The sequence below is a fragment of the Gymnoscopelus microlampas genome (assembly GCF_963454915.1).
Source record: "Gymnoscopelus microlampas genome assembly, chromosome: 7".
Taxonomy (NCBI): domain Eukaryota; kingdom Metazoa; phylum Chordata; class Actinopteri; order Myctophiformes; family Myctophidae; genus Gymnoscopelus; species Gymnoscopelus microlampas.
Window position 1 is genome coordinate 1,494,201 of NC_139944.1, and position 52,500 is coordinate 1,546,700.

The 52,500-nt window shown below is 43.8% G+C and overlaps 2 protein-coding genes across 2 annotated transcripts in view; both read right to left on the reverse strand.

Annotated features, from left to right (window-relative positions):
• Nucleotides 1-7,973: 7,973 nt before the first annotated feature.
• On the reverse strand, nucleotides 7,974-32,539 carry LOC311049084 (guanine nucleotide-binding protein G(olf) subunit alpha-like; the record flags this gene model as incomplete). Its single annotated transcript, XM_084062539.1, has 12 exons — nucleotides 7,974-8,120; nucleotides 9,152-9,219; nucleotides 9,710-9,840; nucleotides 10,124-10,244; nucleotides 10,651-10,709; nucleotides 12,394-12,467; nucleotides 12,850-12,904; nucleotides 13,796-13,893; nucleotides 29,304-29,423; nucleotides 29,818-29,872; nucleotides 30,979-31,051; nucleotides 32,401-32,539. 12 exons carry the CDS (start codon nucleotides 32,537-32,539, stop codon nucleotides 7,974-7,976), a joined length of 1,140 nt encoding a protein of 379 aa, XP_083918665.1.
• Nucleotides 32,540-43,147: 10,608 nt separating this feature from the next.
• The window catches only part of LOC311049747 (guanine nucleotide-binding protein G(olf) subunit alpha-like), a gene marked incomplete at both ends in the record, with an annotated part of 16,704 nt that continues 7,351 nt past the window's right edge, over nucleotides 43,148-52,500 (reverse strand). Inside the window, 8 exons of the mRNA XM_084063565.1 lie at nucleotides 43,148-43,294; nucleotides 44,064-44,131; nucleotides 44,688-44,818; nucleotides 46,088-46,208; nucleotides 46,308-46,366; nucleotides 46,947-47,020; nucleotides 47,996-48,050; nucleotides 48,793-48,890. Coding sequence (XP_083919691.1) covers nucleotides 43,148-43,294; nucleotides 44,064-44,131; nucleotides 44,688-44,818; nucleotides 46,088-46,208; nucleotides 46,308-46,366; nucleotides 46,947-47,020; nucleotides 47,996-48,050; nucleotides 48,793-48,890 — 753 coding nt within the window. The remainder of the gene's footprint in view (nucleotides 43,295-44,063; nucleotides 44,132-44,687; nucleotides 44,819-46,087; nucleotides 46,209-46,307; nucleotides 46,367-46,946; nucleotides 47,021-47,995; nucleotides 48,051-48,792; nucleotides 48,891-52,500) is intronic.

The window sequence follows — 52,500 nt, forward strand, 5'->3', positions numbered from 1 at the left end:
TCTAAGTTGCATTTCACACAACATGACTATCAATGAATACATCTGCAATTGTTAAAGATAACATGAAATACTTAATTGAGTGTTTTTTACATACAGCTGATCTACAATCTCACAACTTTTCAGATAGCAATGAGAGTATCTTTTTTCAATGTATAACATACTTCATTGTGAAAATAGCCAATGTACAATCTGACAACTTTTAATGGTTTGTGAGCTTGTAGATCGGCTACTTTCACTAATTTTGGTTCTGAGGAGATGTACAATTTCTTCATTGGTAAATGGTTTGTGAACGAGTGATCTTAGTGTTAGTGAAACAGGGGCTTGGGTCATGACAGAAGGCAAGAGTTTGTGATCCTCAACAGACAATATCAGCCTGGACAAAGATATAGCACTATAGGTAGTGTTGCAGCTACCTAAGAGTGCTTCATGACCGTAAGGTTGCCGGTTCAAGCCTCACTTGATGCAGACTCATTTAAGTTGAAATGCAAAAAACATGACTCAATCTATTCCGTTTCCATGGCGCTCTCTCTCTCTCTTCAATCTATTCCGTTTCCATGTCTCTGTCTCTTCAATCTATTCCATTTGTCTCTCTCTATGTCTCTTCAATCTATTCCGTATCTCTCTCTCTCTCTCTCTATATATATATATATATATATATATATATATATATATATATATATCTCTCTCTCTCTCTCTCTCTCTCTCTCTCTCTCTCTCTCTCTCTCTCTCTCTCTCTCTCTCTCTCTCTCTCTCTCTCTCTCTCTCTCTCTCTCTCTCTCTCTCTCTCTCTCTCTCTCTCTCTCTCTGAGGGGTGGCCATAGCTGAGTGGTTAGGGAGCCAGAGACTCTGCTTGCCCCAGGTACGATTCCAGGCCAGGTCAGCAAATGTGTCGATGAAATGAAATTTGTCCCTGAGCAAGACTCTTAACCCCTAATTGCTCACAGGCACTCATTGGAAACAAGACCGCAAGGACTTTCATGAACTGACCTGTTAAAGGAATTATCATTTCTCTTTCTCTCTCCTGGCCCCATATTATCGCTGCTTGCAGCTATATTTATTATTATTATTCCGCCGTTTTTGCCAGTTCTGGCCTAACCGCCTGGTCACTTCTTATGAAATTCGGCAATATGGTAGAGGGCTATGCCAAACGGCGAAAACCCGAAACTCACAACCATTGGCCAAAGGGTGGCGCTGTAGCACTCAATTGAACATGCCAACTTTGAACAGGTACAGCTCATGCCCTGTTCGACCTACAGCCATGAAACTTCGATACACACATGCGTCTCCTCATGCCTAACAACTTTCGCTGTTTGACTTTTGACCTCTGACCTTTAGATCTCCCACCATTTCGAATTCTATGAAAAGCAGTAAAAAAGACTCTTCCTTCGTACAGATTGAGCAATCTGTACGAAACTGTATACACATGAACTTTGGACCAATGCCGACAGACGTGAGCAAGCAGATTTTCCATAAGTGAAAACGTTAAGCTTTTATAAGCCAATGAAAATTGCAGTTTTATGACAATTATTCATCTGCCCCTAAAACATACATGCAGACTCGCATTTGTTTGACACTTTGCAATATTGTAGAAGGTCATTCCAAGTATCACTGAAACCAATCTTACTCCAATTGGTCAAAGGGGGGCGCTATAGCAATTTTTTGAAAATGCAAACTTTAAACAGGCAAAAGTCATGCCTCGTTTGGCCGACAGCCGTTAAACCTGCTTACACATGTGCCTTGACTCATGAGGAACACATGTATCACTTTGACCAGTAAGCTCTGCCCTTAGATTGTCTGCAATTTTGAGCAGTTTGAAAAACATTTAAATCCAGGATTTCTGAGCAATTTGCGTGAAAGTGTGTCATGTGTTTGAACTCCCTTTTCACTAGTTCAGGTGTGTAGGTTCAATAGCTTGATAGCTTAATCATCTGCCTTGACACCACAGGGTTGCTGGTTCGAATCCCACCTCAGGTAGACTTCATTATAATTGCATTGCACACAACATGACTGTATCAATGAGGAACATATCTATCACTTTGACCAGTAAGCTCCGCCCTTAGATTGTCTGCAATTTTGAGCAGTTTGAAAAACATTTAAATCCAGCATTTCTGAGCAATTTGCGTGAAAGTGTGTCATGTGTGTGAACTCCTTTTTCATCAGTTCGGGTCTGTTGGCCCAATGGCTTAATCATCTGCCTTGATACCACAGGGTCGCTGGTTCAAATCTCACCTCATGCAGACCTCAACTCAATTGCATTGCACACAACATGACTGTATCAATGCATGTGCAATTGTTAAAGATAACGAGAAATGCATACTTGAAAGTAGTTATTTTCAATGTATGACGTAATTCATTTGCCCTTTTGTTTTGTGTTGTTGGATTCTCCTTTCTCACTATCTGATGCTGTCGATTCAATAGCTCCACCAGTAGAGTGTGAGCCTCATGTGCCGAAGGTCCCTGGTTCAAATCCCACTGATTACAGTTTACATTTATATTGCATTATACAAAACATGACCCTGTTAATTCAGACATGTGCAATTTTTAAACAATAACATGAAAAGCTTTTTTGAGAGTAGTTGTTTTTTATGTATGACATACTTTCTTGTGAAAATAGCCGATCTACAATCTCACAACTTTTCAGATAGCAACGTTGTGAGCTTGTAGGTCGACTATTTTCACTAGTTTCCAGTCCGAGGAGACAAAAAAAAAAAAAACTTTATTGGTAAATGTTTTGTGAACCAGTGATCTACAGTAGTTAGCGAAATAGAGGCTTGGTTCATAATGGACGGAAAAACCTATAGATATCAACAGACACCATCAGGGAGGCCATATCTCTAGCTCAATGAGAAGAGAGGCAGCCTGTGAATCCATAGGTCGCTGGTTCGATCCCTGTCCCCAACAATGCGTTGAGGTGATCATCATTTGGAATTCCCCCTATTCCCATGGATTGGATCCACCCCTCTCACTCATCACCAATCACACCTGCCACATGCACAGTACAATTTTTAGGTACTTTTACTTTACTACTCTACTCTACTACAATTACAGCAGATGACAGCTTTAGTTACTTGTTACTTTGCAGATGTAATTATTAATACAACACCTACAGTAACCACATACAGCCGATCTACAATGTGACGCGTTATGAGCTTGTATGTATATAATAAGCAACCCATGCTGTATGATAACTTACCACATATGAAATCCAATTCTGTCTATCCAATGGCTCAGTCTGTACTGTGGCCATAGCTGAGTGGTTAGTGAGCCCACCTAGGGAGCCAGAGGCCCTGGTTGCCCCAGGTACGATTCCAGGCCAGGCCAGCAAATGTGTCGATGAAATGAAATTTGTCCCTGAGCAAGACTCTTAATCCCTAATTGCTCACAGGCCCTCATTGGAAACAAGACCGCAAGGACTTTCATGAACGGACCTGGAATTATCCTTATCCTTTACACTGTCTACCCACAAGTCTATAGGTCCCTGGTTCAAACCTCAATTTAACCGGTCCAAATATAATTTACTGAACAAAAATCATGACTTTGTTAATTAATGCATGTTCACTTCTTCTCTCTCGCTCTCTCTCTTACTGCCTCTCTTTCTCACTGCCTCTCTCTCTCTCTCTCTCTCTCTCTCTCTCTCTCTTTCTTTTCTCTCTCTCTCTCTCTCTCTCTCTCTCTCTCTCTCTCTCTCTCTCTCTCTCTCTCTCTCTCTCTCTCTCTCTCTCTCCCCTTCTCTCTCTCCCCTTCTCTCTCTCTCTCCCTCTCCCTCTCCCTCTCTCTCTCTCTCTCTCTCTCTCTGTCACTGTCTGTCTGTCTGCCAGTCTGCCACTCTGTCACTGTCTGTCTGTCTGCCGGTCTGCCACTCTGTCACTGTCTGTCTGTCTGTCTGCCAGTCTGCCAGTCTGCCACTCTGTCACTCTGTCACAGTCTGTCTGTCTGCCAGTCTGCCACTCTGTCACTGTCTGTCTGTTTGCCAGTCTGCCACTCTGTCACTGTCTGTCTGTCTGCCAGTCTGCCACTCTGTCACTGTCTGTCTGTCTGCCAGTCTGCCAGTCTGCCACAGTCTGTCTGTCTGCCAGTCTGCCACTCTGTCACTGTCTGTCTGTCTGCCAGTCTGCCACTCTGCCACTCTGTCACAGTCTGTCTGTTTGTCTGTCTGCCACTCTGTCACAGTCTGCCAGTCTGCCAGTCTGTCACAGTCTGCCAGTCTGCCACTCTGTCACTGTCTGTCTGTCTGCCAGTCTGCCAGTCTGCCACAGTCTGTCTGTCTGCCAGTCTGCCAGTCTGCCACAGTCTGTCACAGTCTGCCAGTCTGCCAGTCTGCCACTCTGTCACAGTCTGCCAGTCTGCCACTCTGTCAAAGTCTGCCAGTCTGCCAGTCTGCCACTCTGTCACAGTCTGCCAGTCTGCCATTATTCTCGAAACCGCTCATTGCTGCTTGCAGCTATATTGTCATTTGTTTCCCGAGGCGAACTTCTCTGCCCAGCCCAATACTTGCCGTAAGCAAGAAATACTTTGTTTTGTTGTTACCTTTGGGTCAATTTACATTTTTTTTAATTAAGTAGCCGTGTAATAAGCGTGATTTTCCACCTCCGCTCCGCGTCGGTGGATAATCACCCTGTCTGGCTTTAAATGTCAATAATGACCACCTCCTCATACATTATCCCTTGCTTAGTAGCCAAGAGCTGAGCAAGCTAGCAACACAGTGAAATCAGTTAATTTAGCTCTGAGAATTAACTCTGATTAGTTCCTTCCAATTGTACCCTCTCAGAGTTAAATTAATCCTCAGGATTTCACATTGTAGGCAGTAGCTTCTGTCCTATGTGAAGAGGACAAACAAACACACATAACGAGGGGAACTGTTGTATTCATTAAAGGCTTAGCCTAATAAAAAAATCATGTTTAATGTATTTTGTGCAAAACTGCAATTGAGTTTGTGACATTGATCAGAGTGTTCAAATGGAACCAAACAGTCTGTTTGGTTCCATTTGAACACTCAGAAAGTTAAATAATCGACCCAGGGTGATTATTATAGAGGCAAATATCGTACTTTTACTCCACTACAATTATATGAACACTTTAGTTACTAGTTACTTTGTAGATCTTGATTATTATTGCAAAACATACATTAACCACTTCAGTCCTACATACATTTCTGCCATTTGAAAATAGCAGATCTACAAGCTCACAATGCGTAGCGATACAACGCATTGTGAGCTTGTAGATCTGCTATTTCCAAAAGATTTATATACATTTTATACATTTGAAAACTTGTGAAATGGGACATTCTGCATAATGAGTACTTTCTACTTTTGATACTCCAAGTACATTTTGATGCCAATACTTTTGTACTTTTACTCAAGTCATTTTTTTATTTGAGGCTTTTAATTGTAAAAGAGTATTTCTACATTGCAGTATTGATACTTTTACTTAAGTAAAGAAATTGAGTAGCCTACTCTTTCCACCACTGCAAACAAATCTGCTTTACTCACCTTCTCCAGATTCAACTTCCCCAAAGACTTCTGGTGCATCTTCAACTTTTCCTTTTGGGCCAGAAATAAGGCCATTGCATGTCTACTTTGTTGAACATCTTTCTGTCTTTGTTTTATAGTTTTTCTTTCTTGGGCTCCAGATTTAGTAATTCCAATCGCTGTCTTTGCAAATAGAGCACAGACTGGCTCAACATCTCTGCCTGCACACCTGCCTGTGATTACCAGTGTTGGGTAACGTTACTTTTTAAAGTAACTTGTTAAGTTACAAATTACTGCCATTAAATAATAATCTGTTACGTTACTGGATTACCCCCTGACAAAAGTAACTCGTTAGAATACTTTTCCGTTACTGACAATTAAAACCCATTTTTAATTGCATTTTAAGTTGCGCAAGTTTGTTACATTGTATTACTGGCTGCCCACCGTCATTGTGTGGCCTTATCTACGGCCCATATTAATTAACTCTACTAGACCATACCCGGTCGGCGCAGCGCATCCGTGGGGGGATATGCGCACATGATCTGGCAACCCGGGAGGCAGTTTGTCCCATAGCTGGGCAGCCGCAGCTATGGGACGACATTCTTTGACACAAAAACGCTAATAAGAAGCTGAGATTTGATGAAATTGAAAAACGGGCTTCACAGTTAAGTTCAGATGGTAATGGTCAATGGCTGTGTGCAAAATCAGAGCAATTGGTCCAGCCAGTGGGGAGAACCGGGTAGCTTCACCACCACCACCACTACAAACGCACGCACAGAGGTTACTAGAATTATAGTAGGATGGTTAAAAACAAGAATGATAAACAATAGACAATATCCCCTTTACAGCTCTTTCTTAGTTTATTTTAACGAATATAATTTGCCACATCCAAAGTGGCCTCACTGTTTCACCTGGACAGCTCTGCTGTGGAAAATGAGATCCTCACACTTCAGAATGACATCGAAATTAAATCCAGGGCAACACGAGGGATGAAGGGAGAGTTCTGGGAGCTACTGCTGCCTGAAAAGTACCCCAACCTCAGGAGGTGTGCTATGAACTTCACAGCTTTTTTTGGATCCACCTACCTGTGTGAGTCTGCCTTCTCTCACATGAAGATAATAAAGTCAAAGTACAGAACCACAATGACAGATGACCACCTTGTGGCCTGCCTAAGGCTTGCAACCAGCTCCTACAACCCAGACTTTGAAAAACTAGCCTCTTCTTCCCAGTGCCAGCGTTCCCACTAAGGTAGAGACTAACATTTAATTATACAAAAAAAAAAAAAAAAAACCCGAAGTTGTGTGAGTGTGTTGTCAGTGTGTATGCAGAGTGTGAAATAAATGATTATGCTGTCTGTGTGCCCAACTTGAGAAGTTGCAATCTTTTCATTTTTTAATTCCTACACTACAGTGTTACAATGCCTATAATTTCTGTTAGTCATGAGTTCATACATACATAGTACATTTTTGGGATCTGAATTAACCGAATGAAAGTAAGAAAAATCCAAAATAAAAGGGAAAACAACCACGAAAACCTGCATTTTTTCTTTTATTCAACCGCAAAAAAAATCGCGCGCGCGAACGGGACTCATTAGTCATTGATGGTAGCCCTTGGCTATGTGGTCATTTGAAAAGTAGGACTTGGTTCATAAAAGGTTGGGCACCCCTGGGTTAAACTAATCATTACATTATGTTCATATGCTTTGGGAATACATAAAACTATGGCTTTGTAATAAACTAAATATCAGCCAACATTCGTCATGTTCAGCTCCTGGATAATAATCTACGCAGTTACAATGTATCATTGTTCCTGAACGAGCGAGCGTCCATGATGTGGAACAAGAAAAAGGCATGGCTATTAGGTGCTGCACCAATCACAGCAGTTTGTATTGTGGTAAGTGCTAGCCATGGTTCACATGACGCTCGTCTGCCATAAGCGTCATGGAACCGAGAGTTCCTGGTTTTCGATTTACATTAAATGAGTTACATTGACAACTCTCACAAGTACATAAACGTTCAGATTTCTAATATAAAGTGCTTACCCACGAGCCACGGATGTTACAAGTTGATCCGACCCGCGATAAGTACCCGTATCTCTTGTATTGTTCAATAAAAAGCATTTTAATCCGATCGCTGGCCATTTTCTCTAAATTTTCTCTGTTGCTTTCAACTATGCGACACTAATGGTTGGGAGGTGTATTGCACTCTGATACACAAAAAAAAGAAAAGAAAATGGCCGGCGATGGGATTAAAATGCTTTTTATTGAACAATACAGGAGATACGGGTACTTATCGCAGTACGGAGATACGGGTACTTATCGCAGTACGGATCGCCTCGTATATCCGTGGCACTTGGGTAAGCAGTTTATATTTGAAACCTGAACGTTTATGTACATGTGAGAGTTGTCAATGTCAAAAAATCGAAAACCAGGAACTCTGGGCTCCATGACTGTCATGGTATGACAGTCATGTTTCAGGGCTATGGTAAGTGCATGCTTTGGACCAATCAGAGCAGCCCGGTTTGTTGTAAATGAATGTGTTGGATGATTTTGCGACAGTCGTTGAAAACGTGCCGGATGTTCTCGGTGTCCACAGCGCAGGTGAAGTGAGGATAACAATGATGTTTGCTGTATCCGCTGGCAGTACTGATCTTCTGGAAAATGCACATGAAAATACTCATTAACAATGATGTTTACTGCATGTACTGCAGTAGTTCTCAAACTTTTTTTGTGCCAAGGACCTCCAAATTGATTTATACTATATATATATATAGATGCGGACCCCACATCTGAAAATATGTTGTGCCAGTGACCCCCAGAAGAGAAGATTTGTGTCAAAAAAGTATCAAGATATTCAACATTTTCAATATTTCTTTCAAATATTTTTTTAAAAATGGCTCCACACGTCCGAGACTCTTCTCCCCTCTCTAAAACACCCTGGACAACGCTCCATACGTCCTAGACTCTACCCCCTTCTCTAAAACACCCTGGACAACACTCCACACGTCCTAGACTCTTCTCCCTTCCCTAAAACACTTGTGACAACACTCCACATGTCCTAGACTCTTCTTGATCCTGGCTCTTTAACAGTGGAATAAACTCCCCATTGCAGTCAGAACTGCAGACTCACTCCCAACTTTCTGCTGTGGTCACCTCTTCAGACTCCACCTCACTCCCTAGTGCTCAGACTCAATCTTACTCCTTAGCACTGTGAATGTGATTTAGATGTTGTTTAAATAGAGCCTAGGTTCATTGTTTACCTGGTGTCCAATAGTTTCTAATGTACAGAATGTTATTTAGATAGCATGTTGTTTAGACAAATGCTAGTTCCATTGTGTACCTGGTGTCCTATAGTTTCTTTGAGGCACTACATTGCTCTCTCAGAACCCCCCCCTTGTGTGACTAATTACCTATGTATTTATTGACTAGAGTTTACTGATGTTGTTTACTGAGCTTATTCTGATCTCACACATTGCTCTGGATAAGAGCGTCTTATGCTTAAATAGTAAATAGTGAATATCAGCCTCTGTTAAACAACCGAGTAAATTATAATGTACTTTTGTTCAGATTGATCCCCCTTTTTTTTTGCACCTGTAGGCTGTGATGTAATAAAGTTGATTCTGATTAGGTTAATACTGTGTGCGTGCGTGCGTGCGAGCGTGCGTGTGTGCGTGAGTGGTCTCACCAGAAACTGATCCCTGATGAAGAACTTGGCCCTCGTTACGCTGGGAACTTCATCTGCATCTGGTACCGCTGTGTACGCACAAGAATACACACAGTACATACATATTATTAGTACATACACATACACATTGTGCACAATACGTAACGCTGCATGTGTACACACACAAAAAATACACACAGTATACATGCTATACGATGAGAGAGTGTAGACTATGCAACACCAGCTCTGGACTCCTGAATTGTTGCCCTCCACACCCTTCTGTCTAGCATCAGGGTCTTGAGCTCTGAAGTATTGCTAGATCCACTGTTACGCTTCATTGTGACATAAGTGGTGCACCACTGCCTCCACTGTAACACCGCAGTGTGTCTACGTAGGTGGTGCACCTCCCACTGGCTCCGCCGTTACACCGAAATGTGTCTACGTAGGTGGTGCACCTCCTATTGGCTCCATTGTTACACCAGACAGACAGACAGACAGACAGACAGACAGACAGACAGACAGACAGACAGACAGATCTGCCTGGTACTGTGTACTGTGTATTTACTCCAGTATATTTACCATCTTCTGCTACTGTGTACTGTGTGTACTCTGGGAAGTAATCCTCCAGCTTGGATTTCCCTGCTAAAATCTTGTCTGCCAAAACATCCTGTTTGTTCAGGAACAGAATCACTGAGATGATCTTCAGGAAACTGCAACAGACCACGCACACACGCACGCACGCACACACATACACACACGCACGCACGCACGCACACACACACACACACACACACACACACACACACACACACATTAGCTTTAATGTCTGACTGTTTCACGTGCTGTTTACATTTCTGACAAATAAAGTATTCAATCAATCAATCAAACAAACAAACACACACACACATCAGAATATAGTGCTTTAACCTTTTTTTTTTTAAATTGAGTTTAATGGTTAATTCATTCGTGTAATTTAACTAACGATGAGTTTACCGGTTAGTCCAAATGGATTCGAAGAGACCCAGAGATTCTCGAAGGCGATTGGTTGAGTTGTCCTCTCTGATCACCATGTTGTAGCTGCTGCTAGCCACTACGAAGATGATAGCTGTAACATCTGAAACATTGTTATTATTATTATTATTATTACTAGACCATACCCGGTCGACGCATCCGTGGGGGGATATGCGCACATGATCTGGCAACCCGGGAGGCAGTTCGTCCCATAGCTGGGCAGCCCCGTAACCATGGCGACAGTGTTTGACACAAAAACGCTAATAAGAAGCTGAGATTTGGTGAAATTGAAAAACGGGCTTCACAGTTAAGTTCAGATGGTAATGGTCAATGGCTGTGTGCAAAAGCAATTGCTCCAGCCACTGAGGAGAACCGGGTATCTTCACGTACTCACCACCGTACTCACCACCGTACTCACCACTACGCCCTTACTAGAATTATAGTATGATTATTATAGCTGAATCTCATTCTCGAGACACTGTTTAAAACATGCTTTAGTATTTTCTTACCATTGAAGCATTGAATCCATTTCCTTCTCTGATCTCTTTGACCTCCTACATCAAACATACTGACAGACAGACAGACAGACAGACAGACAGACAGACAGACAGTTAGAATGAAGTACAACAAAAGCAGGTGTGTACTCAATCATCCAATCCACCGAAGGCGCTGTTCAAAGCAGATCCAATAGATCCCTTATCAGACAACGCCAGTATGTATAGATTATTATCGAAGTATGTTTGCACCCTGTCCGTCCGTCCATGTGTGTGTCCGTGTGTGTGTCCGTCCGTCTGTGATCAGCTAATCTCCGGCACCGTTGGCTTCATCTCAGCGAAACTGTCCACACACTCCCTGCCAATTCAGAAATTCTGCCCAAATTTTTTCACATGGGCCTGTTATAGCGCCACCAGGAGGCTGCTTTTTGCAAAATACATTCTTTTATGATACTCCTACAAATGTTATCAAACGTCACACAAATGATACACAGTATCTCTATAGTCATTAAACGAAACGGGTCCTTCAGACTTTTCATATTCCATCTTGATTGGCTATGAATGGCTAAAGTTTGCACGAGAGCTCTGTTTTGCACACAATGCCTCAAATGATGAACACAGCATGCAATTTCCGGGAAATTTTACACGGACATTCTCACTAGGCCGATGAAGAAATGCCACTTGAAAAATAACAAATCAGCCTTATGGTGGCGCTATAACAGGCCGATTCGTGTTTTTACCTATAACCGCACCAATCTGTGTAAAACTGTGTATGTGCACTCCTTAGAGGCCAAGGAAGAACCTTTGCCCTGCATTTTTCACATCTGCCTTTTATAGCGCCACCAGGAGGCCGACTTATGTAAAACACATTTTTGGATATTACTCCTTCAGATTGTATCCAAATGTCACACAAATCGGTACACATGATCTCTATAGTCATATGATCCGGATCTGTTTGATTTTTCATATTCCATCCTCATTGGCTAAGATTGTCATCTTAAGTTTGCAGGAGTGGCCCTTTTGGAACAAAATGCAGCAAATCATGAACGCAGCATTCGTTTGCTGTGAAACTTTGCACGCACATTTGCACTACATTGAGAACAAATGCCACCCTTTCTACATTGCCCTATTATAGCGGCACCAGGAGGCAGATTTTTGGAGAAAAAAAAAGTTTCCACATTACTCCTACAAATGTTGTCCAAACATCACATAAAATCGGTACATATTATCTGTTAAGTCAAGTGATCCGTTGGATTATTCACATTCCAGCCTGATTGGCGAATTACGAACATTGCTGGCCCACACTAACCTACCTGACCTGGCGGAGACCTGTGCTCCGAGGAGCACTTTTTCTAGTTATCATTGATTTACAGTCAGTATGTCTAGATTATTGTATTAGGGATGGGCATTTGTACCTTTTTTGTAAACGTTGACGTCATATCAATAAATAAAGTTGCTATGTGTGGGCAGTTCAAATAGGCCCTATAAAAAATACATTTTAGCATACATTAAAACATGTATTGTGACTCGTTGTGATCTTGTACATCGGGCACGATGGAGTATATCGTCCCTGTCAGGTGGAAACCCTCGTATGTCCAAAACTGTTACTTTTCAGGATTCAAATTCAAAAATAGCAAAAACTCAAATCGACAAGATCAAAACGTGTCACACTGCGTCGGGCAGGGAATTATGATTATGTTTGTCTCAATGTTCGTAAACAAATCATTGGTCTATTTTGGTCCAGGAGGTGAAACTTACTGGAAGTTGACTTTATCGACCTGAAAACGAGTCTCAAAAATCCCCGAAGTCAAAACTCTGCAACGCAGCAAGTCCTGTAGAGAGAAATATTATTATTATTATTATTATTATTATTATTATTATTATTATTATTATTATTATTATTACCCATATTATTATTATTATTTTATTATAGTGTCATTATTATAGTTATAGTGTCATACACCAGTAATCATGTGCAATAGATCCCTATTGTTGATTATTATCGAGTAAACAGTATGGATCACACACACACACACACACACACACACACACACACACACACACACACACACACAAACACACAAACACGCACGCGCACACACACACACACGCACACACACGCGTGTGCGCGCGCACTCACACGCACTTCTCAGTCTTTGAGTTAATATCGTAATACTGAATGAACAAGATGAGATCGAAGAGCTAGTTCATTACCTGGTCAGTGGGGGCGTAGTCACTCCTCCGTATCGGATCCAACCTGTCTAGAAAACTGAAGCACACGAGTATGCGCACGCGCGCACACACACACACACACACACACACACACACACACACACACACACACACACACACACACACACACACACACACACACACACACACACACACACACACACACACTCACACACACACACACACACACACACACACACAGAGAGAGAGAGAGAGAGAGAGAGAGAGAGAGAGAGAGAGAGAGAGAATCCTTTCATTGGTTTATTTCATGTAACCATGTGTTGTTTGTGTGTATAATTCACCCTGTTCTGTTTTTAAAGACCCCAATCTATACTATCGGAATCTAATCTATAACATTGTTGCTATCAGGCACAGAAACCTCCTAACTTTTTTAGATTTTTACAGCTATACGCAGTGATTCTCAACCATTTTAATTTGAAGGACCCCCCAGTTTGATGTGCATTAGGATACGGAACCCCATTTGACACCATTTTGATCTCTACACTGTAGTATCATCAGTGTTAATTTGACTCTGAGAGTGTACACATGGAACCAAATGGACCCGTTCCATGTGTACACTCTCAGAGTTACAGACCCATATGCGTCCAATTGGTTCCCAACTATCAATCATTAGGCTGGGGCCTCCCTGGAACCCTTTCAGGGACCCCTGGGAGTCCCCGGACCCCACGATGAGAACCACTGCTCTAGCAATTTTAATATTGCGTAAGGGGCTGTGCATAGGTGCTGAACAACGCCCCCAGGCTGTTGTAAAATCACTGTAATCTCATTACGATGAGAACGTGCATGTTTCAATATTGTCAAGTATATGAATATCTATCATTATATGGGACTGCTAAGATATTGATAACAAAGCATAATACTTCAGATTGTGGAAGGACTGTGCGTGCGTGCATGCATGTGTTCTTACTATTTAGCACAGTCTATGAGTTGATACTCGTTGTTGCGTTCGTAACAAGACTTGACTCCTTCATCCTCCCACAGACACTGAACATGCTCAAAGAACTCCTGAGACACACATACACACACGCACGCACGCGCGCGCACACACACACACACACACACACACACACACACACACACACACACACACACACACACACACACACACACACACACATACACACACCGAACCCAGAACCACAGTGAATTAATTAGCCAACAGTGCCATCACCTGGGCAACTGTTAATGCATTTGTGAAGGACAGTGATAACTAATTGTACAGTAAATCCTTGTGTTATTTCCTCCCTTTGTTACTTTTCTGTATCCAAGTAGTTCTATACTATGATTGTAATCATTGCTATAGATCAGGGGTCTTCAATGTTTTTCAGGCCAAAGACCCCTTAGCTGAGAGAGAGAGATGAAGCAGAGACCCCCACTACATATCTTATCCACCACAGATCCGATCGCTATGCCCATATACAGTCGTTGTACCTTGATAGAGCCTGGGGTGGTACCACCTTTTTCTATGTGGTGCCACTAGATGGCGGCAGAAAGCAACTAATGCCCAGAAACAGGCATTTTGTGTCCATTTGAGACACGACCAGCCCCTCCGTCGCGGTCCAAAACTATACTTTATTGGCAAAAAAAAGTAGTCCATATACAGTATGGTCATGTGCATATATGGGACTGACCGACTTCAAACTCGACGCACGCAAGGACGTGAGGGAATGCTGTGCCCGTCGTCGAGTAGTTTGGATATCCAGTTGTCCAGAACTGCCGATTCAACAAATATGCCCATAAGAGACTATTACAGCATCAAAAGTAATCAACAAACTATATATTTTTTTAAAAAGCCAAAATGTCAAATATTACCTAAGACAGAGGCAAAAAGATGTGAAAATAGTAGATGTACAAGCTCATCTGCTATTTTCATATTTTTTGGAGTGGTGCCAAAGACTCCTACATTTGACCATGTGTGTCTGTCCGTCCGTCCGTCCGTCCGTATGTTTGAGCACGGCCTCAACAGCTGCAGCTGATTGCAACACAAAGATGCAACCAGTTACACTAATTCAACACAAACGTGCCACTGAAATGCACACACACACTGGCTCACACACACACAACCACGTAACATGCGGACCTGCGAGGCACACACACAAGCCAGCACTGCATATATGCGAGCCAGCACTGCACATGTACATGTACACGCATACGCACACGCACACGCACGCGCACGCGCACGCATACACATACACACACACACACACACACACACACACACACAAGCCAGCACTGCACACGTGCGAGCCAGCACTGCACACGTGCGCTCGCACACATACGGACCTGCGAGGCGCACCGTTGCTCCGATCCGCACCAAACTTGCCACCAACACTCGTCAGAGGTCTGCCATCACAATAGCCACACCAGGGACCACGTGTGGTCCCTGGTGTGGCTCTCTCGTGTGGTCCCTAAACCTTCTGTGTTCCTATCGGCTGGGCTTTAAATAGCCATAACTCCACAGTTCCCAGCATTGAAAACCTACGAAACTTCCTAGGTGCACTGAGACGGCCAATAGGGACAGGCTGAAAATGCTTATGCCCTGCCCCCTCGGTGTTCCTATTGGCAGGGCTTTAAACAGCCATAACTCCAGTTACATTACATTACATTACAGTCATTTAGCAGACGCTTTTATCCAAAGCGACTTACAATAAGTGTATTCAACATAGGTAGGGAACGAAAACTACTAATCACCAGAAGTTGTAAGTGCATTTCCTGCACAAACAAGCAACCAAGAGTATACCTAGCGCTAAGGTAAAAGTGCAATATATCAGCTACCTACTTTCTTAAACAGATGAGACAAAAATGGCAAAATCAAATGAGCACGAGCTACAACAAGTAAGTGTATCGACTAAACAAGATCCAATAAAACAATACAAAAATAAAACAAGAGTTCGTACAACTAGTTAACAACAAGTAGGCCAGGCATAGAGGAAGTGTAGTGTTTCCTGAAGAGGTGGGTTTTCAGCCTGCGGCGAAAGATGGGCAGTGACTCTGCTGTCCTGACATCAGTGGGAAGTTCATTCCACCACTGTGGGGCCAGAACGGAAAATGTCGTGACCGTGTCAATCGACCAGAAGGACCCTTGAGCGACGAGGCAATCAGTCGCCCCGAGGTGGCAGACCGAAGTGGTCGGGCAGGGGTGTAGGCATCGACCATAGCCCGGAGGTAAGAAGGAGCTGTTCCTTTCACTGCCCTATAGGCTAGCACCAGGGTTTTAAACTGAATGCGAGCCGCTACGGGGAGCCAGTGCAGAGAACGGAGAAGGATAGTTGTGTGGGAGAACTTGGGGCGGTTGAACACCAGACGAGCCACAGCTTTCTAAACAAGCTCCAGAGGTCTGATGGCTAATGCCGGAGCACCAGCAAGGAGGGAGTTGCAGTAGTCCAGGCGGGAGATGACAAGAGCCTGGATGAGCACCTGGGCTGTTTTCTCCGTGAGGAAGGGGCGAATCCTCCTGATGTTGTAGAGGAGGAATCTGCAGGACCGTGTCACTGATGCGATGTTAGCCGAGAACGACAGTTGATCGTCCAAGGTCACACCCAGACTTTTCGCAGTCCGAGTTGACGTCACCACAGCATTATCAATGGTGATGGCCATGTCTCGGTGCGGACAGCCCTTCCCCGGGAGGAACATCAGCTCGGTCTTGTCCAGGTTGAGCTTCAGGTGGTTCGTCGACATCCACTCCGAGATGTCAGCCAGACAAGCAGCAATGCGTGCCTCCACTTGTGTGTCAGAGGGGGGGAATGAGAGGATCAGCTGGGTGTCATCGGCATAGCAGTGGTAGGAAAAGCCATGGGAGTGGATGACAGCACCAAGAGATGTAGTGTATAGAGAGAAAAGAAGAGGACCCAGAACCGAGCCTTGGGGAACCCCAGTAGTGAGCCTGTGTGGTTCTGACACAGACCCTCTCAGCATCACCTGGTAGGAGCAACCCGTCAGGTAGGATGCAAACAGGGAGAGTGCAGAGCCTGAGACACCCATCCCCTCGAGGGTGGAGAGGAGGATCTGGTGGTTCACTGTGTCGAACGCTGCAGACAGGTCCAGGAGTATCAGGACGGAGGAGAGAGAGTTCGCTCTGGCGGCATGGAGTGACTGCCAGGAGGGCAGTCTCTGTCGAGTGACCCACTTTGAACCCAGACTGGTTGGAGTCCAGGAGGTTGTTCTGGTGGAGGTAGGAAGACAGTTGTTTAAAGACAGCACGTTCGAGAGTTTTAGATAGGAAGGATAGATCTCAGAGGGGTCAAGTGTCGGAGGGGGGTGACTCTGGCAGTCTTGAAAGCAGAGGGAAAGTAGCCAGACGTCAGAGAGGTGTTAATAAGGGGGGTTAAGGAGGGAAGAAGTTCAGGTGCAATAGACTGCAGCAGAGTGGATGGGACCGGGTCCAGAGAGCATGAGGTGGGGTGACTAGAGGTAACAAGGAGAAGAACCTCGTTAGGGGAGAGGGGAGAGAAGTGGGATAGAGAGGGAGAGGGGGGGGGAGAAGAGTAGATGAAGGTAGAGAGGGAGGGGTGGCAGGCAGACGGGTGTGGGTAGTGCGCAGGGCACCAGCCAGGGGAGGAGGGAAGGAGGATCGGATATCATTCACCTTCTTGTCAAAGAAGTTGGCGAAATCGTCAGGGAGGAGGGACGAGGAGGGAGGAGGGGGTGGTGGTTGCAGGAGAGAGGAGAAAGTTTCAAATAGTTTTTTAGGGTTGGAAGCAGAAGCCTGAATTTTGGTGCAGAAGAAAGCAGCTTTAGCAGCTGATAGAGAGGAGGAGAAATGAGAAATGAGAGATTGGAAGGTGAGAAGGTCCTCCAGGAGGTTGCCGTTTCTCCATTTGCGCTCAGCCGCTCTCAGGCTCCGTCTCTCAGTCCGCACTGAGTCCGACAACCAGGGGGCAGGTGGAGTTTGGCGTGCAGGCCTGGTGGTGAGGGGACAGAGATGGTCGATAGAAGAGGAGAGAGTTGAGAAAAGAAGATTTGTGGCGGTTTCAGGGGATAGAAGAGCAAAGGATTCAGGGGCAGGGAGAGCAGAGAGAACAGAAGAGGAAAGATCAGTGGAGGAAAGAGAGTGAAGATTGTTACGTAAGGAAATCATGTGGGTAGGGAGGGGCTGTGAGGGGGGAGAGGAGAGGGAGAGAGAGTAGGACATGAAGTAGTGATCAGAGAGTTTCTTACCCTTTTCACTGGAAAGAGGAGTGACAGACAGGTTAGCAGTAGAGCAGCCTCTGGTGAAGATCAGGTCCAGTTGGTTGCCAGCCTCGTGGGTAGCGGGAGATGCGGAGAGAACTAGGTCGAAGGCGGCGAGAAACGAAAGTAGTGGGTCTAGCTGCTTCTCTGTCGGGAGGTTGAAGTCACCCAGAAGGATGAATCCAGAGCCATCGACAGGGAAGTGAGAGACTAGATGGTCCAGCTCCTCAAGTAAGCCACCAGCAGGGCCCGGTGGGCGATAAACAACTGCAATGGTGAGCTTGACTGGATGAGAAACAGTGACCATGTGAAATTCAAAGGAGGTAGGAGAGAATTGTGACAGTGAAATAGGAGAGTATTTCCATTTTCTGGAAATTAGCAGACCAGCACCACCACCTGTCCGCACAACTCTGGGAGTGTGAGAGAAAGAATACACATCTGACAGAGCCGCGGGCGTAGTGGTGTTTTCTGGTGTGATCCAAGTCTCGGTCAGAGCAAGGAAGTTGAGGGAGAGCAATGATGCATATAGGCTGAGATGAAAGCAGCTTTGCCTTCCACCGCAGCCGAGTGGCAATTCCACAGCCCTCCCGTTACCACTTGTGAGTTGAAAGAGTAGGATAGATTAGATTAGTGGTGTCGCGACATCTGGGTGTAACCCAGTGTTTGTGCGACCACCAGGAAGAGGAGAGGACAGGAATAGGAAGAAAACACATTGTAGATCACTAAACATATACACACTGCACACTACTATATCTATCACACTACTATCTATGTCACTAATCAATGATACTGCTCATCGTTCATTGACGAAGTCGGGCTTTGACAAAGTCTGTTGCCTGTTGCCTTTGCTCGCCTGGCCTTTGACAAAGTCGCCTGTTGCCTTTGCTCGCCTGGCCTTTGACAAAGTCGCCTGTTGCCTTTGCTCGCCTGGCCTTTGACAAAGTCGCCTGTTGCCTTTGCTCGCCTGGCCTTTGACAAAGTCGCCTGTTGCCTTTGCTCGCCTGGCCTTTGACAAAGTCGCCTGTTGCCTTTGCTCGCCTGGCCTTTGACAAAGTCGCCTGTTGCCTTTGCTCGCCTGGCCTTTGACAAAGTCGCCTGTTGCCTTTGCTCGCCTGGCCTTTGACAAAGTCGCCTGTTGCCTTTGCTCGCCTGGCCTTTGACAAAGTCGCCTGTTGCCTTTGCTCGCCTGGCCTTCGTTCGATGGCCGCCGCTTTCAGCTGGTGGTATAAGATCACTTCAACTGATTGCTAATCGTCTGCCAGGAGTGCTGGTCAAACCAGACACTTCACAGGGCAATCAAGTGGCCTATACAGGGTGAAACTACTTCTACTCCAGGGTGTCAATAGCCTTCTGCTTTTAGCACAAAAACAACACTACTAGAAACTACAGACTACCACACAAGCTAATAATACAGTACTAATAGAAAAGCACTTAGTGTACAACTACTAGCAGCTTGCTAAATAACAAAAAATGATACTATACTCAACTACCCAGGGGTCAGGAGCTCAATTCTCTTCAGATGTTGGTTACACACTGACTCGAACACTCTCAACCTGGCTATTTAACCCTTGAGCTGTGCTGGTCAAACCAGACACTTCACAGGGCAATCAAGTGGCCTATACAGGGTGAAACTACTTCTACTCCAGGGTGCCAATAGCCTACTGCTTTTAGCACAAAAACAACACTACTAGAAACTACAGACTACCACACAAGCTAATAATACAGTACTAATAGAAAAGCACTTAGTGTACAACTACTAGCAGCTTCCTAAATAACAAAAAATGATACTATACTCAACTACCCAGGGGTCAGGAGCTCAATTCTCTTCAGATGTTGGTTACACACCCATTTACCCATTTCCCATTATGGAAAACTTACGAAATGTTATAGGTGCACTGAGACGGCCATTAGGGACAGGCTGAAAATGCTTAAGCCCCTCGTGTTCCTATTGGCAGGGCGTTAAACAGCCATAACTCCAGTTCCCAGCATCGAAAACCTACGAAACTTGCTAGGTGCACTATGGAAAGGCTGTAAGTGTTAAGCCCCGCCCCCTCTGTGTTCCTAGAACTCATCAAAGGCACCACTCTCTTTACACCGGGTGTGATTTTTTTTTATATGTGGAACCGAGCCAACCAAAATGTAATGGCTCAACTCCTACAATTCCAAGTTCTTATCAGGGTCGGGGGTCCCCAGTTCAAATATGATTTCAACCTTTTTCAACCCCCACCCTGACAAGCATGTGGAATGGTAGTTGACGCATTACATTTAGTTTGACTCGGTTCCACAGATAAATATTGTCAAAAAAATAGCCGAAATAGTATCTAATTTCAAAATGTTTGCCTCTTTCTTATATTATTTGACAATTCAGCCAATTTTTTGACCAGTTTTTATAGTGTAGTTTGTTGTTTACTTTTGATGCAGTGATGGTCATTTTTCATTTAATTTACATTTACATTTTTTTGGGGTATTAAATAGGTCTTAAAAGTCCTTATATTGTCACATTACTGTCATCTGGGGACCCCCCAAAAATCATGTGGATCAGGACCCACAGGTTGAGAACCACTGTACTACGCAACAGTGTCTAGTGGGATTTCTGCTACCCTGTCTCTCTGTCTGTCTGTCCGTCCGTCCGTCCGTCCGTCCGTCCGTCCGACCACCTGCCTGTCTGTCTATCTGGGTTGTACAGTATGTCTACTGTATGTAATACAGCAGCAGTGTCGGTTGAGGGTTCAATTCCCTGAGCGAGGAAGTTGTTGTTTCATGTCTCTTTGTCCTCAGAGACACACACTGATTTTAATGACACCTCAGAGGACGCACACGCACGTACGCACGCACAAACACACACACACACACACACACACACACACACACACACACACACACACACACACACACACACACACACACACACACACACAGATGTGTATTCAGTTGGAAATAGTCCCAGGTGAGGTAATTACATCATATCATTATTGTCATTAGAACAAACACACACACACACGCACACGCACACGCACACGCACACGCACACGCTGCTGTTTGACAAGCAGAGAGAGAAAACAAATGTCTTTGGTAAATATAACTCAAGGCAACACACCATGAGCTGAATGTGAGAATCATTTTAATAGTATATCGTTAGTTAAAATTATAGTGCAGCTGAATGTAATAATCCTTGTAATGAGACATATAGTAATAGTAGGGCCTATCATACAGTTATGTAATGTAATACTATAGTAGGGCCTTCTACTACATTACACAATACCACTACACTGTATCTTAACATTCTTATAGTATACCATTATATACTGTATAAACATTATTGTTGTACTATATTATATTATCATATACTATCTTACACTATTATATTTATTACTACCACTTGTATCTCTCTCTCTCTGTCTCTATTAAGCGGGCTGCGGGTGAGCGGGTCAGCCGCTCTCACACGCAAAAAAACAAAAACAATTCACATGCTCTTGTTTTGTCTTTATTCCTAATAAGAATAAGAATAATAACAATAAAACAGTTTGAATATACTTGGGGATTATTTTCTAACCATGATTTTACAGAATAAAAAAAAATTGCGGGTCGCGGGGCGGGTTGAGCCATAGATTTATATATGGGTTCGCGGGGCGGGTTGAGGCGGGTTGGGTTCCGTCGCGGGGCGGGGCGGGGCGGGTCATGAAAAAACCCGACCCACGAATCACTACTATCTACCTATCTATCTGTCTATCTATCTATCTAACTATCTATCTATTTACTAGTATCAATTAATGTGGCATGCTCTATCTCTACTACATCAACAAACATTTAAACTTATATCAATGCGTAGATATTAGTCCGGAATCTCTGTGTGGAACCTGCATTTCCGAGGGGCAAAAAAAATGCCTCTATGATAAACCCGCCCGTATTTGCATACTGGGCCCCGATTGGTGCCCCACAACTTCGGGGGCTGGGAAATCTCTCTAGGTTCTAGAGCCTGTCTATGGATTGCAGTAATGTTAACTGTAACTCTGATCTGATTAAAAAAAACTGTTGCACATTACATCTAGAACTGGCCCTAGTAAACAGTGGTGTAAAGCAACTAAGTACATTTACTCAAGTACAGTACTTTTTGAGGTATTTTTTACTTCACTGGAGTATTTCCATTTTAAAATACTTTTACTACGCCACTAACATCTCAGAGGCAAATATTGTACTTTTATTCCGCTACAATTATTTGAAAACTTTAGTTACTAGTCGATAAGATAGCTTTAAAGCACAGCTCAAGACCTATTTCTTCACTCTTGCTTTTATCTGATTCTTTGGTTGATTTTTAAGTCCTCACTGTATTGCCTATTTTAATGTTTTATGCTTTTGCTTTTATTTTATTTTATTTTTTGTTTGCTTTATTGTTAAATTGGTTGTAACTGTAACTGTATTCTTGCTCTGTAAAGCACTTTGCGCTGCATTTCATGTCATGAAAGGTGCTATACAAATAAAGTTTATTATTATTATTATTATTAGTTACTTTGTAGATTTAGATTATTATTACAAAACGTACATTAACACATCCCTCTATATTCTTCAGCTTTTTGAAAATAGAAGATCTACAAGCTCACAACGGGTTGCATCGCAACGTGCTGTGAGCTTAGATCTGCTATTTTCAAAAGATTTGTATAGATATTGAACTTGTGAAATGGGACGTTCTCTACATAATGAGTAATTTTACCTTTGATACTTTAAGTATACGTTGATGCCGATACTTTTGTATGTTTACTCAAGTACATTTTGAATACCAGACCTTTACTTGTAACAATGTATTTCTACATTGTGGTATTGATACTTTTACTTAAAGGGGCTACACCATGAATTTTTTTTTTTTTTTTGGTTTTTAGTATTTTTTGGGCTCCCCAGTGTCTCTTGTACCGATTTTTTTTTTTTTTTTAACATTCAGTCATTCATGCTCATTTCATGGATTTCCTGAATGGGCGTGTCTGAACAGGCCATTTCAGAATGGCTGTGCAAGTGATGTCACTTGCACTGATTTTGCATTGACGATGGCCAGACAGAATTGCTCAGTAGCTCCCCCCTGCCCAATAGGAAGTTTTGGTATTGCAGCTGAAAAAGCTTGGAATGACAGACAGATTGTGAGAAAAAATATCTGGATGTTTTTTAGGCTTACAACCTGTTTAAAACGTATTAGGGGGCAATATTTATATATAATATATTTTTTTTTAATTCATGGTGTAGCCCCTTTAAGTAAAAAATTTGAGTAGGCTACTTTTTCCATCACTGGCTCTGAAGCCCTTGTCAGCAAGCTCTTTTTCATCTCTTTTCATTCCCTGTATGTACAGGTCCTGCCATAGCAAGGCAATTCATTCCAATATACAGTGGGTGACCATTGACTTTGTCGCTTTTCATAAGAGTATCACTTCACTCATTTGCCTCACCCGCTTTGCAGTAAATTTAAGTTCCAAATACTACCACAAGGTGCCGCTTTGGAGTCACTTTTTTGTGACAGACAGACAGCCAGACAGCCAGACAGACAGACAGACAGACAGACAGACAGACAGACAGACAGACAGACAGACAGACAGACAGATAGATGTCTTATATTATTATTATTAATAATAATAATAATAACTAGGAATAATTACGTGTGCTTAGAGCGTTTAAATTGGGTTTTCTGTTCAGCGTCGGGCAGTCAGGAACGCATCTCTGTCATTTTAGAAATGTTCAGACACACATTGGTTTCTGTCTGTCTGTCTGTCTGTCTGTCTGTCTGTCTGTCTCAAAAGTCCGTGGAGAGACAGACAGACAGACGTCTTATATGTTGTTTTTTTTCTCGCATCAATTTCTGTATAGTAGGATTCTACCTCTTTCCTCTATAAATGAAATAGTCCAGTTAGTGTAGCGGTTAAAACTGATATCCGTCGATTTTACGACCCGGGTTCGAATCTCACGCTATAAGCATGCTGACCTGCTATTTTTACTTTTACTTCTACTCCACTACATCTCAGAGGAAAATATTGTACTTTTACTCCACTACCATTATTTGAACGCTTTGTGAGCTTGTAGATCAGCTATTATCAAACATTTATTTGCCAATACTTTTGCACTTTTACTTTGATTGAACTCAAGTAACATTTTGAGTTCATCCATGACCGTAACAGACGACCGTCATGTGATCCATGGCCAACAGCGAGGCGTTTGTTTTCATTCTTATAAGACCGCGTGGCTCATTTATATGCACGTGAAAGTAACTAAGCGGAAAGTAACTAAGTACATTTACTCCATGTCCACTTGTTGCTGACGGTGGTAGTGTAGGAGCAGCGCTGTAAAAGCCCCAAGCGTCATCGGTGCAGGAAAGATGCGTATTATTGGTTGTACACACGGAGACGCAAGGGTGGCGTTTTCAGTCGGAATTCAAATCATGATGCAACACTTTGTGAGCTTGTAGATCGGCTATTTTCACTACTTTTATGGGACACTGTTGTACAACAAAGTAGAATTCATTTGTGAAGAAAGAAAAACCCATTAACAGTTGAAAATAGCCTACACCAGAGGTTTTCAACCAGTGGTCCGGGGACCACCAGTGGTCCTTGAGGGGGTTCCAGGGGGTCCCCAGCCAAATTAATAGTTAGCAACCAAATTGACCCTTATGTGTCTGTAACTCTTAGTGTACAAATGGAACCAAATGGACCCGTCAGGGTCCATTTGGTTCCATTTGTACATTCTCAGAGTTAAATGAACACTGATGATGGTGATACAGTGTAGATTGGGACACCCAAGAAATCTAAATGGTTGAGTCCCTGGCATATCTTTTCAAATGGGGGTCCCTGGGCTAATATGTGTCAATTTGGGGGTTTATTTTGTCACGTGTGTGCGTGCGTTTGTGTGAGCATATGTGTGTGTGCGTTTGTATGAGCATGTGTGTGTGTGTGTGTGTGTGTGTGTGTGTGTGTGTGTGTGTGTGTATGTGAGCACTGCTCGCAGGGTGTAGTGATGCGTCTAGTGCAGCATGCTAGAGAGACGTTGCATGTAGGGATGCATGTGACTCCCCTCCCTTAGTTCCTGCCGCTGACCAACCCAGTTTGGGCAAAGGAAGCCGAGTGCGTAAGCCTTCCGAGGTCAGTACATAGCCTCTCCTTCACCAAGACCCCTCCCTTGCCTCCTCGTGGCAGCACACGGTAACTGGGGTCCTGCGACTCCAGGCTAAAAGGGAGGGGATCGCCGGGTAGCAGTGGGCCCGACCAACATACCACTGCCCCATTGTCAAGTGAGTAAACCCGGGAGGGTGCTTTGGCTAGGGGAGAAAACCCCGAAATCAAATCTGCACCGGGGCAGGCATAGGCGGAGTCCAAAAGAACGGATCACCGGCAGTCCCCTGCAACTCCAGCCAGGTCGAAGGTCGTCATGGGTCTCTCATGCCACTGGAGGTCAATCTGACGGAGTGAAGATGGTGGGAGTGAGGACTGCGCACCCACACCCTCACCTTAATCCTTACCTCTGCGCAAGCTTCTTGCTTCCCCCCCCCCCCCCTCCTCCCCAACCCAACACCCTCAAAAAGCCCTGTGGCGACATGGAATGGCGGCAGACACAGGCCGAGGATGTGGCTGGGAGTGTCTAGTCAAACCATGCACACAGGCGGCAATGGAGTGATGGTCGTTGTGACTACGGGATGAAGCAGCGCGTCACCTCGGCAGCTTCCATTGTGTCAGAGCAGCCCCACACTGCTCTCCCCTGAAAGGGGAAGGACCTAGAAAAGGTGGTCTAAAAATTGCCTGCTTCTACTACTCCGGACGGTAAACCGCAATCGTCGGAGCATCCCCCTTCGCGGTCGAAAAACAAAGAAAATAAGGAAAACTTTTAACAGTAATTTATGCATTGCTTCGTGGAATGTCCGCACACTGTTGGACTTGGCCGAAACATCTGAGAGGCCCCACCGTAGGACAGCTCTTGTGGCCCTGGAGCTCGCGAAGTACAACATCGACATTGCAGCGCTCAGTGAGACCAGACTACATGGGGAGGACTCCCTGTCAGAGGTCGGTGCAGGTTACACCTTCTTCTGGAAAGGGGTTCCTGATGGCACTCGTCGCATCCATGGAGTTGGTTTCGCTGTGAAGTCCCAACTGCTGCAGCGCATCCCAGAATCCCCCATCGGCATCAATGAGAGACTGATGACATGGCGCATTCCCCTTACTAAGGGACGCTTCGCCACCCTCATTAGCGCTTACGCACCAACACTGGATGCTGAACATAACATCAAAGAGGACTTCTACCGGGCACTGGACTCCATCTTACAGAAAACCCCAGCAACAGACAAGGTCATTCTCCTGGGAGATTTCAATGCTAGAGTGGGCACAGAACACCTGGTATGGAAACAAGTCATTGGCCAACATGGAGTGGGAAAAATGAACAACAACGGGCTCCGGCTCCTCTCCCTCTGTGCAGAACACCACCTGGTCATTACTAACACCACCTTCCAGATGAAGAACAGGCTCAAAACAACCTGGCAACACCCGCGCTCAAAGCACTGGCACCTCCTGGACTATGTAATTGTCCGGCAAAAGGACAGACGGGACGTTCTTACCACCAGAGTCATGCGCGGAGCAGAGTGCTGGACCGATCATCTCATGGTCAGGTCCAAACTCCTCATGCACATCCAACCCCGTCGCCCTAGGACAGCTCCAAACAAAAAACTCAACTGCACAGCACTAAACAGCCCCAACACCAAAGACAACCTCCGACGGCTCCTTGCAAGAAACCTTGATCAGATCCCTGAAGAATCCAATGACTGGCCAGCCCTGCGTCATGCCATCCATAGCGCAGCTTCAACAGCGCTTGGACAGTCAAGGAAACGACACCAGGACTGGTTTGATTGCAACTCGACCGAAATACAGTTACTCCTTCAAACCAAACATCAAGCACATAAAGCCCTCCTGTCCTGCCCTGGATCCTCTTCCCTTAAAGCCACCTTTGTTGCAGCAAGAGCTGCGACTCAACGCACCCTCCGGACCATGGAGGATAACTGGTGGGTGCAGAAGGCCAAAGAGATCCAAAACCTTGCAGACTGCAATAACACCCAGGGATTTTATGATGCCATCAAAGCCCTATACGGCCCTAGGAAACGGGCAATTGCCCCTGTCCGCTCTGCTGATGGAGCCACCCTTTTCAAGGACCGTCACGAGATCCTTGGCCGCTGGGCAAATCATTTCGAGACTCTCCTCAACCACACAAACCCTGTTGACCTCCACATCCTGGATGGACTCCCAGATCTGCCACCAGTTGTGCACCTTGACACTCCACCACAGTACCGTGAGACCCGTCAAGCCATCAGAGACCTGAAGAACAACAGAAGTGCAGGACCTGATGGCATCCCGGCAGAGGTTTTCAAAAACGGCGGCTACCTTCTCACACGCCGCCTTCACCTCTTGATCACACACATGTGGGAACACGAGACCCTCCCACAAGACTGGAAGGATGCCAACATTGTGGTCATCTACAAGAACAAAGGTGACAAAGCAGTCTGTGGGAACAGCCGTGGAATTTCTCTCCTCTCCATCGCAGGGAAAGCGTTGGCAAAGATCATGCTCAAGAGACTGGAACACATCTCGGAAGCTGCTCTCCCGGAGACACAATGTGGCTTCCGGAAGTCTAGGTCCACCAACGACATGGTCTTCGTCTTAAGGCAGCTACTAGAGAAGAGCAGGGAGCAGTGCAAAGACCTATATATAGCCTTTATCGACCTCAGCAAAGCGTTTGACACCATAAACCGTGAAATGCTCTGGAAACAACTGGCCAAACTTGGGGTACCACCTAAGTTTCTCTCCGTCCTGCAGCAACTGCATACTGGGATGCAAGCCAGAGTCATCACCGGAGAACTCCAGTCAGAGTTCTTTGAGGTAAATGTCGGGGTGAAGCAAGGCTGCGTCTTGGCACCAGTCCTTTTTAATCTCCTCCTTTCTGCCATCACCTACCTCTTCCACCGAGCCCTGGATCACAAAGACGGTGTACACCTCGAATACCGCCTTGACGGCAATCTCTTTAACATCCGTCGTCTCCAGGCCCACACCAAGACGAAGATCTGCCAAATCTGTGAGCTACAATATGCAGATGATTGTGCAGTCCTAGCACACAGCCCAGAGTCCATGCAGCATGCCCTCAACACAATCTCCACTCTGTACCAGTCCTTCGGTCTTCAGGTCAACATAGGAAAAACAGAAATCATGTCCCAACTCATTACCCAACCTTCTTCACCCCACAGCTTCCATATAAACGGTGTCCCGCTCAAAACAGTAGATCACTTCACCTACCTCGGCTCCACACTGTCCTCCCACTGCTCCCTCGACACAGACATACACACCCGCATCAACAAAGCTTCATCAGCCTTTGGACGGCTCCGCAGCAGGGTTTTTGAAAATCATAACCTGAAGGTCGGCACCAAGGTTGCCGTCTATAACGCGGTATGTTTGTCCACTTTGCTCTACGGGGCAGAAACATGGACGCCATACAGCCGGCATATAACAAACTTGGAGGCCTTCCACATCCGCTGCCTTCAGAAAATCCTTGGTCTGTCCTGGGAAGATAGAGTTCCTCACACGGAGATCCTGATGAGCACAAATTCCAGCTGTATGGAAGCAGCTGTGGCCAAAAGACACCTGCGGTGGATAGGACACACCATCCGCCTGCCTGAACACCGCCTGCCCCGCCAAGTCCTCTACGGACAAATACACGATGCAAAGCGTGCTGCTGGTGGTCAAAAGAGACGCTACAAGGACTACACCAAGGACCTTCTAAAGCGCACTGCCATCAACCCCACGCAGCTTGAAACCCTGGCACGTGATCGCTCAGCTTGGCGAGACACTTGCGCCAGGACAATCACACAAATAAATGACAGCAACCAGCAAAGGAGGTCTGAGAGACGTGCCCAGCGACACCAGAGGACAGCCGGCATCCCCCCAACGTCCGGGCTCCCCTGCCCTATCTGCGGACGGATGTGCGGCTCACGCATCGGCCTCCACAGCCACATCAAGTGGCACCAGCGGCAACAACGCTGAACCCCCCCCCCCCCCCCCCCCTGAAGCAAGCGTCATCATCGTACACGATGGACAGCTAAGATGGTGTGTGTGTGTGTGTGTGTGTGTGCGTGCGTGCGTGCGTGCGTGCGTGCGTGCGTGCGTGCGTGCGTGCAAGCTTGTGTATGCTTGTGTGCGTGTGCGTGTGCGTGTGCGTGTGCGTGTCAGCCTGTGCGTGTGTGTGCGTACCTGTGTGTATTCAAAGTCCGACAGTGGTGCGATGCTCTTGATGTAGTCAACTCTGAACTGGTTGCCGGGGTTACCCACAGCAATGGCCGGAGTCAGTGAACTCATGGCTGAAACGATGACCTGAAATGAATGTAATAAATAAATTACATTACTATTTAGTTCAAGGGTTCCCAAACTTTTCAGGCCGCGACCCCCCAAAATGGATATATTTGAACTGGGGACCCCCCACCCTGACAAGCACTTGGAATTGTAGGCATTACATTTAGTTTGACTCGGTTCCACAGTTAATAGGGAAAACAGCCGATCTAAAGCTCACAAAGCCTCATACCGTGAGCTGGTAGATCGGCTATTTTTACGATGCTTGCCTCTTTCTTACGGAACATTTGACAATTTGGCCAATTTGGTATGAAAAGGGTCTTAAAATTCATTCAATTGTCCCGTTCGAATTGTGCAGATACCCTGATATACAGTTATACTGTACACACTTACAATGTTTTCGCAAAAATAAACATACCACAATGGCATCTTTTATATTCTTCCTAATGTCCTGAACCTTCTCTTGTTTCTCCCTAACACACACACACACACACACACACACACACACACACACACACACACACACACACACACACACACACACACACACACACACACAATGCAGGTGATCAAAACATCAGGAAAGTCTATTAAACACACATCTACAAGGTACAGGGGCTTCCATTGGAGTCTGCTGTCTACACTAAACGACCCATTTGTGGGTCGCCGATGCATTTTCGTGGGTCGCAAGTGAATATCTCTTTGTTTTTTGTTTCATAATTCTGTTTTTATTCATTATTGTAATTTTTTTTTTTTTTTTTTTATATTTTTTATCCCACGATTTTGTAACCCACATTTTTTCACCCAGTGCCAATTGCCTATGTAATCCTGGGCACTACCTACCCTCTGCCAGCCTAGGGAGAGCCCAAGCTGAAGCTCATGCCTCCTTCAATGCATGAGGAGCAAGCAGGCCGCTTCTTATCACCCGACAGGGGGGAGTTTCCCTGGTTGGACATAGCGCGTGGAAGGAACACGTTATTCCAACCAGTTCCCTTCTCCTCCATCAGGCGCCCCGGCTGACCAGGGGGAGGCAGTATAGTGACCAGGATTACTACATGTTTTTGTGAGGGTATTAACTACCCTAGGAGACACGGGGAGAACATGCAAACTCCACACAGAGTAGGCCCTTTCACCAACCCCACCTAGGGTATGGGCGCCGATGACGTGGAGGAGTGAACACGCCCCCAGCGCCCACAGCGTCCCTGGCGGGAATCGAACCCAGGACCTTCTAGCTGTGAGGCGACAGCGCTACCGACTGCGCCACCGTGCCCCCTCATTATTGTAATTTTAAAAGATTTTCGAAAGATTTCCACAAATATTCACACATTTTTTGAAATGTTCGAAAACAATTTCAAACATTCAAACACCAGGCTACTCTGGAACAATGCAAGTTGGGAACGATGCAAATATAGGGAATGCATGCCCCACCCTGTAATGCAATACAATATAGCTGTTGTCAGAGTACCCGTAACCGTCTGTCTGTCCGTGTCCCTTTTATGACCATATATGGAGATCTCTGATGTTATCAGTATATGGGCATGCATGCACACGTGCGTGCTTGTGTGTGTACGTGACTCACTCGTCATTGAACCCATCAACGTGTAGAAACCTCATTTGCTTCACGATAGTGCTTTTCCCTGATTCACCTGCACCTACACACACACACACACACACACACACACACACACACACACACACACACACACACACACACACACACACACACACACATATATATATAGATGAGTTATCTGTTCTGAATTAGATTGTAAGTAGAAAAAGTGCTCCTCGGAGCACAGGTCTCCGCCAGGTCAGGTACGTTATTGGGGCCTCCTGGTGGCGCTATAATAGGTCAATGTGAAAAGGGTGGCATTTCTTCCTAGGCCTTTCACGGCAATCGGACACTGCATTCATGATTTGAGGCATTTTGTTCAAAACGGACCAATCCTGCAAACTTTGGAAGCCAACCTTAGCCAATGAGGATGGAATCTGGAAAATCTGACAGATCCTGGTTGATCACATGACTATAGAGATACTGTGTACCGATTTGAATGACGTTTGGATCAAAGATGTAGGAGTATTATTTAAAAAATGGGTTTTGCACAAATCGGCCTCCTGGTGACGCTATAACAGGCCCATGTGAAAACATTGGGGCAGAGGTTCTGAATTGGCATCGAGGGAGTGTGTGTGCACAGTTTCGCAGTGACCGGGCCAACAGTGCCGGAGATTAGCTGCTAACAGACGGACAGGACACACGGACGGACACACGACGGACAGATTTTAATGTTGTTTTATGCCTACACGACCGACCGTCGCGCCTGTGCGGGACTCTCTATTGTATGTTTAGATACTTATAGATAGAGCACTATAGACTCTATGGTACTCTATTGTATAGCATACTTATATATAGAATACTATAGAGTACTTATAGATAAGAGTACTATAGAGTACTTATAGATAGAGCACTATAGACTTTATAGTACTCTATTGTATAGAATACTTATAGATAGAGTACTAATACTTAGAGATAGAGCACCATAGACTCTATAGTTCTCTTTTGTATAGAATATTTAGAGTACTATAGAGCAGTGGTTCTCAACCTTTTCAGGCCGCGACCCCCCCAAAAAAATTGAACTGGGGACCCCCAACCCTGACAAGCACTTGGAATTATAGAAGTTGCACAGATCCACAGATAAATATACAGTAAACAAGGTTTGCCTCTTTCTCAGGTAGGCCTAATATTTCACAATTTGGCCAATGTTTGGCATATTTTATTGTATAGTTGGTTGATTACTATGGACGTAGTAATAGGCTTTTTTTTGTATTAAAAATGTCTTGAAATTGTCACTTTAGATACACTTATACTGTATGTTGGTGTGTTTACTGTTGAGTGAGAAAACAATGTTACACATTAAGCTAATCATCTGGGGACCCCCAAAGAAAACATTTGGGACCCCCCAAATGAGTGCTGAGTGCTTATAGAGTACTATAGAGTACTTACCCAGTAGTAACAGACGATGAGTAGCTTCATACGCTAGTCGTTCTTTCTGAAGTAGTTTTTCTATCTTCTTGTTGGCTTCTCGTTGAGCTTTCTCATCCACTCTCTGATCTTCTGTTGCACTGCCTCCAAAACAGCCCATAGCCCCCACCTGTAGGGCCATCTTGGTGGAAAAAAAGAAAGAAAGAAGTCGGAGTGGGCGAGTCAATATGCTGGCATTTTACTCAGGAATCTCTAAGTTAACTATTTATATTTATGGATCCTTTGGAGCATAGCCTAAAAATCATCAACTTTGCAATGGATGGCCTAATCAAATGACACATTGCAATCGGATTTAGCAATAAGGAATTAGGCTACTCTTGAATTAAATTAATCAATACAAGAGCTTTATTCAATGCGCTATGGCTACGCGCTGTGTGGGTGTTCACCGTGTCCAGAATTTATACTTGGCAATACGACGGGGTTGTTCACCGAAAACAAAACAAATAAAAGAATAACTTATTTTTGTAAACAGTCAGAAAGTGTGTCTAGTCTGTCTGTCTGTCTGTCTGTCTGTCTGTCTGTCTGTCTGTCTGTCTGGATAGATGGATATATCCATAGACCTTTATTGATTCCCGTCGGGAAATTAGGTGTCATAAATATTTATGGCAATGTTGATATGCCAGTGTTAAATATAGTCTATAAAATGGTTGGAATCAGCACCACATGGACCGTGGAACGGATACTGCCAACTGTGCCAAGTGTGCCGTACGCCTTGGCACAGTTTTGTATATGTACAAACGTTGCTCGGCCACTCAAAGCACACAGGGAAGGCGGTGCGTCCTCTGATTAGGACTGGCCTAATCTTAATGACCAGGGGCCTGTTCCTCGAAAGGTGAATTAAATAAGCCTGGCCTTAAGCCAAATCCAGGCTTGACAAAGTCGGGTCCGTATAGCCTTGTTTATTCCGTTCCACGAACGCCAAGCCAGGCTGAAAAGGAGCGACTTTGTCGAGCTAGGCCTTGTCAAGACAGGCTGTGTCGAGCCAGGATAATGAAGCCAAGCTTCACGTATTTCTATGAAAGACCATGAAAGTCGATAGCAGAATCCTTGAACTTGACCAATCATGGAGTCCAAAACCAGAGCGGCGTTCTTCTCTGTGGCTGAACAGCAGCACTGCAGCAGCTCATGAAATCATACAAGGAAGTAAAATGTATAATAAGCGAGAAAGGAAACACGACCGCAATAAATAGATCCAGGGAGAAAGCGTGGCAAAGTATTGCAAGCACACACAGAGTGTGTGTGTGTGTGTGTGTGTGTGTGTGTGTGTGTGTGTGTGTGTGTGTGTGTGTGTGTGTGTGTGCGACGGGACGGGACGGGGGGTGTACCGTGACGGGGGTCCGCAACGGGACGCACGGGACGGGACGGGACGGTTGACCGCGACTGGGGGCCGCGACGGGATGAGCGGGGGACGGGGGGGGGGCACACGCAATAACCCCACATTTGCAAGACCACTTTGGTAGAGGTTTGGGTTGTGTAGTTACCTTGCCATCATGATGTAACTCCAAAGGTGGACAAGAAATAAAAAATAATTTCTCCATTGACTAGAAATTGATTTAAAATATGCTCCTCATGGACTTACATTCAGTGAATAGGCTCTTTTAAACCCGTAACTAATACTTTATATATATATATATATATATATGTGTGTGTGTGTGTGTGTGTGTGTGTGTGTGTGTGTGTGTGTGTGTGTGTGTGTGTGTGTGTGTGTGTGTGTGTGTCTGTTAGCCTGCTCCTGACCAGGCTAACTTCAAAGCTAAATTGCCATGGTAACTAAGGTAGGCTTGCTTCAATTCTCTTTCGTGGAATCGGATAAGGCTAAACTTAGCCAGGGTGAACTGGCTAAACTAATCTTCAAGATAATTCAGCTTTCGTGGAACCGATTCAGCCCTAATCCTGGCTAAATTAAGCCAGGATAGGTGGTAAAGCCAGGCTTTAGCTCTAATTCACCTTTTGAGGAACAGGCTGTACAACAGCACGCACATACATTGGAGGGACGCAGCAGGATACACGGTTGAGGTCATTGACGCATTGATCACTGATCAAAACATCTGCGCACAGACAGTGTTAAACACCAAGGATAACTTTATACAAGTTTTAATTTCCCAGGACTGCAGATCCCTGCAGATTACCAAACCTGTCATCCCGAAACTCCCTGCCTGTCATGCACCGACTACACCGTGTCTCATTCCATATTACAAAATGCAACAATAGACAAATCAATTCTCAAGTTTACGATAAAAGCCAGACTCCAAGTTTTGCCCACCAAATATAACCTTGCCCTTTCCCTCTTCCCATAATAACTGTATGGTAGTCTGCTTGTGTCTAGCGTATATAGACAACTGAACGTGATCTTGCTTTGCATTTTTTGATTTTTGATTTTGACTTGATTTATGTTTTAAACTTGTTTTAAAATTCCATTTAAAGAAATTAAAAGTGTGTGTGTGTGTGTGTGTGTGTGTGTGTGTGTGTGTGTGTGTGTGTGTGTGTGTGTGTGTTCCGATATGATTATTTTGGGGGGTCACAGCCTGAAAAGGTTGAGAACCCCTGGATTAATGAATAGGCTACATCAACATTGTTTGTTTTCATATGATGTTGACTGAATCAACGTACAGCGGGTCGCACGTCGAAAGTAGCCGGCTTGCGCATAATCTGGACATGGTGGACACCCACACAGTACGTAGCCATAACGCATTGAATAAAGCTCTTCTATTGATTAATTTAATTCAAGAGTAGCCTATTTCCTTATTGCTAAATCCGATTCCAATGTATCATTTGATTAGGCCATCCATTGCAAAGTTGGTGATTTTTAGGCTATGATCCAAACAAATTGAGAGGATCGAGTTCATTTTTTCAGAAATCTGCTAGTTCATAAACTCAGAAATGTCTGCCTTTATAAACTTACAGACTTGCCACATAAAACTATGAGATTTATTTCTTTAATGGGGCAAATTTGTGAGAGCCTTGTGGCTCTTCTTGCAAAGGTTGTTTTTGTCAATGTGCCTCATGATCAGGGCAACAAGGTTGTGTTCCACTGTTGTACAGAAATACATGCTGAATTTCTCATATAGATGATCAATGACTTATTTTTGTATGAATATTGTTCATACAACTTGTTTGTGGAGTTATTTTTTTCAGTACGATTCTAGATTCTTAGTATTAATTTAAAATTACATATTTCTCTAAATCTAGGTAGAATAATAAAAATTCAGGCATTAAGTGCCCTTTTGAAATGGGAGGCATGCGTTAATCCGACAGACCTTTTCTCCGACTATGTGGCATCCGCGTGCGGTTAGGGTTAGGGTGCGGGTTTGGTTCGGGTTTACTGTTTAATGTCGGAGCACTGCGCTGTCGGAGGAATGCGCTGTCGGACTAACGTATTGCACCCGCCTATGACAGACACGTCGTTCGCCGTTGTAGTGTCTGTCATAGGCACCATCTCCACAAACTCCTCGGTGGCGGTCAAAGGATGTCTCAACACCACAAATAAATATTTCCAACTGAGCAACATCCGTCACGTCAGTGCTCTCGTCAATTACAAGACAGAAGGCAATAAATGACTAACTTTGTCTTTTAGTCGATGGTTCAAATCTCCTGCAATGTCTCCGATTCTCTCTGCTACCATGATAACAGTATGATAAGGTTGGCAAGGAATATCACTTCAAACACTAGCCATGCTTTGTATGGAGAATATAGGTTGCTGCCTTCAGGAAGGAGATACGGTGTTCCTACATACAATAAGGTCAAACTGAAGAGGTCCTTTGTCCATCAGACGACATTGAGGCTTAATCAGGAGTTATAAGCCAGGGGTAGGCTGAGTGGTGGATATTGCTCTTGTCTTTGCATGTCTTTATGTATGTATTTTGTATTTTGTTGTTTTCTTGTGTCATGTCAAATGTGTGTACTGTTATTGCATACATGGCTGTTTTTGGGTCGCAAGACAAATTTCAGTGCAAACTGACAATAAAGTATTATCGTATCGTATTATCGTATGCTATATAATATTCCTTGAAAAGCTGATATAACAAACACCTGTCTGTCTGTTCTCAGGTGCAGGTGCAGAGGGATAGTATCATTAAATGTATATGAAAATCATGTTGGGGGCTGCAAGCAACCCGGAAAACACGAGTTTGACACCCCTGGTCTGAATGGTCTCGTAAATAGAACGAAAAGAAAACAATCAAGTGCTACAAAGTAGGATCCCAGGTAAACCAAGAACCTAGCATCAGTCTAAACAACATGCTATCAACATTCAGCACATTTGTGCCGTCACACAGTCAGGTACCAAACACCATAGCGAACAACGTTATCTCGTCAAGAGTCCACAATCATCCAGTCATACAGCAGCCTCTGCGGTATTGAAGATTGAGACGTTTCCAAAGAGCATTTCTTACCTTTGACAACTCGTTGATTTGGTTTACAGGTGAAAATCTAAAGCTGATTTACACCCGTACACAGCTTCACGTACATTAGTGACTGAGACTCAAGCAATAGCTTCAACAAAGGTTAAAGTACAGTCATATCAGAATCATAAATGTACTTATTCATTAACTTAACAGTGGCATACAGTCTCTGGTGGAAGTGTAGAGGCTGTCACAAAGTGAATGAAGATTAAAGTCCACTTTACACCGTCATAAAGCATTGAAATGTGGTGTCATAATTAAACTTGGGTGGGCCCGCTCCTAGCCACGGTTCGTAGAACGGGGAACAGCACCAGCATCCCCATCGCTGCCCGGCGTGTGTGCACGGCGTGCTATTAGAGTTGTTCCCATACCGATACCAGTATGGTGAAAGCTGCCGATACTGCCTAAAATGCTGGTAATATGGACTAACTAATGGAGCAAAGGATTTGATTCTCCTACAATAGGGACCTACAGAGAGTAGCAGCTTACTTGCATGTAAGGACATGTGCCAACTAGAAAAAGTGCTCCTCGGAGCACAGGTCTCCGCCAGGTCAGGTACGTTATTGTGGCCTCCTGGTGGCGCTTTAATAGGCCAATGTGAAAAGGGTGGCATTTATTCTTAGGCCTTTCACGGCAATCGGACACTGCATTCATGATTTGTGGCATTTTGTTCCAAAACAGACCAATCCTGCAAACTTTGGAAGCCAACCTTAGCCAATCAGGATGGAATATAGGAAATCGGACAGATCCGGGTTGATCACATGACTATAGAGATACTGTGTACCATTTTGTATGACGTTTGGATAAAATCTGTAGGAGTAATGTCAACAAATGGGTTTTGCACAAATCGGCCTCCTGGTGGCGCTATAACAATCCCATGTGAACAATTTGGGGCAGAGGTTCTGAATTGGTATCGAGGGAGTGTGTGTGCGCAGTTTCGCAGCAAGCGGGCCTATGGTGCCGGAGATTAGCTGGTGACACACGGACAGGACACACACACGGACGGACACACGCACGGACACACGGACGGACGGACAGGGGGTAAAACATAATCTCTCGCCATGCCTTTCGGCCTGGTGGAGACAATAAGTTATAACACAACCATATAATGGAATATTATACAACAGGTAGTTCCGACCAAGCAATCTGATTGGCTGAAATAGCTATCTAGCCGTGCTTCAAACCAGCATCATAGCACGGGCCTAATCACATTAATAAATCACTCCGCACTGATTCTGCACCTGATTAGACCATATATCGCACAGCTGTGCTGTGAAGTCACGCTGTCCCACGGTAGGAAAACAAACAGACAGTAGCCTGACCCACCGCCGCCACTGGAGAACAAGCAGCTATGCAAGATGGACTATGTTGTTAATTTTTGACTTATTTGGTGGACTTACGGTTGATCAATGGTTAGAAGGTTATAAATATCCTCCTGTATGAAGTAAAACTACTCCCATTTCGTTAACAGTCCAGTGTATGTTATACTTTATCGTACAAAGGTATCGCACGGCGAAAATAGCCGATCTACAAGTTCACAGCGCGTCGCCATCGCGACGCGTTGTCAGCTTGTAGATCAGTTATTTTGGCCACGTGACACGGTCGTACGACGGAGCATATAGCCTACTGGAATTAATTCCACTGCGCAAGCATTGATAGCTCAGCTGTGTTGATGAGACGGTGCCTCAAACTCAAAGCGCTGCTACAGGGACTATTTAATGTCTCTCAGTCAAAAACTCTTCTCTTTACAGGGAAACGGACAATAGCAAAACATTTTTATGATTAATTGCCCCACAATTTGAATACATTTGGATGTGTTTTGTTGGTAACTGTTGTATAATAGCAATATTACACTCGAGGGTGTGCTTTACCTTACATTATTGGCACTTCAGTGATGCGCGCGGAACTCGGCTTCGCCTCGTTCCTGACCGCATCACTGGCGTGCCAATAATGACGGTAAAGCACACCCTCTCGTGTAATATTGCTTAAGTGTACATCGTTTCTGTCAGGTCAAAACCTCATTATGACCAAAACGGTTACATTTCAGGAATAAAAAAAATAGCAAAAGTAGCAGATCGACAAGCTCAAGACATGTCGCTTCGCACCGCACTTTGAGCTTGTCGATCTGCTACTTTTGATGCTTTTGTGTGACACTGTAATTCGGAACTTCTGCCCTGTAGTTTTAGGGCAGAATTTCCTCTTTTGTCAACAAAAGTGCTCTCAGGACTCTTTCAGGAGCCCTCATTCAGCCCCTTTTTGACTATGCTTGTATACCTCCTGGTACTCCAACATCTCAATGTCACTAAAGACTAAGCTTCAAACCTCCCAAAACAAACTGACTCGACTGCTTCTCGGCCTGGGGCCCATGATCCACCTTTTTCCCACAAATTTTGCTAGCCTAGGATGGCTCAGGGTAGAAGATCGGGTTAAACAACAAAAGATGGGATTGGTCTTCAAAATAGTCAATGCGACTTTGCCCTCAATGCCCTCTATGCCCGCATATCTGACTAAATACCTCCAAAAAGTTAGCGACACCCACAGCCACAATACTAGATCGAGCGTAACCAACCACCCACCCATAAAACAAACATGGGTAAATTCTCCCTCTACAGCACTGCCACCCAGGTTAGTAGAGGACCTGGCTAAGATATGTATGCATTTAATTTAGGAGAGAATATCTCAACTGTTTTTGGCTAATATGACCCCAGGGAACAACTTGGGAACTATGAGAAATTCTCTATCCGGGGCGAAATACCCGAACATGACCGCGCCCTTTTTAAAATGACCACACTTCCAACATGGCACTATCTTCTAAACCGTTGGAGCTACAGATTTTCTGAGGTGCTCAAAATGTTCAGAATACTCATGTTTGGGAAACCCGTGCCCGAGCCAGCAACCCTACAGGTCATCATATTGGCCAAATCCAATATGGCCGCCACCTGAAAAAGGTTGTGTTTATAACTTTTGAAACGGATGAGCTGTGAATGCAAACTTGGTCTAAATCATGTTTTTTGTCAATTAGAAACATGTTGGAACGCTTATCTTTATCACTGGGTGTAGCCTGACCTCTATTTTGCATATTTCAAAGATGACGACTATCTGACAATTAGTTTTACTTTTTTACATTTTTTCAAACTTGGTGTCTATATTATACTTTTTGAGCATTAAAAACACATTAGAATGCTCATATTATTATTATTATTATTACACTTATTATTATTATTATTATTATTATTATTATTATTATTATTATTATTATTATTATTATTATTATTATTATTATTATTACCCTTATCATTATTATTATTAAAGTTTCATCCAGATTTGAGTGTAGAGTTGTTGGAATGAGTTAAGATCAAACTGAAGAAAAGAAACAACCTGTGTACAGATGTTGAAACAATAGAATATGAGTTGAACCCAAATTATACAGCAACAGCCAGTACAGTATATGCAGAGCAATGCTCAGTATAAATTGAATAATATCATACTAGTCAAAGGTGTATAGAATTTTAACAATATTATGTTCAAATTAGAATCACAGATTTGTTTTGTTCTAATCATACAGCTTCTATATCGAGGTGCAACGAACTCCAGCTTCGCATAATTTGCTTTATGTCCACTACATGACTTTTGAAGCCACAGTGGAGGAGGATGGTGCAAGCTTTACTAGCATCTGCAAGATGGGTCCAGTAAGGTTCCCAAGTCTTAGTCATGGAGTCCCAATACAAGCCCAACGTATACTGAAATCTGGGATGTACAGTAATGGCCTTTTGACATGCTGAATGTATTTATCAGTTCTGTTGTTGTTGTAACACCAAGACAATTATGTACAATAATACAGATTGTTCAAATTCTATACCTCCTATGATAGGATTACATTTATGCTGTGCATTGTTGCACGTACTGCACTAGCTGTAGCTGTATAATTAGGAATGAGTTCTACTCTAAATCATTCTATTGTTTCAATAGAATTACATCTGTAAGATAAATTGGTTGTTTCATAACATAGTGGCCATATATGTGGTATGCACATTAGAGTCCTCTAGATAGATTAAATCATTAAGATAAGCATTCCAACATGTTGCTAATGGTCGAAAAACATGATTTAGACACCAAGTTTGCATTTGTAGCTCATCTGGTTCAAACATAGCCAAAACCTTTTTCAGGTGGTGGCCATGTTGGATTGGGCCACTATGATGATCCCGAAGGTTGCTGGCTCGGGCACCCTTGCTACATCATCAGAGCATACCCTGGGTTATATCTGGGACACATTTGGTGCTTTTAGATTGATTCACGCAAAAATATTCTTAGGGCCTGGACTGTAATAAGTTGACCGTTTTAGCCGTTTGTTTTAGCTGTTCTGTAATAAAATATAAAATTTGACATTTTACACTTTTCTATTTTTCACTAAACATGAGTATTGTGAACATTTTGAGCACCTCAGAAAATCTGTAGCTCCAACGGTTTAGAAGATAGAGCCATGTTTGAAGTAGCGGTCATTTTAAAAGGGGCGTGGTCATTTCTGAGTATTTCGCCCCGGATAGAGAATTTCTCATAGTTCCTAAATTGTTCCTTGGGGTCATATTAGCCAAGAACAGTTGAGATAATCTCTCCTAAATTAAGTGCATACATATCTTAGCCAGGTCCTAGACTAGGTATGGAATAGCCTGACCATCCCTTAAAAAATGTAGATCGCTGGCTTCCTTTAAAACAGTCCTGAAAAATCAGGAGGAGGCTAAAGGGGGAGGTAGTACCACTTCTCCCTTCTGCCTTAGACAGACGACCCCCGCCCCCTTTCCTTTGACTCTAACCCCCCCCCCCCCCCATTAGTTTTCCGACTCCGTACATGTAGTATTTTTCTTTTTTGTGTGATGATATTTGAACTGTTTGGTGCTACTTTATATGTTTATAAATTGAAAACCAAGGACCCCAATGGAAACAAGACCGCAAGGACTTTTTTGCTCGTACCTTTTAGACAAAGTGTTTGACTGTACTTGTACTGTTTTTACATTTCTGTCTCATAAAATATTCAATTCAATTAAAAAAGAACCATATCAGATCATTTTGCACATATTTTATTGGTCTATTGGTGTAGACCCACTCAATGCACATTACTCAACTCATGATGTGACTAATACTACTACTACTACTACTACTACTACTACTACTACTACTACTACTAATACTAATAATAATAATAATAATAATAATAATAATAATAATAATAAGGGTAATAATAATAATAACCACATTGTCATGTTTTGTTTTGTGGGTGCATTACATTCACATGAAACCCCATATCAATTGATTACCAAATCAATGATTATGTGCAAAAGGGCGCTGAGATTCTCAATAGTAACAATAGTAGTAAATGTGATATTCTAAAGAAAATCCTCAAACTTTTACCATATGTATAAAACTATCAAATTATATCGACTGGAAAATATATTTAAAATTCAATATTAAATATCATTAGAGGAGACTACAGTATGTTGTCTATTAAAAACATTAGTACAATGTGAAGATTAGGAACATTAAATTGTTCTAACATCATTGACAATGTTTCCTAGTGCAGCAAAGAATTCCACTATTATCACGACTTCACGACTCCAGTAGTACAGTGCAGTACAGTACAGTAGTTAAACAGAACTGGTGGGTGTGTGTGGGTGTGTGTGTGTGTGTGTGTGTGTGTGTGTGTGTGTGTGTGTGTGCGTGCGTGCGTGCGTGCGGGCGTGCGGGCGGGCGTGCGGGCGGGCGGGCGGGCGGGCGGGCGGTCGTGCGGGCGCTCCTGTGCGTGTGTGTGCGTGTGTGCTTATAAAATATAATTTGAGAATATAAAACACCGTAACAGGTTCATTATTTACCTGGTATCCTATAGTTTCAATGTACAGATTATTATTTTGATAACATGTAGTTTAGACAGATTCATTGTTTCCTGTGATCCTAGTTTACTGAGACATTACACTGTCTCTCTGCATTCTATGTATGTGTTTACCTCGCTTATTGAAAGCCACTCTGGATAAGAGCATCTGGTAAATGCCTACATTGTAAATTTCTTATCCCACACTGTCCACAGTCATTACATTATGTTCATAATGCTTTGTGAATACATAAAACTATGGCTTTGTAATAAATTAAATATCAGCCAACATTCGTCATGTAATATGGATAATCATCTATGCAGTTACAATGTATCATTGTTCCTGAACGAGCGAGCGTCCATGATGTGGAACAAGAAAAAGGCACGGCTGTAGGTGCTGCACCAATCACAGCAGTTCGTACTGTGGTAAGTGCATGCGTTGGACCAATCAGAGCAGCTCGTACTGTCGTAAGTGCATGCGTTGGATGATATCGCGACAGTCGTTGAAAACGCGCCGGATGTTCTCGGTGTCCACAGCGCAGGTGAAGTGAGGATAACAATGATGTTTGCTGTCTCCGCTGGCAGTACTGATCCTCTGGAAAATACACATGAAAATACTCATTAACAATGATGTCTACTGCATGTAGTGCAGTAGTTCTCAAACTGTTTCGTGCCTTTGGAAGGACTTCCAAATTGATATATACTATCTATATACTGCGGACCCCACATCTGGAAATATTTTGTGCCAGAAGCGAAGATTTGCATAAAAGAAATGTATGGAAATTATTCAACATTTTCAATATTTCTTTCAAATATTTTCAAAAATGTCTCCACACGGCCTAGACTCTACTCCCCTCTCTAAAACACCCTGGACAACGCTCCACACATCCTAGACTCTTCTCCCTTCCCTAAAACACCCTGGACAACGCTCCACACGTCCTAGACTCTTCTCCCTTCCCTAAAACACCCTGGACAACACTCCACACATCCTGACTCTTCTCCCTTCCCTAAAACACCCTGGACAACACTCCACACGTCCTAGACTCTTCTTGATCCTGGCTCTTTAACATTGGAATAAACTCCCCATTTCAGTCAGAACTGCAGACTCACTCCCAACTTTCTGCTGTGGTCACCTCTTCAGACCTCACCCCCTAGAACTCAGACCCAATCGTACTCCTTAGCACTGTGAAGGTGATTTAGATGTTTAGATGTTGTCTAAACAGAACCTAGGTCCATTGTTAACCTAGTGTTCAGGTAAACAATGTGTAGACTGTGATGTAATAAATCAGAATAAATTCTGATTCTGTTAATACTGCGTGCGTGCGTGCGTGTGTGCGTGCGTGCGTGCGTGTGTGGTCTCTCACCAGAAACTGATCCCTGATGAAGAACTTGGCCCTCGTTACGCTGGGAACTTCATCTGCATCTGGTACCGCTGTGTACACACAGAAATACACACAGTACATAAACAATACACACAGTGTGCACAATACGTAACGCTGTGTACAAAAAATAATAATACACACAGTATACATGCGATGTGAGAGTGCAGACTATCCAACACCAGCTCTGTACTCCTGAATTGTTGCCCTCCACACCCTTCTGTCTAGCATCAGGGTCCTGAGCTCTGAAGTGTTGCTAATTCCGCTGTTATGCTACAGTGTGACATAGGTGGTGCACCTCCTACTGGCTCCACTGTTACACCACAGTGTGTCTACGTAGGTGGTGCACCTCCTACTGGCTCCGCTTTCTTACTGTGCTGTGAGGGTCTCAGCCCCATACAGCATACTGACTCCACTGTGAGGGTCCATGTCCATGACAGACAGACAGACAGACATACAGACAGACAGACAGACACAGACGGACGGACGGACGGACGGACGGGCGGACGGACGGACGGACTGGCAGGCAGGCAAACAGGCAAACAGGCAAACAGACAGACAAGCATCTGCCTGGTACTATGTACTATGTATTTACTCCAGTATATTTACCATCTTCTGGTACTGTGTACTGCGTGTACTCTGGGAAGTAATCCTCCAGCTTGGATTTCCCTGCTAAAATCTTGTCTGCCAAAACGTCCTGTTTGTTCAGGAACAGAATCACTGAGATGGTCTTCAGAAAGCTGCAACACACACACACGCACGCACACACGCGCGCGCGCGCGCACACACACACACACACACACACACACACACACACACACACACACACACACATACACTGAACTATAATTCCTTAATACTTCAACGGGTTTCAGGACCCCTTCGCTGAGGGAAAGATGAGGCAGGGACCCCCACTACATGTTGTATAAAACTGTGTTGTCATCAGTGTTGTGGAAATGTACGTTGTCTTTGTTGACAGCATTATCATCTGTGGTGGATTCATGTTAACATTCACTGCCAATAATGTATTTTTTTCCCCGCACACAGAACCAGGAGATACATGCTTTTTTCAACGCCGTATGACAAGCGAACGGGAGGTCGCGATGACATTATATTTTTCTTTGCGGAAGCACGAAACCCTCCGTGATTAGCAACCATCAGGGGATCGATCATCAAAGATGAATATTCCTTGACTACTCTAAAAGGTAAGAAAATCGAAAAATTGCTGGCAGTCTGGGCTTTATTTATTTATTTACTCTGGCAGTGGATGAGTTAATGTGTATTTTCAGACTTTTAACCATTTCAAGCCTCAATAGTAAATACAAAATAAACTTGACCTTTGGCTCTGTACTCTTTTTTTTCCCTCTACCAAACCTTTGCCGAAAGTAGACGATCTACAAGCTTGTATGATCTATGAGCTTTTAGATCTTCTATTTTCAGCTAATGTCTCCCTCCCTTTTTAATGTAAAAAAAAAAAAAAGTCACACAAGGATTTGGCAGTCCCCCTGCAGTAACTCTTTGGACCCCCCTAGGGAAGACCCATGTTGAAGACGTATATATGTTGTCAACATCCATTAAAGGATGTGTAAATGAAAAAAACGTCAATCAGGAGACAACAGGGGGAGGTAAAAGTAATTTATTTTGTACATATAGTGTTTATATGTGTTGATGTATTATTGTGTTAATTTTTGTATGTTGATGAATCGAATACATAGGACTACAGTGGAACCCGGGGCTTTTTTTTGTGTTATCCTTTTAACACATTCAATCAAACACACACACACACACACACACACACACACACACACACACACACACACACACACACACACACACACACACACACACACACACACACACACACACACACATCAGAATATAGTGCTTTAACGTTTTAACAAAACATCTTTTTTAACACAAAAATATCACTTACCCTACCTTTAATTAATTAATTATTTATGAGTTTTCTGGTTAATCAATTCATTTGATTTAACTAAAGATGAGTTTACCGGTTAGTCCAAATGGATTTGAAGAGATCCAGAGATTCTCGAAGGCGATTGGTTGAGTTGTCCTCTCTGATCACCATGTTGTAGCTGCTGCTAGCCGCTACGAAGATGATAGCTGTAACATCTGAAACATTGTTATTATTATTATTATTATTATAGCTGTTCAATCTCATTCTCTATGAAGCAGAGACACCATTTAAAACATGGTTCAGTATTTTCTCACCATTGAAGCATTGAATCCATTTCCTTCTCTCATCTCTTTGACCTCCTACATCAAACATACTGACAGACAGACAGACAGACAGACAGACAGACAGTTAGAATGAGGTACAACACAAGCAGGTGTGTAGACTCAATCATCCAATCCACCGAAGGCGGTGTTCAAAGCAGATCCAATAGATCCCTTATCAGACAACGCCAGTATGTATAGATTATTATCATTGATTACAGTCAGTATGTATAGATTCTTATCAGTGATAAGAGTCAGTATGTATAGATTATTGTATTAGGGATGGGCATTTGGACCTTTTTTGTAAACGTCAATCAATAAATAAAGTTGCTATTTGTGGGCAGTTCAAATAAAGCCTAAAACATACATTAAAACATGTATTGTGACTCGTTGTGATCTTGTACATCGGGCACGATGGAGTATATCGTCCCTGTCAGGTGGAAACCCTCATATGTCCAAAACTGTTACTTTTCAGGATTCAAATTCAAAAATTGCAAAAATAGCAGATCGACAAGATCAAAACGTGTCACTGCGTTGCGCCAGCTTTGGGGATCTGTTGGGAATTATGATTATGTTTGTCTCAATGTTTTAAACAAATCATTGGTCTATTTTGGTCCAGGAGGTGAAACTTACTGGAAGTTGACTTTATCGACCTGAAAACGAGTCTCAAAAATCCCCGAAGTCAAAACTCTGCAACGCAGCAAGTCCTGTAGATAGAAATATTATGATTAGGGTCCGAGCACTGCACAATAGTGCGAGGCCCTATTGAAATAGCAATGATTATTACTATTATTCCGATTCTTCCCGATAATGAATCGCGAAATTCGCTCAGCATACACAAAACATGGCGAAGCGTCAAACTTCAACGCCAAACAGGAAGTGAAAATAGCCGATCTACAAATTTGGTATGTGGACTAAGACCACCAATAGGAACGAGCTGTAATTGCTTAAGCCCCGCCTCCTCTGTTTTTTTATTGGCTGGGCTTCAAGCAGCCATTATTCCAGTTCGCAGCAATAGGGACGAGCTGTAATTGCTGAAGCCCCACCCCCTCTGTCTTCTTATTGGCTGGGCTTTAAACAGCCATAACTCCAGTCTGCAGCATGCTACCAAGTCCAAATTTGTTTTTTGGACTAAAAAGCTGTCTAAGCTGTGAATTCTTAAGCCCGGCCTCTGTCTTCCTATTGGCTGGGCTTTAAACAGCCATAACTCCAGTTCCCAGCATCGAAAACCTACTTCCTAGGTGCACTTAGACGGTCAATAGGGACAGGCTGAAATTGCTTAAACTATGTAGCCTAACTTTTCAGCTGATTGCCATACAGGCTTGTATCGTGGACAAAACGCCGAGGGCCTGGTCATCGCTGCTTGCAGCTTTACTTATTATTATTATTATAGCGTCATACACCGGGGCAGATATGAACTATAACTATAACTAGTACAACTATTCATAACATGTGCAACAGATCCCTATTGTTGATTATTATTGAGTAAACAGTATGGATCACACACACACACACACACACACACACACACACACACACACACACACACACACACACACACGCACACGCACGCACTTCTCTTTGAGTTAATATCATAATACTAAATGAACAAGATGACATCTGAGATGTGTTTAATGAACTCGGTTACTCATTTAATACTAGTTAGCAAACTAGTTCATTACCTGGTCAGTGGGGGAGTAGTCACTCCTCCGTACCGGATCCAACCTGTCTAGGAAACTGAAGCACACCTTTTTTAGATTTGTACAGCTATAGCAGTGATTCTCAACCGTTTTAATTAGAAGGACCCCCCCGTTTGATGTGCATTAGGATACAGACCCCCATTTGACACCATTTTGATATCTGGGACCCCCAATCTACACTGTAGTATCATCAGTGTTAATTGGTCAATTGGTTTCCCAACTATCCATCATTGGGCTGGGGACTCCCTGGAACACCCTCAAGGACCCCTGGGGGTCCCCGGACCCCACTCTGAGAACCACTACTCTAGCTTTTTTAATATTGCATAAGGGGCTGTGCATAGGTGCTGAACAACGCCCCCTAGCTGTTGTAAAATCTCATTACGATGAGAACATGTTTCAATATTGTTGAATGAATATGAATATCTATCATTATATGGGACTACTAAGATATTGATAACAAAGCATATTACTTCAGATTGTGGAAGGACTGTGTGTGTGTGTGTGTGTGTGTGTGCGTGTGTGTGTGTGTGTGTGTGTGTGTGTGTGTGTGTGTGTGTGTGTGTGTGTGTGTCTGTCTGTCTGTCTGTCTGTCTGTCTGTCTGTCTGTCTGTCTGTCTGTCTGTCTGTCTGTCTGTCTGTCTGTCTGTCTGTCTGTCTGTCTGTCTGTCTGTCTGTCTGTCTGTCTGTCTGTCTGTGTGTGTGTGTGTGTGTGTGTGTGTGTGTGTGTGTGTGTGTGTGTGTGTGTGTGTGTGTGTGTGTGTGTGTGTGTGTGTTCTTACTATTTAGCACAGTCTATGAGTTGATACTCGTTGTTGCGTTCGTAACAAGACTTGACTCCTTCATCCTCCCACAGACACTGAGCATGCTCAAAGAACTCCTGAGACACACATACACACACGCACGCAGGCAGGCAGGCAGGCACACACACACACACACACACACACACACACACACACACACACACACACACACACACACACACACACACACACACACACACACACACACACACACACACATTTGAAATATGTATTTATGTCCACATAAACAGAAGTATGCCTTGTACAAAGGGCATAAACACTGCCAGTGCAGTCAGATAATGGGAAAACAGCCAGTTACAAAGTGCATATAAGGCAGAGCATGGGCAACAATCATGGGTAAAGGAAACAACGCCTCCTCCAAATTGAGCGGCTTCCTATAATAGCTGATATTGAGCAGTACCTTGCTAATTGTTTAGTTCTCCTTTTGGAGAGGGCGGCCATTTGAAGGCCCCTCACAACCAACTTGTGCACGTGCCCTAGGCTACCAAAGATAAAAAACAAAAGTTTACATCTGTAGCCTAGCTGAGAGATGGTCTGCTTTAGCTGATGATATTTTAGCACTTTGGTTAGGAAGGCTTCCTCTAAGTCTAAGTAATCAAAAGTACAGCCGACCTCGAGAATGAACACCTCCCTATGGTTTTCATTAACAACAATGACGGCTTCACAGTAGAATGCTTATACAGCATGATGGAGGACCTGAAAATAGACGCACGCACGCACGCACGCACGCACGCACGCACGCACGCACGCACGCACGCACACACGCCAAACCCAAAACCACAGTGAATGAACTAGCCAACAGTAACATCAACTGAGCAACTATTGTTAATGCATTTGTGAAGGACAATGATAACTAACTGTACAGTAAACCTTGTTGTCTCCGCCAGGCCGAAAGGCATGGCGAGAGAGTATGTTTCGCCCCCTGTCCGTCCGTCCGTCCGTCCGTCCGTCCGTCCGTCCGTCCGTGTGTGTGTGTGTGTGTGTGTGTGTGTGTGTGTGTGTGTGTGTCCGTCCTTCTGTCTGCGTACAGCTAATCTCCGCCACCGTTGACCCGGTCGCTGTGAAACTGTGCACACACACTCCCTGGATGCCACAGCAGAACCTCTGCCCAACATTTTTCAGATCAGCCTGTCATAGCGCCACCATGAGGCTGACTTTTGCTAAACACATTTTTGGATATTACTCCTACAGATTTTGTCCAAAAAACACGCAAATCGGTACACAGTATCTCTATAGCCATGTGATCAACACGGATCTGTCTGATTTTCCATATGCCATCCTGATTGGCTAAAATTGGCTTCCAAAGTTTGCAGGATTGGTTCATTTTGAAAAAAATGCCTCAAATCATGAACGCAGCATGCGATTTTCGTGACATTTTCCACGTAGATTCCCACTTGGCCCAGGAAGAAATGCCACTTGAAAACGTTCAAATCAGCCTCATGGTGGCGCTATAACAGGCCGATTCACGTTTTTTGCTATAACTGCACCGATCTGCTTGAAACTTCGCACGCACACTCCCTAGAGGCCAAGGAAAAACATTTGCCCTGCATTTTTCACGTATGCCTTTTAGAGCGCCGCCAGGAGGCTGAGTTTTGTAAAACACATGTTTTGCTCCTACTCCTTCAAATTCTGTCCAAAAATCACACAAATCGGTACACAGTATCTCTATAGTCATGTCATCAAGATGGATGTGTCCGATATTTCATATTCCATCCTACTTGGCTAACATTGGCTTCCAAAGTTTGCAGGATAGGTCCGTTTTGAACGAAATTCCTCAAATCATGAACGCAGTGTGCGATTTCCGTGAAATTTTGCACGCACATTCCCACTAGGCCGAGGAAGAAATGCCACCCTTTTCACATTGGCCTGTTATAGCGCCACCAGCAGGTCTAATTTAGCAAACCACATTTTTGGAACAAAATGCCTCAAATCATGAATACAGTGTCCGATTGCCGTGCAAGGCCTAAGAAGAAATGGCCACCCTTTTCACATTGGCCTATTATAGCGCCACCAGGAGGCCACAATAATCTACCTGACCTGGCGGAGACTTGTGCTCCGAGGAGCACTTTTTCTAGTTATTTTCTCCATTTGTTACTTTTCTGTATCCATTTGGGTCCATTCGTACACTCTCAGAGTTAAGTGTTTTTTCAGTTGTTTTTAAATGTTAAGTAGCCTGGTTCTACTGTGACAGTATGCTATAGATCAGGGGTATTCAATGTTTTTCAGGCCAAGGACCCCTTAGCTGAGAGAGAGAGATGAAGCAGGGACCCCCACTACATATCCTATATTAAAACTGGCTGGCCGGCCGGCGGGCGGACCTCTGCCATCACTCTGACTGATAACAATATACTGTAAGGAGTCCCCAATAAAGCTATACGGCCAAATATGGGGACACAGACAAACGGTTACAACGAGTACCCTGACAAAGCCCCCAACACTATGACTCAGACATATTTGTCGGATCAGTGTCACGTAGCTGTGAGGGCTCCATAGCGGCCCGAACCTCTAGTTGTATACAATTTTGTTTCAGATTAAAAAAAGACATCTCATAGATTTCATAGTCTTGTTTGACAGCACATTAACGGTGGCAGTCATCATTGTTATGTAAATACTTTTTTGTGTCTGTTTGTTTGGTCAAATCTTTTCTATTAATATGTTGGATTCACGTTAACGTGTTTTTTTAGACATTTAAAGTCACACTACTGTATGTAGTTTCGGGTATCAATGGCCACTTTGGACACAAATAACATGGCAGCCAACATCTTTGACTTCATTACCCAAGATTCTCTGCGTCCCTGCTCGCGCTAGTGATGTGACACTCTAGGTTTGAGTCTTTTGAGGGTCCCCAAATTATTTAGGGGGAGACCCCAGATGATTAGCTTAATGTGCAACATTGTTTCCTCACTCAACAGTAAACAAACCAACATACAGTATAAGTGCATACAGGGTATCCGCACAATTCTAAATTAACAATTTCAATAATTAAAAGACATTTTTAATACCTCTTAAAAATGTAAAGAGATTATTACTGAATAAAAAGTAATCAACAAACTATAAACAAAAAAAAAGGGCAAATTGTCAAATATTACCTAAGACAGAGGCAACAAAACCGTGAAAATAGTACAAGCTCATCTGCTTTTTTTTCTTTCTTTTTTTCTGTGGAACCGAGCCAACCAACATGTAATGGCTCAACTCCTACAATTCCAAGTTCTTATCAGGGTGGGGGGGTCCCCAGTTCAAATATGATTCTTTTGGGGCGTCGTGGCCTGAAAAGTTTGAGAACCACTGGTCGGGGGGTCCCAGTTCTCCTTTTATGGGACCCCCCACCCTGACAAGCACGTGGAATTGTAATTGACGCATTACATTTAGTTTGACTCCAGTTCCACAGATAAATATTGTGAAAATAACCGAAATTAGTAGTAGCTAATTTCACAATTCTTGCCTCTTTCTGATATTATTTGATCATTTGGCCAAAGTTTGACCAGTTGTAATGGTAGCCTATAGTTTGTTGATTACTTTTGATGCAGTTATGGTCATTTTTCTTTTTTAGGTTTTAAATAGGTCTTAAAAATCCTTAAATTGTCACATTACTGTCATCTGGGGACCCCACAAAAATCATGTGGGTCCGGACCCACAGGTTGAGAACCACTACGCAACATAGTCTAT